This window comes from Eschrichtius robustus, chromosome 1 (assembly GCF_028021215.1).
Source record: "Eschrichtius robustus isolate mEscRob2 chromosome 1, mEscRob2.pri, whole genome shotgun sequence".
Lineage (NCBI taxonomy): Eukaryota > Metazoa > Chordata > Mammalia > Artiodactyla > Eschrichtiidae > Eschrichtius > Eschrichtius robustus.
The window spans coordinates 156,773,578-156,845,169 of NC_090824.1; the positions used below are offsets into that span (position 1 = coordinate 156,773,578).

The 71,592-nt window shown below is 46.8% G+C and overlaps 1 protein-coding gene across 1 annotated transcript; it reads left to right on the forward strand.

Moving 5' to 3' along the window:
* Nucleotides 1–18,705: 18,705 nt before the first annotated feature.
* FAM174B (family with sequence similarity 174 member B) lies at nt 18,706–50,348 on the forward strand. Its single transcript, XM_068537541.1, has 3 exons — nt 18,706–19,163; nt 36,941–37,072; nt 48,522–50,348. Exons 1-3 carry the CDS (start codon nt 18,820–18,822, stop codon nt 48,523–48,525), a joined length of 480 nt encoding a protein of 159 aa, XP_068393642.1. The 5' UTR covers nt 18,706–18,819; the 3' UTR covers nt 48,526–50,348.
* Nucleotides 50,349–71,592: the final 21,244 nt, after the last annotated feature.

Below are 71,592 nucleotides of genomic sequence, written 5' to 3' on the forward strand. Positions count from 1 at the left end.
TGGGAAAACTGGACAGCTACATGTAAAAGAATGAAATTAGAACACTCCCTAACACCATACATAAAAATAAACTCAAAATGGATTAAAAGACCTAAATGTAAGACCGGACACTATAAAACTCTTAGAGGAAAACATAGGCAGGACACTCTTTGACATAGACATCCTACATATTTTAAATGGTACAATTTTCTGTAAGAGTGGGAATGGGATACCAAGGAAATGGGTGACTTGTGTTTTATTAGGGGGATTAGTAAAACTACACTCTATGCTTTGAGCATCCACTGTGTGCCAGGAACTTTGAATTTCTTATCATGATTATCACAACTCTATGAGGAAGGCTTATCAGCTGGGGAAACTGAGAGTCAAGATGGTGAAGAAACTTGCCCAATGTCTCACTCCTAAGAGGGCCCAGAGATATTAGTTTATGATAACCCTGCTTAACACAGAATGGAGCTACTGGTTAAGGTGATAGGAAATAAATAATAGGATAAAGAGTTGAAAGGAAAAAATAAAACTGTTTACACATGATATGAATATCTACGTAGATAATCCAACAAGATCAACCATTAGAACTAATAAGAAGACTTGGCAAGATCTTGTTGGATATGAGATCACTAAAAAACCCCCAAAACACCAATAGTATTTCTTACATCAGTCATATTCCATTAGAAATTTCAGTACAGGACTTCCCTGGTGGTCCAGGGGTTAAGACTCCGTGCTCCCAATGCAGGGGGCACAGGTTTGATCCCTGGTTGAGGAACTAAGATCCCATATGCTGCATGGCACGGCCAAAAAAAAAAGTTTCAGTACAAATACGATACCACTGACAGTGTCAACAAATATCTAGATATTGGCATATCTAAAAATATACACAATCTTTCTGGAAAAAAAAAAACTCTGAGAATCAGAGGATCATCTGTGGAGATGTAGTCCATGCTCTTGTTGGGATAATTTAATATTGTTAAATTTCTCTTAATTAATTTGTAAACTCAATGCAACACCAGTAAAAATTCCAGTTGGATATTTTGATGAATTCAATAACTGTAAATATGAAGGATTTAAACTGATATAAACAATCAAAATGTAAGGAAGAACACCGGTCCACAAAAAAGTAAGCAAACTCTAAAAAAGGGCAAAGAATGGGAGGGGTATGCCCACTAGATATTAGGACAATATCAAAGCCTTAATAATAAAGGCAATATGGAATGGACTTAACGGAAAAATGGCTAGACCAATAGAACAGAGAGGACAGCTCTTAGAGGGATCTAAGCATATGCAAGAACTTAATCCAAAAAAAAAAAAGGATAATGGGAAAAGGATGGGCTATTTAATAGAAGGTGTTGCGAAAACTTATTAAATAGAGAAAAATAAAACTGGATCCCACATAACATCACGTACAAAGGTAGACTCCAGATGAATTAAATACATAACATTTAAAGGTAAACAACAAAGTTAACAGAAGTTGATGTTGGAGAGTATCTCTGTGATTTATGGATAGAAAAAGACCGTCTAGACAAAACTTAGTTTTGTCTTAGACATAGTTGATCATATCAAAATAAAGGACATCATTTTCAACTTAATAGAAAACAGGACAGAGGGAGATATTTGCAATGCTTAAGATATGACAAGGGACTAATAACTAAAAAATTCAAGGAATTCCTAAAAAAGAAGAAAAAGATAGGCATTTCCATAGAAAAAGGGGCAAAGGATTCAAAGGAGCAATTTATAGAAGTGGAAACCAAACGTTTACTATGAAAAGACGCTTCAGTCATTAGTAATAAGAGAAATGCAAACCAGAACAAGAAAGAGCTGGCAGGTGATATTTATTAGAGGCACTCTTAGACAGGTGGATTATGCCACCTGTTAGCAGGAATGTGGGGACACAGGGAGTCATGCACAGCTGGTGGGAGTGTCGACCTACATAGCAGCTCTGATCAACCTGAGAGTCTTAACCAAATTAAGGATGTGCATACCATATTTATATGTCAAAAACATGATCACACAAGTCCACTAGGAGACACGGACAAAGGTGTTCATTGTGGCATTGCTCAAGGTAGTGTGGAGTTGGAGGAGACTGCTTTGTCCCCATGGGGGCATGAATAATACAAAGTGGTACATACATCGTGGAGGACTATGTAAAAACAGCCACATGGATGAGTCAACTTAGTTCTGAATGAAATAAAAAAGGAATTGAACCCTGTAGCCTAATATCTATGTATGTGAGAGTTTACATTTTACCTAGGGTTCCCAGATTGAGCCCAAAACAAAACAACAACAAACCCAAACTGAATGTCCAGCTAAATCTGACTTTCAGATAAACAACGAAAAATTACACTAAAAATTATTACTTACACTAAAAGTTATGTATTGTTGATCTGAACCTCAAACTGAACTGGGTGTTCTGTATTTTATCTGGCAGTACTAAGTTTACAAGAAAAATACTTATAAAAAATTCACATAAAAGGCATTAGAATGGTTGTTAAATCTGGCGGGTGTTTGTGCGTAAGTGTGTGTAAGTAGGGAAAGGGATAAAAAAGGAAAAGACAAAACAAGAAAGGGCTTTGCACTAACCCAGGATGATCGTATGTTATATTTGAGGAGTGTGATTAATTCAACCTCTACATCTGAGGTCCTTAAAAAAAAAGTAGTGTAAGAATCCAGTTGCCATCTCTCTAGTTACAGGCTCATATCTTTGAGGCCAGATGGAGGTGAGAAGGGCCTTGAATCAGAGAAGTAGAAAACCAACTGCTCTGGAAAGGAGAAGCTTATCAATTAATTTGAGACAAGGAAGGTCCTATAAAAGCAATCAATCAAACAGTTGAAGAGCATTTAGAATTTAAAAGAGCCAGGGGGACTGGCCATAGGAAATGGAACTGATTTCCCTGGAGCCCAGGAAGTGTCATTTCCTCCAAACTCCTGTCTCTAACCTCTGGTTGCCCAGAGCAGGACCTGGGAGCTTGAATTTCTGACAGCGCCCCAGCTGATTCTGGTCTACAGCCAGGACAAGTGTTCCAAACCAGGAGGGAAAAGATAATTGACAAGGGACAATAGTAACTAGAATTATTTTATAATCTCTTAATTAAGGATTCAATAAAACTAGGTATACATTGTTCATGCTTATCGCTCTTATACACCTATCAAACCGAAAACAAATTTAGAAAAAAAGAGCCAAGGAGTAAATGGGCACAACACCTAAATAAACAACATTATTTTGATGGGATTTATGATGAGGCTCTACTAAAAATAAATCACTATTGCTGGCTTAATAATGGAAAGATGTAGACTTGGGTCTTGTTCTAGAATCTGTTTCTGTATTTTCACTTTAACAACACTAACACAAAGACTGTTTCTTCTCATAGGAATAAGGCACAAATGGTATTGATAAAATCATGACTATATTTGCTAATGCTGGACCATCAGGCACTATATGACCAAAATTTGGCCAGTGAGTAATTCCGAAGTGTTGATTTTAATGAAGTATCACTTGGTAAATCTGTAGATGGCTAATGTTCATGAAAAGATATGGTTAGCCTTATTAAAACCTACTTTAAATGGGGTTTCTCTTACTGTTTTTGGAATGCGAAAATATCTTAAATGTATATTTACTACTTATTGCAAATTGTTATGTGTAGACAGGACGCACAAACTGCACCCGTTTCTGCAGCTAATTTGACACTAATGGCTACTTGCTGATCGCTTCGAATCTGTCTGCTTCTACTGCTTTGTGCCTTGGTCCTTTTGCTCGGACTACTTCAAAATCTGCATATGTACACTGCCTTTATGCTACAAAATACAAGCACGAGCACTCAAATCTTGCAGGTAACTTATAAAGGGGTGACTAGATAATGTACAATAGTCATATATTAGCAAACTGAAAATGCAAACAGAAAATTGTCATGCAGAACTGGTGGATCCCTGAGATGTCTGTGGATCCCAGTTTGAGAAACACTGGCTAGAAAATGAAACCATCTGTATGTACCCTTAGGGAAGACACAGATAAAGTGACCTCTTATTCATTTCTCCAAATTCCAGAGAGAATATCAAACTGTGAAGATTCTGAAAGGAATGGAGAAGCAAAGGGCTATAGGAATGAGGGTACCAGCCTGGAATGCTTAAGAAGAGAGGCAATATTGTTCCCCTCAGGTGGGCTGAGAATTCTCCAGTTCTTGCCCTGAAGACAAAGGGAGGGGGGACAAAGGGAATTAAGTACTTGCTGTTGACAACAGCTAGATTAGATTAGGGGGTAACTATCTGGAAAGACCCAGGGCAGCAATTAAGAGTTAAAGAGCAGCTAATCCAGTGCCCTAAGGCAGAGGTTCTCAACGTGGTTTCCTCTTAACATCACCCTTTAAAGGAGTTGATGCATGGATCCATCACTGGAGATTTGAATTAATTGGTCGAGTTGGGCATCAGTCTTTGCAAAAGATCCCTGGGGGATTCTAATGTATAGCCAAGGTGGCCGACCAGTGTTTGAAGGGAAGCTTTCTCTATGGTATAATTACATTTAAGGCCACCTGTATTCATTTCTTTAATAGGGGCAAGGGAACCAACCCTTACGGAGTGCACTGTGCTCACTATTTAAATAATAATAATAAATAGTAATAGCAGCTACTATTTATTGAAAGCTTGTTATATAGGTGTTATGTTAACCACTTGATATCCATTTAACCTTCACAACATCTCTGTGAAATGGATGTTATTATCTCCATTTTACAAATGCAGGCTCAGCGAGACCAAGGAATTTGCCTTAAATCACTCAAGGACAAGTACATAAATACATAAGTGAAAGTAATCACGTGCCCAAGGTCATGCAGGAAGGGGGACAGGATCTGAACCACGGCCTTTAGCTCTACCGCTGTCACAATTAATTGCTATCTAAATGAACGCATTTAACAAATATTTATTGACTGTGGACCCTATATGTGCCTGACCCTAGGATAGATATTGGGGATGTGAAGATGAGCAAGGCAAAATTTCTGCTCTCCAATCTTATCAGAAAGACAGCTAATTCCAAAACAATGTGATCAATGCTATCAGGGTGACCGAATGCCCCTGTTTGCCCAGGATTCTTTGGTTTTAGCACTAAAATCCTGAATTCTGGGCAACTCTTCAGTCCTGGGCAAACTGGGACAGTTGGCCACCCTGGCTGTCACGGAGCACTGTATGTGGTCTGGGGCTTGCATGGGATGGTGGGGGGCATCGTGGAGAAGAGATCCGGAAAAGCTTCCCAAAGGAGCTTATGTCTTTCTATAGGATGATTTGGAGTTCTTTTAGGTCAAAAATGGAGGGGAGGGGGATAGGCAAGAGCGTTCCTGGTGGAAGAACCAGGAAATAGCTCCGGCTAAGGCTTGCAGGGGAGGGAGAGAAAGCAGTTTTGTAGAGTTAGAGTTTGGGGTGCATGGGGGTGGGGGGGTTGATGAAGCTGAAGATGGGGAAGCTGGGGCCACACTAAGGAAGTGGGACTCTAGCGGGCAAAGAGTTCACCTTAAGGGTTTTCAGCAAGGGAGAATTACGCTCGATTTTGCATTTGAAAAGATGAGGCTGGTTATGAGAGTAGGGTGGGAGTTACAGTTGCAAGACTATTATAACACGGGTGAGACTAGAGGACAGGAAAGAACGATGACAACAGCAACAACAATATCTAATGCCTACTGATGACTTGATATGTCCCAGGCACCGTGCTGAGCCCTTCACACGCATTATCTCGTTTAATCCTAACATTGAACTCTTTAGTCAGCTGCTATTTTTATGCCTCTGTAACAGATGAGGCGATTCAGACTTAGCTGAAATTAATTTAGTTAAAAAAGTCGCACAGGGTAAATGGCAGAGCCAAGATGCAAACTCTTGCTTTCTGACTTTACATACGCTTAACCACACATTACCTGATGGAAACTAAGGCGGTGCGTATTTGTTCATTCACTGGAGCAATATTTATGGAGCACTGACTATGTGCCAGGCACATTTCTGGCTGATGAGGATACAGCAGTGGACAAAACCTACACAGTTCCTGACTTGATGGATGTTACATTTGTGCGTGTGTGTGTGTGTGTGTGTGTGTGTGTGTGTGTGTGTGTTGGGAAGATGGATAAGCAAACGAACCAGTCAATATAACTTACTTGCGGATGGCTTTGGACTCCATTTCGAGGGAGAAGAGAAAGGATTTGGGGATGTGGGAGTGAGGGGTGGGGGGAGGAGTGTAGGGACCTCCAGGTTTCTGGCTCCACCATCTGCTGTGCGCTGTCAGCAGAGACACGGAGCTCGGGTCAGACCTGGGGGGAAGACAAGAGCCCAGTTTTGGACATGTCGAGTTGGAGTCTCCTGGAGTCGAAAGGTCTGAAGGATGGTCATGGGGCAAGCTGAGAAAGTCATTTAAAGCTGGGGCCATGGTTGAGGACCCTGGGGGAGGGTGCAGAGTGAGAAGAGGTCTCAGGTGGAAACCCTGTAGACTGAGCTAAGGGCAGAGGAGCCAAGGGCAGAGGAGAGGGAGACAAAAGTCAGAGGGAGAGTGGAAAACCCAGAGAGAAAGAGGCCCTGGCCCTCCAGGGAGCAGAGAGCTCCAAGGCAGGCAGCCCCAGCATCGTCAAATGCCACTTAGAGGCCCAGGGAAGGAGCAGCTAGAGATGTTGGGGGCCAGGACGGAGACACACAAAGTTGAGGGGATTTTTTTGAAAGTGATGGGAGCCCAGAATGGGAAGTATCTAGTATAGGACTGAAGGCACAGGAGAAAGTGGAGGCAATTCATGGAGCAACGCTTTAGAGGAGATGGAGGAGACAGGATCCAGAGGAAAGGCAGAGGGAACGGTCTTGAACGGGCGTGCATATTCCAGGGACCAGAGGGGAGCAAGGAAAGATGGGTAGGGATGCAGAGCCACGCTTCTTGGGAAGCAGATGGCCAGGTTGTTTGTGAGATGGAAGGGTCCAGAGTGGGGCTAGGAGGTATCCACAGAGAGGCAGAGGTTTGAAATTCACACAGTGGGGGTTGGGAGAAATGCAACTCGGGACCACCTAAAAATTGATCTCTCCTGCGTCTCCATCTCTTCAAGAGCTCTGTCTGGGAATTCAAACATGCATTTGTGCAAATGTGAAACTTAATTCTGACCTTCAGTGAGAGGCTGACAATACCAGTTGTGGGATCACAGCGGGATAGGCATGCAGGGGGTGTCTCCGGACGTGGTGGTGACCCTGAGACGTGCAGAGACAACAGCTGGTGAATTTTCAACAAGCAGCCTGGAGTCTGCCTCACATTCGCTATTTGTTTTACAAACAGCCATTGGGAGGGTGAACTGCCCCTCCCACTGCCCCTGCCTCCCCCTCAGCTTTTCTGGGGAAAGAAGTCTGTAGCCTGTTTAATTCTGCCCAGGTGGTCTTTGCCTCTCAAAAGTCTTCATTTTGAGCAGAAAACGAGTGAACATGACTTTGATGTGTAGGAGACAAATAACTGAACTGCAGAAGGAGGTGTGGGTAGTCCGCCCTCAGCTCAGAGACTGGGGCTCTCCCCACATTTGCACCTCAGGACTTTGTGTCCTATCAAAATCCCATAAAATGTTTCTCTGTGGGTGGCACTTTTTCCACAGCGTGACTGGCTGGGAGGGCTCCATCAGCTAATGCTATGTCATCACTAGTTGTTGGCGGGCTCTCCTAGGGGACACTTGAGAAACTTTGATAGAAATATTTCTCTTTGGCAACAGCCCACTGTTTCCATGGTTTGACAATACTAACCAGATGTAAAGTCGGCCAGCAAAGGGGAGGACTGCCCAGAGAGAAGGCCCTCACACACTCATGTCCAGCCCTGGGCAAGTTAGATAACCTCCTTTGGCCTCCGTTTCCTCATCTTTGAAATAATACAAGCTCTAATTACCTCCTGTTGTGAGAAAGAGCGTTAAAGGACTTTGCAAAATTTTGAGTTCTTTTATAAAGAGTAATTGGAGGGTATATTTTAGAAACAAATGAAATAAGAAACAAAGCAGAACTTAAATGTAGTGATGTTAATTTCACTTGGGTCTAATAGACTGTTGTCATTCTTAGAGATCTACTAATTTAAGTAAATAGTCCTCTCACCTGATACTGACAGAATTTTTTTTTTTATTGAAGTATGGCTGATTTACAGTGTGTTAGTTTCAGGTGTACAGCAAAGTGATATACATATATATATATGTACGTATATATTCTTTTCAGATTCTTTTTCATTATAGGTTATTACAAGATATTAAATATAGTTCCCTGTGCAATCAGTAGGCCCTTGTTGTTTATTTTATATAGAGTAGTGTGTATCTGTTAATCCCAAACTCCTAATTTATCCCTCCTCCCTTCCCCTTCGGTAACCATAAGATAGTTTCTTTTTTTTTTTTTTTTTCCATAAGATTGTTTTCTACGTCTGTGGGTCTGTTTCTGTTCTGTAAGTTCATTTGTATCATTTTCTTAGATTCCACGTATAAATGGTATGTGATATTTGTCTTTCTCTGTCTGACTTACATCACTTAGTATGATAATCTCTAGGTCCATCCATGTTGCTGCAAATGGCATTATTTCATTCTTTTTGATGGCTGAGTAATATTCCATTGTGTGTGTGTGTGTGTGTGTGTGTGTGTGTGTGTGTGTGTGTATTTATCACATGTTCTTTATCCATTCATCTGACAGAATATTTTTTTTTTTTTTCTGACAGAATATTTTTAACCTAATTTTTTGACCAGGTAGTGAACTCACAGGGCTTAATATTCCAAACGTGTGAAAGGGTATAGAGTCACCATTTTCTCCCCCGCCCCATCCCAGCAATTCAAGCTCCCTCTGCAAAGGTAGGGTGACCAACTGGTCCTGGTTTGGGACTTTCTGGCTTAGCACTGAAAGTCCTTAGCAACCTGGTTGGTCACCCAGTGTCATAGGCAACTGACATTATGAGTCTGTTGCATGTCCTTCTGGAGGTAATTTGACAAGAGTGACCTTACTATTTACAAAATCGTCACGGGTGACAAAATAAAGATGTCATAAATGACTAGCACATAGTATTGGGGAAGGAGGAAACCATGATAACACGGGGGCACAAATCTTATCATCTAACAGTTGTTTTAAGTATTTCCAGCTCTGGAATTGCTATTCCTCCGCAAAAGAAATCTCCCTGTCAGGCTTGGGAAAAAGAGTCCCGTAAACGGTAACAGTCTGTGACCCCATTTCCCATAACTGTGGTTGACCAGAGACTCCATTAGCCTTTTGTTTATAATTCATTTTTGTGCGGTTAAAAAAAGCATTTGTGTACTGGGGGTTTGGATTTCATAAATGCTTATTTGCCAAGTTATCTTTTAGATTTCCCTGTGTGAATGCAACTGATTTGGGAAAGCCCAGTTTCAGAGAAAGCATAACAACTGCCCTTATCAAGTGTGAACTGAGAAAGACATCAGGAGGCCTTTTCCAGGCTAAAAATAGACCTAGAACTCAGTGTATTTTAGCTTCAGGACTTTTTACAAACTGTCTGGCAAACCAGCACATTATTATTTTATGAATAAGGCATCAACGTTCTAGCTTCAGGCTATTTTACTTTTGTGCAAAAAAAAGATGAATTATTTATAAAAATGGGCATGAATATCATATGATAATACCTTCAGTTCTAGCAGGGAGTAAAATGAGCTGCATCTGGTGCTGTCAGCTCCCCAGGAGAGCTGAGCAGGAGCAAGTTGTGGATGGGGCTGCAGCCTTGAGAAGGGGCTGATTGCTGAGAGGCAGCTCGTTCTCTTGGGAGGATGGTCAAGTCTTCCCCCTCTCACTCATGCTCTCTCTCTTATCCTCCTTCCCTTCCTCCCTCTTCCTTCCTCCCCCCTCCCCTCCCCTCCCCATCTCTCCTTCCTTCCCTCCCTCCCTTCCTCCCTTCCTTCCTTCCTCCTTCCTTCCTTCCTATTTCCTCTCTCCCTCCCTCCGTCTCTCTCTGGCGAACTTCAGAAACCACAGTACAGAGATCCTTTCTAAATTCAAGTGTGGGCAGATGCTGGTTTTATGGAACTATTTGTATTCGAGTTATTTACCCTCTTTAAGCCTCAGTTTCTTCATCTGTGAAAGGAGGTGATAATTGTATCTTCTCCCTAGGCCTGTGTTGAGGAGCAAATGAGACAAATATAGAAAGTGCCCAACGCTGAGTAAATAATAAACATTAGCTGTTATTAGAGCCTGCCGGCTAGGGAACACACAGAGTGGGGTGTGCACGTGGGCAGAGGTCACAGTACTTGAACACGGAGAGGCTGAGTAAGGTGACCAACTCTTCCTGGTTTGTCCAGGACCAGCCTGGTTTATTTTTAAAAATTTTCGTTTTATTTTAGAATTCTTTTTTATTGAGGTAACATTAGTTTATAATATAACTGTCACGTGTACAGCATTATATTTCTGCATCATACCCTACAGTGTGCTCACCACCAAAAATTTAGTTTCCATCCATCGCTATATAGTTGCTTGTTTTTTTTTTTTTTAATTTTTTAATTTTAATTTTTATTTTTGTATTTTTAAAAAAATTTATTTATTTATTTTTATGGCTGTGTTGGGTCTTCGTTTCCGTGCAAGGGCTTCCTCCAGTTGCGGCAAGCGCGGGCCACCTTTCATCGCGGTGCGCGGGCCCCTCAGTATCGCGGCCTCTCTTGCTGCGGAGCACAGGCTCCAGACGCGCAGGCTCCAGACGCGCAGGCTCAGCAATTGTGGCTCACAGGCCCAGCCACTCCGCGGCATGTGGGATCCTCCCAGAGCAGGGCTCGAACCCGCGTCCCCTGCACTGACAGGCAGACTCTCAACCACTGCGCCACCAGGGAAGCCCCTAGTTGCTTGTTTTTAAAATGGAAAGTCCTGCATCCTGGGAACCCCCAGACCAAACACATTGGAGCCTGGTCACCCTCCTGAGTCAGGTTGGGCTGAATTTGTCAGCTTTTAGTCTTCCTCCCTTCTCATCCCGAGACTGTGTCATGGGGCCAGAGCTCCAGCATGCATGCGGTTACCTGTTCTCTGGATTACGAGGACACTAACTTACCCGGCACGCAGAAAGGGGAGGAGAGGGCCACTTTACCTGCTCGGAACAAGTTCTGCGTGACAACATCTGCCCCGCCTGGCCACTTGGTCATAGAATATTGTGACAGAATGACCGTGAGGCCGGGCCTTCCCGCTCCTCCCTGCCACCTGCCCCCCCTCAGTGGGGTTACACCAAGCCTCCCAGCCGACCCCAGAGAAATGGGAGGAACTGTGCAAGCACATAAAAATTAAAGACATACAATTCCTTTTATTATGTGGAGGGCAAAAAAATGTGTATAAAGGGGCCCATTTTAGAATTCGATTTGAACATGGCATTTCACTGGTATTCCAGGACTATGTTTTATACCAGTGACCGAGGCCTGTGCAAAAGAGGTTTTGAACGAGGTTCCAGAAGTTTCTCCCTCTAAGCCAGCACTGCTCTTCTAAATGCATTCTGAGATTCACAGCACTGTGGAGGCTTCAGCAGCCAAGAACAGGGCATTTCCCCAGGGGTGTGGGGAGGGAAGCAGACCACAGAGGGCTGCTGTGACGGCTAAAGAAATGCCGTGTATGAGGTTGAGCCTGGTACACAGTGGGCACTCGATAAATATTAGCTCTCTGTTTGAACTTCTCCAGCAATGATTGCATAGTACACTCAAAACCTATTACCTACTCTCCCTGACCCTTTTTTCTTGGGTCTGGAAACTTTATTTACTAGTGATTAGATTACCAGCCAGTAGGTCTTGTCTGCAAATCGAATGGCTTTCATTAAGGCCAGAGGCCACATGTCACATGCTTCTTCCCCCCCATGGTGCCCAGCCTATAAAATATCTGCTGCTGTGGTAAGAAGCTCTCCAGAGGACATGTGCTCTGCTGACATAATGAGGAAAAGATGAAAGATTGGCCGAATCACTGTGGGGCGCCCCCCCACCTCCTCCAGGTTTCTTGCTGAGTTGCATCCACTTCTTTGCCATGGGTGCCCTTCACCTCCTCCTCCAAATGGGAGTAGAAAGCCACCCCTCTCCAGGCCAGCCCTTTCTCCCACTGCCGAAGCATGTGTGTCCTTCTGAAGTCCCTAAAATGAGACACTGCCATAAGCCTCCGTTTCTTCATCTGTAAAATAGGGTTGGAAGGTTAAGTGCGATTACGCATGTAACGCTCAGTGAATACTGGCCACTATTATCTGGAACTTCTTTACCCCCATTAAATCTGTCCTTAGAAATTATTTCCACTAAAGAGTGTTGGGTGTGGGGGGGTGGATCAGGAAGAGAGGGAGCCTGCTCTGAGGTTCTCAAGCCCGCCTTTCCCATTTTCCTTACCCACGATCTGAAGTCTGATCTCTGGTCACCTTTGTTAAACCTTTCCCCCAAAGCTATATTAAGGATAAGGGGATTCCTGTCATTATCCATTTTAGGCAAGAAAATAGTTCAGATTAAAATATATACTACAGGTTAAAAAATTATAAAATTAATACATGCTTATTGTAGAGACTAGAAAATTCTGTAAGGAAAAGAAGAAGATACAAATGCCCCATGACTGACTGCACACTTAGGGATAGTTGCTGTTAATGTGTTGGTATGTTTCCTTCCAATCTTTTTTCTTGGGTGTCGTCCCATTTTAAGTCAGCTGTTAGTCCCAGGGAACAGAGAATGTTGATCTTCTGAAGGGTTAGGTTACTTGCCTGAGACCCATCTCCTCAGGGCTGACAGATGTGAAACCAGGAATAGGTGAGAGCTTCCCCATGGCTGTTCCTCCTCTGAATTCAAAGGAATCTAGACTATTAACTAAGGTAGGTGCTTTTGCTTCTCAGCTGCTGCCCCTGGAGGCGTGTCCCAAGTAGGATACTGGAAACTCTCTCCCTTGGGTACTGGTGAGCCTTGAAGGTTGGAAAAACAATTTATAGTTAAGTATTTTCAGTTATTTCAATGTTCCTTCTTCATTGCTCTGATATCTTAATAATTAACATTTGCTGAGCATGTACCATTTCTTCAATGTCATGTTAAGCATGTTACAAGTATTAACTCATTTAGTCCTGGAAATACTATCATGAGATAGGTTAGGTTCTCTTATTATCCGTATTTTATTGATGAGGAAATGGAGGCATAAGAGGTTTAAGCATGGTCACACAGCTAGTAAACGGTGTACTGGGACTAAATTACTTCTCTCATGTTTGCTGTGTATATATAAATATATATATATATGTGCATGTATACATAAGTACCTCTCTTATCTTTCCATTTATCTATCCTTCTCTCTCTCTGTCTCTCTTCTCATTTGATCTGTATTATTTCTGAAGAATTTTCATCTAAGTTTGAAGTGGCCTCCCTCAGTGGTGTGTGAGCCTTGGTGAAGCAGGACTCCACCTCTCATATGGAGCTGAAGGCAGTGAAATATGCCCTCTTCCCCTCCTTGAACAGCTGGGACAATGACATGTGACTTAGGGCAGCCAATCAGATGCTCCAGCCCAGGACTTTGAATTTCAAGCGAGTGATGCGATTCAAGAGCAGCTTAGAGGTTCACTCTTTCAGCAGTGGTGATGGCAGTGGCATCTATGTCCAGTTACAGAGGCGGCAGTGGTGATGGTGGAGCCTGCAGAACGTCTGCTGGGCAGTGCCGTTGGTCAGTAGCTTCCCTAACAGGATCCTTCCTGGGGTCTGATTTTGGCTTTGGTTCTAGAAATCAAGCCAGACTCAGTTCCCTGTTTCTTGCCTGTTGGAATGGGAGGGGTAGACTAAGTAGCATCTGTATCTTCTCTTCCTCCTCTCTAACGGAACCTTCACTCTCCTTTTATTTTCCTCAGGGGGCTGTCCTAACCCTAGTTCCGAGGCAGATCCCATCCAATCAGTGCATGACATTCCCCTGATGGGCTACAACTCAAGATGGACCAATCAGACTGAGAGGAGGGTTTCTTTTTTTTTGGCTGCGTTGGGTCTTTGCTGCTGTGCGCGGGCTCTCTCTAGTTGCGGCGAGTGGGTGCTACTCTTCGTTGCTGTGTGCGGGCTTCTCATTGCAGTGACTTCTGTTGTTGTGGAGCACGGGCTCTAGGCGTGTGGGCTTCAGTAGTTGTGGCTCATGAGCTCTAGAGCACAGGCTCAGTCAGTAGCTGTGGCGCACGGGCTTTGTTGCTCCGCAGCATGTGGGATCTTCCCAGACCAGGGATCGAACCCGGGTCCCCTGCATTGGCAGGCAGATTCTTAACTACTGCGCCACCAGGAAAGTCCAAGAGGAGGGTTTCTATTCCACGATTGGAAGAAGGGTTTTTCTTTCTCACTTGATGTATATGAACCAGAAGGCAGGTTACCCCAGTTGTCACTGCAGTGTTCTTGTGACCAGCAATCACTGCAACCCTCCTAAGGTTGAAGCCAGTGCTATGGGCAACAGAGCAGAGAGATGGAAAAATCCAGGGTCCTAGACGTCATGTTACTGCTGAATCAACCACCTGGGTTTTCCTTTATAAGAGAAGAGATTTCCTTTTTGTTTAACTCAGTTCAAGTTGGGTTTTTCTGTTTCTCATAGCAGAAGATATTCTAATTGATTTGCTTCTTTTTTCCACTCAAGCCTGATTATCTAAGCTCATCATCTCTCAAACAATCTTTTGGTCTCAGGAACTTTTGGTCTCTTTTTGATTTCCAGTCTTAAGAAAAAGGAAGGACCTCAAAGAGCTTTTGTTACGTGGGTTATACCTACTGATATTTACTGCATTAGACATTTAAGATGAAAACACTTTAAAATATTAATTTAATTAGAAACAGGGTAATAAATACATTAACATTTTAACATCGATACACTGTTATGAAAATAACTATATTTTCTAAAAAAATAGAAGAGTGGCATTGTTTCAACATTTTTGGGTAAACCTCTTCATGGTCTGATTTAATGGAAAATAGCTGGAAAAACTAATACAAATGAATCCATATTCAAAACATAAACAGACTCACAGATATAGAAAACAAGCTTATGGTTACCACAGGGGAAAGGGAAGGGGGCAAGGACAGATTACGAATATGGGATTAACAGATACAAACTATTTACTATACATAAAATAGATAAGCAACAAGGATTTACTGTATAGCACAGGTAATTATACCCAATATCCTGTAATAAACTATAATAGAATATAATCTGCAAAAAAACGGAATCACTGTGCAGTACACCTGCAACTAACACAACATTGTAAATCAACTATATTTTAATAATAAAATAAACTTCTATCAAAAAAAAAAGAAAATAGCTGGATTCTCATATACACTTTTGCATTCACTCAGTTGCGATTTGTTGTTTGGGTTGAAAAATAGGAAGAAAATCCAGCCTCAGTCAGATATGCAGTTGGAAAAAGGAGAATTTTAATAGCCTTTTCAGATAGTATGGATATACTTCTTTAATTTCACACCAAAATTTGCGAGCAGTAGTTTCTTAAAGATTACACTGTGAAATCTGGAACCATATCAATGAACTTTTATACTCCGTTTCATCAAAATCCATTGGTCTATCGTGCACTTTGAACGGATCTTTTACCCAAGCATGATTTTGTAAAACTGTGCATTGGCCATGCAGAAAAATTGGCTTGCTGATTTAAGCAGATCTTTCAAAATTTGACATATTTCATTATATAATATCAAAAACGCCACACTTTTTAGTATCACCACCAAGCTCATCAGAAAAGTCTTGAAGTATTGGGAAGCAGTCCATCTCATAGCAGAAAGCCTCCTAATGGATAAGTTTTCTAAAAATTCAGATTTTAGCTTGAAGGTTTGAATTTTATCATTGGCTACAATACTGTCAGTTGTCATCCTTAAAGTGACAGGCTCATTCTTGTTCATTTTTGAGAAAATGCCTGCCAAAGACCAGGTCTGAAGTTTGTCAGGCACTCTTTTGATTAACAATGGTGTTCCATGAAAAAAGTGGCTAGTTCAGTTGGCAACTTTAAGAATCGCACATGTGTTTTTTTCTTGAGACACTCATCATGGCTCAGAGTGCAGCAGATGAGATTTATGCATACTTCTCATTTTACCACATCTAACAGTAAAATGTTCTGTTCTCAAGGGTCAAGATTTAATCATTTCATGGCTCTGTCAAAGACACTATAAAATGAAACTGGCTCTTTCTTTTTTTTTTCTCTGTCGTGCATGGTCATGAAGAATACAATTACTATGAGTATAGTTTGACTTGATTCATGCTAAGGCACCATCAGTTTTCATCACGATTGCTTTTGTACCATCAGTGAAAAAGACAAATAACATCTTAATGTTATTATGGAATTAGTTTTGGCTTTGCAGGTTCCCTGGAAGTGTCTCAGGGACCCTAGGAGTCCCCAGACCACACTTTTAGAACTTCTGCTTTAGCTTATGGTTGATTCTAGAAGCAACCCAACATGCTTCCGATAAACTCCCTTTTCCTGAAATCAGCCCCAGTTGGTTTCTGTTGCCTGTCAGCAGTGTTCCATGTTAAAATGTCATTGTTTATGGTTGGTTGATTCAAAATGTTTAAGGAACTCTAATTTAGGGCAATTTATAAGTAAGATCTTTGTTGTGATGATTTGCACAGCAAATCATCAGGAAGAAGGAAAGATTCTAAAGTTTCCCTTTACTAAAATAATCTAACATTTATGTACATTCTTGGTGTTAAGTCAATTTTAAACAACCAAGCAAGTCTACTCCAGTCCATGAATTGCGGCAAAAGAAGGATAAGGGCACTAATGTTTTCTCCCTTCTTATGCATGCTTCCAGTGACCTTCCTGAGCTAAGTATTATTATCCTCACTTTAGACATTAAAGACTTGAATTCTGTGGTTAAGTCTTTGGCCAAGGCCACTCAGCGGTCAAACCGCTCATCCTGGCTAGAGGCTCCAAGGCCCAGGCCTTCTTTACTCTACCACGCAGGAATTTTTGATAAGGACAAAAATATAAGCCTGTGATGTCTGAGGTTTATGCCTTAGAGGGCAGTGCTGCAAAATCATGGATGTCGCCAGTGGTTCTTTAAGAAATTTCTTTTCTAAATTCTATCATGATGATATGATAAAATGCTGGCTCTCTACCAACACATTTTTGACATACCATAAAGTGGTATTTTAGAGTTGGAAGAGACCTAAAGCATGTGATCTGTCCAAATTTCTCACCACTGGGGCATGCTGGACTATTCAACGTGCATTTCAAATAGTACCTCCCGGGCAATGACTTCTGATAACCTGATTATTGTTCATCCCACTAAATCAAAATGTGTCGCATTATAAGTGGCAGGCAGCCTTTTAGATGCCCCAATAATCCCTGCTTCCTGATATTCACACCCTTGTACACTTCCCTTCCCTTGTGATAAGATCTGTAACTTGCTTCTAACCAACAGAATATAGCAAAGGTGTTGGGATGTCACTTCTGTGGTCAGGTTTCCTAAGACAGTGACTTCTGTCTTGCTACCAGCATCTTTCTATTGTCTTCTAGACTTGCACATTTTGATGAGGCAAGCTGCCATGTTGGTAAGGAACAGTGGGCAGTCTCTGGCCAACAGCCAGTGGGGAACTGAGGCTTTCAGTTCAATAGCCCATGAACAGCTGAATCTGGCCAACAACCAGTGATTGAAGTTGGAAGCAGATCCTTCCCCAGTTGAGCCATCAGATGAGACCCCAGCCCCAGCTGACACCTTGGTTGAACCTTTGTGAGAGACCCTGAAGCAGAGGACCCTGCTAAGCTATGCTCAGATTCCTAAACCACAGAAACTCTGATATAATATATGTGTGTGTTTTAAGCTGTGAAGTTTGGGGATAATTTGTTAGGAAGCAATAGCTAACTACTACACTGTACTATATTTTATTTATCTGTTGCTTTTTTTAGTAGGACCAGGAGTGAGCTGTTTAAGGTCACTGAGTACTTGTCATGTGTGTTTACCTGTTTACCTGTTACTGGAGAGCTTCCTGCCAGGATCCATCCTCATGCTGAAAGGTGGAACCTGAGGCCTGCAGTATAGTTCCTAGTGATCCAGGAAAGCCCTCTGTGCCCTGCATCAGTTCCCAACTTTGGGTCTCACACTAGAACATCCATAACTGTCTTTCTCCACTTAAGTTATCATTTAGCTTACAAACCAGAGGCAGCAAGCCAATTACTCCCTGGGGTCTGAAACTTCAACCTGGGAGGAAGACTATTCCACAGCAAAGGTATGAATGCAGAAATGCACATCCTAATCCAGTTCATAAGCAGAGGTGCACAATGTCTGAAAAATCGAAGCCATGAGATAAGAAACTCTTTCAGAGAAAAAGAAGTTAACTGGGGAGATGTTGAACTATATGCACTGCATAGGGCATCGGGCAGTCCATTTCACTCTGGAGGCTTCAGTTTCCACATCTGTAGAATGGAGGCTTGCCCTGGGTGCCATGGTCTTTGATTCTTAGTCTGACACAACCTGGGTTGCTATGAGCTGGCTCTCTGGGTCTTGAATCAACTATTGAAGGAGGGTAACAGAAATACCTGTCTCCTAAGGGGGTTGCAGGATTAAATGAAATAGAGAAAATGTGAAACGTGCGGCACAGCGCCTGGCTATTGTTACTTCTCCAAGGGGGTGCCAGGTCCCGGGGGAACTGGGGCCGTCCGGAGCGCAGCGCAGCCCGCACCGGGCCTGGTGGCCTGCCCCGCCCACGTGGGGCTGCGGCCCGTCGAATGACTCCGTGCAACGTGTTGGTGGCGGCGGCCGCGGCGGCGGCGGGCGGCTCGGACTCTTCCGGGCGCCGCAGCTTCCTGCCAAGCACCGCGCAGCCGCCTGGCTCCGCCGCGGGAGTAGCCGGTGCAGGCCTCGGCGCCGGTGCGGGACCCAGGGCTCCGCCGCGCTCGCCGAGCCCGACCCCGGGCCGCCGGACCGCACCATGCGCGCCGCGCCGCCTCCCGCGCGCCTTCTGCCGCTGCTGCTGCTGCTCGCGCTCCTGGCTGCGCCCGCCGCCCGCGCCAGCAGAGCCGAGTCCGCCGCCCCGCCGCAGTCCGGATCCGAGCGCCAGCCGCGGCCGCCGCCCGGCCCGGGGCCCGGGAACGCCACCGGGATGGGCTCCGGGGAGGCGGCGGGCGGCGGCGGCAGCTCCAACAGCAGCGGTGACGCCCTGGTGACCCGCATCTCCAGCCTGCTCCGCGACCTGCCCACCCTGAAGGCGGCCGTGATCGTGGCGTGCGCCTTCTCCGCCTTCCTCATAGCCTGCCTGCTGCTGCGTGTCTTCAGGTGGGTCCGCCGCCCCTTTGCAGCCCCCGCGGGCCAACTTGCACCGCCAACCTGCTGTCACTGCGCGCCCGCCGCACCTGCGCGCACCGATGCTCCGGCCCCGGCGCCTGGGTGCGCTCCTGCTAGCCTGGGACTCCCGACCCTGCCCCACAGGGTTGCACTCGGCTGGTTTCCCCTGCTATACACTTTAGGAATTTTCTCCCCTTCGAACGATATCTCTATCTACAGCTATAGCTATAGCTATGATATGTATCTATATATATCAATAAATACATAATAAATATTGAATTCCTTTTAACTCTCCACTAATGCTTACAACTAACAATAGCGCTCCGAATTCTGACAACCTTACACGGAATTTATTTTTATACCTATTTCACAGATGAGGAAAAATTTTCCGGAGAGGCAAGGTGGCTTATTCAAGTAAGCTCAGTGGTGGAAGTAGGATTTGAACCTTACCCACCTTGCTGCCCCTCCCTCTGTTCCCTCTGAGGGCTTCTCAGGCACCACCTGCTTTTTTTCTTTTCATCGGTTCTGTTACCAAAAGAAGCAGTGTCTGTCTAGCCTGTGGGGATACCTGTTGGAGGTGCGCATTGCGCCAGGGATTGGAGCTGGGCTTTAGGATGTTTGGCCATCCTTGGTGGCCTCAGTGACTTTCTGCCTACCACCCTGCCTGAATGAACTGCGCAATGAATATTTGCAGGGGCATGAGGATCTTGGAGAGGCTTTTTGTAGGTTGCTCAAGTTCAGGGAGAAAGTGGGAAATCAGAAAGGATGGCTGGGGTCTCTGGAGTAGGGAGATGGAGAGGGCTACAGGGGATGCAGGGAGGGATGCATTTCCCCCTAATGCCTGGGAAATTCTGGTTTTGCAGGAAATGAACCAAGTGTGTCCTGTTACTCAGGCGGGCCTCTGGGAAATCTGGGCATGTGTGTGTCAGTTACTCACAGCCTGTTCCTTCCCCTTCCAAGTGTATACAGTGTGCTTGGGTGTTTGATCAGCTGTTGGAGGTTTGGGGCCAGGGGCTTGTGGGCATTTTCAGAGCAGGAGCAGAAACCAGATCTGGAAAGGCAGGGTTGGGAGCTCTCCCTTGAGGTTTGCTGTTGGTTGCTGTGTGACTTTGAGTCAAGGTGTTTCTTTGTGGGGCCATAGGATTAAATGGCAGTGGTCCTGAGAAAATGGAGAAGGGGGAACTGTGGGCCCACATCCCCTCGCCCCATCCCCTGCCCTGGCTCCGGCTACATTGCTTTTCACTGTTCTGATCCCCTGATGTGCAGCGGACGTTGAATTGCCCCTCTCTGTACCCCATCCTTCCCGCTGCCCTTCATCCTCTGCTTGCAAATGTCAGTGGCTCCCTGTAGCCACTACCTGGATGTGGCATTCAGACCCTTACAAACTAGCCCCAGTGCACCTTTTGGCCATCAGCCAGCCCTTCTGAACCTCCTGTCACTTCTCTCCTGACTCTCCCTGCTGCTGGCTTGTGCTCTTCCGCTCCTGGGCCAGTTCCCACTGCACACTTGCCATGACTGCACGCAGCCACCAGGGCCCAGCTCCCGTGCTCCGTCCTCTGGGTAGTGTTCCTGGACATCCGAGCCAGGCGGTTGCTTCCTTTTCTGGCCTCCCCCAGCCCTAGCCTTGTGCGTCCTCCATACGGCCCTTCTCACGCCAGGCTGGTGGCTCCCAAACTCAGCAGACAGTCGTGGAGGGTGGGCATGTCCAGTCCCCCTGCCCAAGGATGGCCTGGCCTTCAGCAGACGCGCCGTAGTCCTTTACCGCCTTCCTGATTGTTCAGTTGCATTGAACGTTGGTGCCTAGAGCAGCTCTGAGCCTGGAGGTTTGAAACATTTTGCTCAGAATAGGCTGCTCAGCCCACGAGGCGGTGTACTTCTTAAGACGGTATTTGAACTATTTTGCCAGTCTGCTCCTTATTACCCAGGAGTGGGGGAGAAAAGCAAGCAGCATGTGGCCAGATGTGAGGGCACGTGTTTGAGCAGGAGAGCCGGTACTCAGGGCTGGAAGGGATGGGTCCTTGCTGGCCTGTGAGCTGGGTGTTGGAGGAAGGTTCCGACTTCACAGGAGAGGCTGCTTATGGATGTGCCTTCTCTTTCCAGGAAGGCCTTCTTGTTGGGGTGAGTTTCCAGGGGGACAGCTGACACCCCAGTTCTGATGTGGACAGGAACTTACAGCATTTTACAGCTGGGAAGGGCCTTGATGGTACACAGGTCCCATGTGCTCCTTTGCAGAGGAGAAAGTTGCATCCCAGGGAGGGGAGTAAGTCATCCGGTAGACTCGAGAACACTACAAGTCTGTGGTCTGTACTGTGACCTTTCCAGGGGCCTCTGCACGCTTGCTCCATCGGGCTTCCCGAAGGCCTGCTGCCCTGACTGGGCGTCTTCCTTACCTGCTTCCCCTCCTAGCTCCTTAGCATGCGGTCACCACATCCTGGCTATTCTGCCTCTCAAGTCTCCCTGAGACTGTCTCATCTGGGTCATACCCCTTCCCCCACCGGAGCTTCCCCACCTGCCAGCCCTTCTGCCTGACTCACCTCCCTCCCACGTGTCCGGAGTCACAGCAGTATCCTTCAGGCTGGTGTTCCTGCAGCCAGCCGTGTCCCCACTCCCATCCATCCTCCCTCGTCTGGTCTCACCCTTCTTCTGCCCACTCATCCCCCCGTGCGCAGGCTTCTCAGTGTGGTGGCGAGCTGGCTCTGTCTAACCAGGGCCCCGCCTCCCTCTCAAGCCCCCATCTCAGCTTTGCCCACTGCTCCCGCCCTGCTGGACCTTCAGGCGTTCTCCAGCGGCATCTGGTGGCCTTAGCCCTGCATGTCCCTCTGACCCTCTGCTTGGGGTCCCCTGCACCACCAAGACTACGTGGCCAGCTCATTGCTGTTTGCCTGCCTGTGTGTCACCTCCTCCGAGAAGCCTCCCAGCCAGGCCCCCTTCCAGAGCACATGTGAGTTTGGGATTTTCTACTTGGAGTCAAGAGTGTCGCTGAGCTTACCAGGCGGAGGGCTCCGAAGAGCAGGACTGGCCCTTAATCGTTTGTGCCTCTCTAACGCCTGTTGTGGCTCCAAGCACAAGCGGGCATCTGATAAAGGTATTTTTAGCAAATGAATGAACCCCTAAGTATTTTGCTTTGCTGATGCTTCTCAAGATGTCCTCTGTGATGAGCTGCATGGCTGATGCTGGGAACCTGTGAGATGGGGACTTATTTGGACAGTGGCCGCCATTTCCTTAACGATGGATACAGAGAAGGGAGGGAGGTAAAGGAGGAAGAGTGTAGTAAGTATTATTGCTTATACATAACCCGTGTGTCTGTTTTCCCTGAAGGAGTCGCTTTGCCAGACAGCAGAAAGAATGTGGATCCAAGGAAACTGTTACAATTAGAAGCAAAGAATGTGTATCGTGGTAAACAATTAGAAGCAAATAATGTGTATCGTGGTAAGAAAGATACATACCTTTAACCAAGCAGTTCCATTTCTAAGGTACACACATTTTTTACTGCAATACCTATTCTTTGCTTCTAATTTTATTACTTAGAAGAGGAAGCAAAGATGCATGGCCAATGAAGTCCAGAGCAGTTCTGTCTAATAGTGAAAAGGTTTAAGTAACCTAGGTATCTAACAATTGAGCATTGGTTAAATAAATTATGGTAGTCCTTACAATGAAATACTGTGCAGCTGTGAAAGATGATGTTGTTAATATAATACTCACTATATACTGTTGAGTGAAACAGGTTACAAAACAGCATGTGTAGTATGAGCTCATTAAATAAATAAATAATATATATATATGAATGTGCAAAGAATTTTTTGTATGGGTGTGTACACGTGTGACTGTGGGAGATTCTTCATTATGTATTTATTTATTGTTTATGATATATTTCTACATTGTCTGAATTTCCTTTCAGTGGACATTTATTCATTTTCTTTCTCCCTGTCTGTGCACTCAGCTCCTTGCTGCATCCTTAGGTGTGTCTTCCTGAGGACCTGTATAAGAGAGTCTGGGGTGGACCCCTAGGAGTGGGATTTCTGGGTCCCAGGGGTACTCTTACACGGTTTCCTTGAGTATGTACCAGTTTACCCTCCCACCTGGGGATTCTCAGATCCTCCCATCATATCTGACACTTAGTATTATCTGACGTTCTAATGTTTTTCAATCAGATGGGTATGATTGGGTATCTCATTGCTTGCTTTTGCAGATCTCCAGTTCTTACTGAGGTTGAGTAGCTGTCTCTTCCCATACTTATTAATCAATGTGATGTCCCATCTGCAGAATCATTTACAGCTTTTTCATGTATTGGAATCATTAAGGAAAACTGTTTAAAGACTGGAGACAAACTTGGAGGGAGGGAAAGGCAGTTTGGAGGCAGAGCGCCCTCGAGCCAGAGTACCTTCGTGTATATGTGTGTGTGTGCGTGTGTGTGTGTGTGTGTGTGTGTGTGTGTGTGTGTGTGTGTGTGCAGTTCTGCCTGGCTCACAGTAGGGCCAGCCCCCCTAGGTCTGTTGCTTGACATGTTTATGAGAGCTGGAAGGAAATCAATAAAGAAGCTGTGTTTAGGAAGTAGAAAACTCCTCCAATTTTTGGATGTTGGAAAGCGTCTCATGGGGTTGCATGGATTCAGGGATAACAAGCGTTAAGCCAGTGGCCGCTGTTCAGTACCTTTTGCCCCCATGCTCTCTGAGGTCTGACTTTACCCTTTGAGATCTGAGGGGGAATCTGACTTTACTCTGTGGTGTCTTATGAATAAGGTAGAGACAAGTTAGAAACTGCCACCTGAAACCACGACTTTCGTTTCCTCCTGGGGATCCTTTCCCCATCCTGTTGAGTCTCCCAGCTCTCCTGCCCAGGCCACACTTCTCCCAGATCTCTGTTGGCTGCATGCCCAGCCACTTATTTCAAAAGCTGTGTAAAATCGTCTTATCTGAAAGGAGGGTTGTTTTGGTACTTCCTGGGGGACGAAGAGGAAGGTAAATTCTAGGTGATCTGACATTGCCCAGCTGTTGCACTTGGATCAGTGGCAAAGGTGCACGCTGTCGTGTCCTGAAGACGCCGGAACCATGGGAGCTTAGTGAATTACTAAGCCAGGTCTTTGAAAAGGAACAAAAATGTTCCTGCTTCTCCTGGATTCCCCAGATCTCCCATTGTCTGTGTATTTACATTTGTCCTAAGAATAAAAGTTATTTAAGAGAAAATATAGAAGCTTAATGCTTTCAGGATTTGGGGAAAGTGTTCTGAAAAGTTTTTAGTTATTGCTCATTAGTATATCAATATTATTTTAATGAATTGGAGCTTTGGGCAGAGCCCTGGTTAGAAAGTTAAGCCCCTTTTTATGACTTTGAGACTGTGGCGCTTGTGTAGCACCAGGAGGTCATTTTAAAAAAAAATTTATTGAAGTAGAGTTGATTTACAATGTTGTGTTTAATTTCTACTGTACAGCAAAGTGACTCAGTTATACATATATATATTCTTTATCATAGTCTTTTCCATTATGGCTTATCATAGGATATTGAATATAGCTCCCTGTGCTATACAGTAGGACCTTGTTGTTTATCAGGAGGTCATTTTTGATTGCTTGACCAAGGTCTTGAACTGGCGGAAAAGCTACAGTTGTGAAACATATTCATCTTAATTTAATTTTTACTTTTCAAGTGGGTTTTCTTTTTTCTTTGTTTTCCAGTTTCACTGAGATAAAATTGATACACAGAACTGTATAAGTTTAACGGGGACAACATAACGACTTGACTTACATATATTGTGAAATGATGACCACAATAAGCATAGTGAGCATCCGTCATCTCATAGACGCCAAAAAAAGGAAAAAATCATTTTTTTCCTGGTAATGAGAACTTTTGGGGTCTACTCTCTTAGCAACTTTCCCATCTATCACACAGCAGTGTTAGCTATAGTCATGATGCCCACTCCATCCCCAGGACTTATTAGTCTTACTGGAAGGTTGTACTTTCATCCAATTCCCATGGATGTTTAATCTTACACACCACAGTAAAGAAAGTGTTAAATAAATCTAACCCAGCAAAAATCCAGATTAAAAAAAAAAAAACAGCTGTGACAAAGTGAGAGAGTGGCATGGACATATATACACTACCAAACGTAAAATAGACAGCTAGTGGGAAGCAGCCGCATAGTACAGGGAGATCAGCTCCTGCTTTGTGACCACCTACAGGGGTGGGATAGGAAGGGTGGGAGGGAGGGAGATGCAAGAGGGAAGAGATATGGGAACATATGTATATGTATAACTGATTCACTTTGTTATAAAGCAGAAACTAACACACCATTGTAAGGCAATTATCTTCCAATAAAGATGTTAAAAAAACAAAAAACAAAAAACAACCTGCAAAAAAAAAACCCCAAAAAAACAGGGTAGAGAGTATGCCCTTGATTCAGTTTTCCACCAAGTTGAAAAAGAAGTCATAGCGTGTGGGAGGAATAGGGTCCCTCAAGCGGTTCTTTCCTGGGGCGGATTCTGCCTGCTTTGGGGTCATTTAGCAATTTCTGGGAACATTTTTGATTGTCATGACTTGGGGAGGGGGATGCTACTGGCATCTTGTGGGTAGAGGCCAGAGATGCTGCTGGACATCCTACGGTACCCAGGACAGACCCCCTTAACAAAGAATGACCCAGCCCAAGATGTCAGTAGCGCAGGTGCGGGCCTCCTGGTTGTCTACATGAGCAGTTTACTGAACCTTTCTGGGCATCTGCTTCCCAGCACTAATTAAAGTACCTGCTGCCCAGGGCTATTGGGATGTTTGGAATGAGATTGGGTCAGTCAAACCCCTGGCTCTCCTTTAAGCAGCCAAGTGTCCTATTGTATTTAAAAAAACGATTCTGAAAACAGATACCCAACGTTTTGGTCTTGCTTTTGCCTGTAAATGAGGATTCAGCCATATGGCCAAGATCGTCAGGCAAGTGCACCTGTTTCTGAGCCTTGCAAATATGAAATTGGTGACTCTTTAGCCTCCGTGAGCCTCCCTGGACACCTAGGACCCCATGTAGGGTCCCGCACACAACTGAATTCCCCTGGGGAAGGAGGTGCCTCATGACTGCCCTTATTAACAGGCCTGTGAGGCCTTAGGACCTGCCACTGATCCCTTCTATCAAGTTGGAAAGGGAGGAAAATCCCTCTTTAATTTAACCCTGAGCCCTCCGGCTTATCTGGCTTTGCCTGTAAACTCTCATGCCCATGTACTCATCGAGTTTGGGGGCTTTGCCAACACAGGCCCTTCTGGAGACACGGGGCACATCTAGGGGTGGGGCGGGGGTCTGTCTCCAGTGTCAGTGTCTGCATGGCATCCTGTAAGGAGAGTGTCACAGGAGGGAAACCCTCCCAGATTTAAGCAGAGAAGGCTTCATAGGTTGTGTCTGGGATTTTAGTTTTATGGCTGATGTTTTGGTTCTAACTATTCACAAAGGGAAATTCTGGGACCATGAATTTAGAATCATGTTGTCATGGTTTCACTTTAAAAATCTGTATTTTATCTTCCTGGCAATCTGCCAGGAATCCAGACTTGATATTTATTTTCCTGAGGGTGCAGGGAGAAGGCAACGCCCTCTCATTGGCAGGTGTGGAGCAGAAGAGGGGCCATGGCAAAGAGCCTGGGCAGGGCTCTTCAGGCCTGGGAGGGCTTCAGGGCCTTGTAACCTCTTGGGTGTGGGGTTTCTCTGCACTCAGAGTGCCACTGATCTCCCTCCTTCTACCCATTGTACAGATGAGGAAACTGAGGCCCGGAAATGGGAAGGGTTTGTTAAGGTCACCCAGTGAGTTTGTAGGAAAAGTAGGACTCAAGGCCAGGTGTTCTGATGCTCAGCCTGGCCTTTTCTGGGCCTCCAAGATGTGGTGGGCTGGGTTTTAGCCTGGTCAGTTGGGTCTCCCCAGTGCTCAGCCAGGGACCCAGGAGAGAGCGTGGCTGAATGGATGGAGCAATCTTACCAGTGTATTTAATGACCCACTGGAAGCCTAGAAGGTGCTGAGAGAACACAGCCGAGGTGAAGGAGTTTCCAATTCAATCTGGGAGATAGGATAATGCCCTTGTATGATTCTACTTGGCAGGTGAAAGGCAATCTAATTCTGTAGGGGAGTCATGTGTCAAAAGCAACACTTGATAAGTTGCCAAAGGACTTATCAAAGCCCCAGGGACTTTGGCGGGGGACATAATGGTCAGGGAAGGCATATGGGGAGGAGTAGGAGGAATAGGACCTGATGGGGTGGGAAAAGAAGAGGTTCTTCCAGGACCGGCTGGCCGAGCAGGTTTTGCGGTGGGCAGGGTTTGTGAGAATGATCACCTCGAAATTATGGTGACAATAATAACAATAGCAACTAATATTTATTAAGCCCTTACTGTATACCAGCCTCTGTGCTAAACATTTTATATGTTTCCTCATTCCTGTGAGGAGTGTGCTGTCGGAATCCCATTTTACAGATGAGTAAATCAAGTTGCAGAGTGATGAAGTGTCTTGCTTAAGGCCATATGGCTGGTGAAGGGCGGGAGTCTGATTTCCGATCCAGTATTCCTCCCCCACTCCTTTCCCTGTTGCAGCCGGATTTTGGAAGACAGGAATCCCAGCCAGAGGATTTTGGGATTAGTAGTGGGTCAGAGGAGCAAATGGAGGATCTGAATACAGGAGTGTAATGATGAAAGGGCTGCTTTAGTAATGCTGACCCCTTTTAGGTGCTTAATATGTATTTGCTGAGTGAATGGATGAATAGTGATGTGGCTGCCTCGGGGATGCAGGATGGCGGGGGAGACCAGTGGAAGGTGCTGGAAGGACCAGTAGGGAGGGCTGGAGATTCGAGTGGGTGAAGAGGAGGATGAAGAGGAAAGTGTCAGGAGGACCGGAAGGGCCTGGAGATGCGGGCATGGTGAAGGGGATGGTCAGGCAGGGGAGAAGCCTTGGTGAGAAAGAGGGTGACAGAAACACCACGGAAATGCCAGCCACGCAGCTGGACATCTCGGCTTGCGGTGGCGGGGTTGGGAGTTCTGTCAAGAAGTGACTGTCCCTGAAGTGTGGACTGTCCCTGAAGTGGGGGGCAGTGGCAGCAAGGACTGACACCCCTGCGCCTCCCCTACCACGTGGCAGGGACAAGTGGATGCTGAAAGGGTCATTTATGACGTGTGTCCCGAAGCACAGTGACCCCAGAATTTCAAGGCCGTGGTTGTGTCCCCGGGTCCACCAAAGAGTCCCTCTCGGTCATCTTGCCACTGCCCTTGAACCAACAGAGCTGCCCCTAGAGGCTTCCTTCCTCACTTTCGGCCTCGCTTGCCTCTCCTGGCACCTCACAGACGGGTGAAGTGGACCCAACCCTTTGCAAACACACTTGGGAGGAACAGGTCTTGGGGCGTTTGCTGTGTGGCCATATTTCACGTGGCTCCTTAAACAGGTCAAAGCTGGGGCGTGCTTATTTTTTTCTTGGAAGAATGAGAGTTGGATCTGTCCCTCAGGGATTGAGGGAAGGAAAGGGAAACAAGGGTGGGGGGCAGGTGGAGGCGTAACCCTGAGGAGTTATGAAGAGGAACCCTAAGGCTTGTCAACGGTATGTGGTCCTGTGTGAAATGTAAGCCCGGGGCACACTGTGCATTGGGTGCTGGAGGCCGGCGTTGCGATCAGTCAACAGTGGTGTCACTTTGTTAATCCTGAGGAGACAGTGCCCAGGAGAGGAGGGGAACAGCTAGGCTGTATAGGTAATGACTAGTACCTCTTCATCGTGACTGAACTGCTGGTGAACAGATCTAGGACCTCAGGTGACTGTGAGTATCAGGCCATCTCTCTGGGCCCATGATTTTAGCTCAATTATTCAGTGTCACTCATGCGTGGCACCCAGGACCAAATAAACCATGGCCAGGAAGCTAAGTCAGAGGTTGCAGACTGACGACCCACAGATACGTTTTTTTGTTTTGTTTTGATCTGCACAGTGTTTTTGTTTTCGTTTTTTATTAAAGTGCAGTTGATTTACAGTGTTTCACGTGTATAGCAAAGTGATTCAGTCATGCATACATACATACATATATATATATATTCTTTTTCAGATTCTTTTCCATTGTAGGTTATTACAAGGTACTGAATATAGTTTCCTGTGCTATACAGTAGGTCCTTGTTGTTTATCTATTTTATATACAGTAGTGTGTATCTGTTAATCCCCAATTCCCGATTTATCCCTCCCCACCTTTTCCCCTTTGGTAAGCATAAGTTTGTTTTCTATGTCTGTGAGTCTATTTCTGTTTTGTAAATAAGTTCATTTGTATCGTTTTTTTAGATTTCACATATATGCAGTGTTTTTAACAACTGAGATAACTGAGAACACTTAAAACTGGGAGTCTTCACATCAAAATCCAGATCTACTTTTCTCAACAGATGGGAATACTGGAAACGCAGTGCCTCTATAATGAGGGGGGAGTAGGGGGGGCGGGGAGCTGGGTAGCCACCGTCCCATCTCGTCTGTGTTTGTGAGTGCCAATCCTCGTGTCTCCTTGACTCCAAGACCGAGCGTTGGCTGCCATTTGTCACCGTGTTTGTTCTAATGTTTACATCACACCAGGCTCGCTTCACTGCTTTCCTGCGCCTGTGGGCTCTGGGGCATTTGAGTCATCGCGCTTGACTGGGTGCTGGTACTGGAGCAGAGTGTCTGGCGTGGCGGGGAGGACAGGCGTCAGGTGTGGCAGCGCTGCTCGTGTACCTGGAAGTCTCTGGAACACCTGTGTTTGGGAAGGCTTGGCCGGAGCCCTGTTAGAGCTGGGCTGCCTGAGATCCTGAAGCTCTCACTGCACTAGAGGAAAGTGCTTTTGTCTCATGTAACCGAGAGTCTCAAGTTGCCCATCTGGAGCGGAGCCAGATGAGATTCAGATCACGCTGGTGTTGGGCTCGTTTACACTGCTTTAAAAGGATGGTGATGGGTAGAGCGCAGGGGCTGTGCCCAAGGCAGGAAAGGGAGGAGGCTGGTGCTCGGGAATTGTACCCTGGTCGCCAGCCTTGGGTTTGCCCCCGAGCCTGGGGCCCATCCCAGGTCATCGCCCCTTCTTGGGAGACATGGCGCTGTTGTCACTGGCTCTTCGGCACCTGCTTCCCTACATGGTGAGGCTGCACAGTGGGTTTTGGGGTCGTGTTCTTTCTCCAAGTTTGCTTGGTTTTCTAGGGAAGGCTCAGTTTTGTCATGTTCTGCGGGGGAAGATGCAGGGTAGAGATCGGAGGTTAAAAACAGGAAAGGCCTCTGTCCTCAGAGCATTGGAAGCTTTGGCCGGGTGGGAAGGCGGGCAGCTAACTCACAGCAGCTGCTTGATTCGATCTCTCCCCTACACATGCTGTTTCCATCCTCTTTATTAATTTTCCAAATGTCAAAGGTAACATGCTCTTTGGAACGAGTAGTGTGGTTTCAACAGAAAGCTGGTCCTTGAGCCACAGAACTACTTTAGTCGGCTTCACAGTGAAAACAGCTCAGGTGGAGGAAAGGCCAGAGACGCTGGGTTTGGCTCCTAAGGTCACCAGGTTAGCAGGAGACGGCAGGCAGCCTCTGGGTGGGACAGGGGGGCCCCCGGGCCTCTCCAGGAGAAGGGTCTCCTGTCCGAGAGGCAGGCCTGACACACACGTGGTCTGTTTAAATTTTTATTTTAATTACCTTCTTTGAATTTTATTTATTTATTTACTTGTTTGTTTTAAAAATAGCTCATATATTCACATGGTTTGAAATTCACGAGGAACCAGAGGGTATAGTGAACAATCTCCTTCTTAGCCCAGCCTGCCCTTCAGCCTCCCAGCTTCCTTCTCCGGATGCTGTCAATTTCTTGTGACTCTTTCCAGAGAGATTTTATTAAGTATAGAAATGAATGAATGTGATAGATACACATACATGCATATATATCTATCTTTCCTGCTTTTAATGACAGCTTTATAAGATGTAATTCACATGCCATACAGGTGTCCCATTTAAAGTGTCCAAATCATGGTTTTTAGTACATTCACAGAGTTGTGCACCATCACCCCAGTCAATGATAGAAGACTGTTGTCATTCCAGAAAGAAACGTGAGCTCGTTATCGGTCACTCCCCATCTCCCTCCCAAGCCCCACTGCGGTGAGCTCTGCCACCTGAACCCTAGCTGCACCGGGCAAGTGGGTGACGTGGATACGAAATTCGGGTTCAGGGTGAGGGACTTGCCAGGAGGCTCACAGACAAAGGAGTTGCAGGGCTGAGATGGAATCGCACCCCTGGACGTGGAACCTATGGATCTGACCGCCACACCTGCAAACTGAACTACTGACAGCAAACTAACCCGTCCGGCTTTGCATTGTTTTGTGTCTCTTTGCAGGGGAGGGTGGGGAGTGCGCTGGGGCGCATTGGGAAACCAGTTTCCGACCAGCTGTTGAGCGGGCCTTTGAGTAAACAAACCCTCTGGCTTTAGGATTACATTTCAGAGTAAGAGAATTTGAACTTCTCTTCTGTCTAGTTAGTTAGAAATGTTTGTTTTGGCCCCAGTGGAATGATCCTTTGTCTCTTCTCCAGCTTCTCTGGTCTTGCTGGGTCCTGTGAAGCACAACGTGGGCATTTACTTAAAACCACCCTTTAAGTAAATGCCACCGTCTCTTCGTGGAGGCCACTTGGTTTAACGGGACCTTGTACTAGAAAAGAAAAATTACGGCGAAGGGGCCATGCTGTTGCAGATGGACCAGCAATATCTTTTCCCTTCCTTCTTCCCTGAATCTCCCCCTTCTTGGGCACGGAGCGCTGTGACAGTTGTGGCAAAGCTGCCTTCCTGCTTGTGCCTCCCACCCACCCCCAGGTAGGCGAGGAAGCAGGGCTGTAAGTAGAAACACCGGGATAGGAACCCAAGTCTGACTCTAACCTGGGGCTCTGTCTAGAACCAGTTGCTTCTTTCTCAAGCTGTGTCCTCGAGGCTGACCCACTGCCCGCCTGGGGACACTTGGGTGACTGCAGATTCTCTGCAGCTGTGTAGCCTTTGCATTTTCCTCAGACCGGAATGCTGGTGAACAGCCCTGTGGGAAGATCACCAGGATGTTTGTCGTCTCGGAAAACCTGTTCACAGGTGGCCCTGAGTGAAAACTTTCACGATGTTGTCACTGAGGTGCGTTATATGTATGGTTCTTTGTTTCTAGAACCAGAAACAGGGAAGAGTCCTAGGGTTTTAAAGGATTTGACAAAATGGGAAAATTATACTTACATGTGGAAGGTTTGCTGTTAAAATGTGGGAGAATCCTGAGATGGTGTTTATCATTACAGCCATGCCTTTTTTCCTTTGAGACCCTGTGACAACGGTTAGGGTTCCTTTGTTTGTGTGTGACAGAAAGCCCTGACCAGACTGGCTTCGGTGACAAAGAGAGTAGCATCGTTGGTGTCAAGGAGGGCTGGCATCATAGTAGATTTGGAGCCTGGTCTCTCCCTCCAATCTGTCCTCTACCATGTTGGCTTTATTTTCCATTTCTAGAAGGTGGCGATGCAGCTCTCACCTGGGTGATTTACTGACCCCCTTCCTGCCTGCCTAGCAAAGGTCACTGGCTCCGATTAGTCCCATACTCCCCCCAACCTCCCAGCCATGGCCCCAGGGGTTGCAATACACTGATTTTGACTCAGGTTTAAGTCCCATGGTCCACTTCTGGAGCTGGGGGTGTGGCCAGTGGTCAGACCTCCTCACCCACGGGGACCATGGGGAGGGGGATTCACCAAGGATACAGATGCCCAAAGGAGGGAGGAGATGGAGGCTGGCCTGCCCCAAACCAACATGTGTCCTGAGGGAGTCACCGTTAGAAAGAGTTTATGAGAAGTCTGCCCAGATCAATTTGAAATAGGAATGTGTGAGCTGTGGTAAGCGACAAGTTCCAGAAAGTTTGTACCAAGGGCAAAGAGTTTCTTGGTGTTAAAGATAAGTGGAGGCGGAGTCTAGTGGCGGTGTGGAGTGGGCTTGCAGAGGGAGTGAGTGGGGGAACTGGCACCTTGCCTCTTGGCCAGCACGAGGTGGTTCAAGGTGAGCCTCCAGGAAGGTTCGTGCTGGGGCAGCCCTTGGTCCTTGGTCCTGGGGAGATCGACCTCTCTGAGCCTCAGTTTCCTCGTCTGGAATACAGAGATAACAGCGCTGCCTTATAGGGTGATTTATATGTTTTGCATGCGATCTTACATGTAAATTGCTTAGCTGGCACCCGGGAGGAGCTCAACTCTTAGGGACTGCTATTGATCAGAAAAGATGCGTTAGAGCATCCACACTCAGAAGAGACAGCAGGACTCGGTGAGGTCACATAGGCTTCAAACAAATCTGTTTTCCCCTTATCTCACGTCTTCCTCTCCGAGGCAGGGTGTCTCTGTTCTCTGACCCAGGACAGTGAGGCTCGGGAATCTAAGGGTCTGCGGGAAATGCTGATCGACTGTTCATGCATTTCCCAGCTTCTGACTCACACATAGCTAGTAAAGGAAGGGCTCACCTTTTAATTTGAAAAATACATGAGGTGAGGCCCCCTCCACCCATCCCACCCCACGCGACTCCAATCATACATGTGGTTTCTCTCTGGCGCAGCCAGTCTCCTTCTGCCATGGATGAGGCTGAGTCTCTTTCAACTTCTCACAAGTCCTGGTTTTCCCTTATTAACATGTCCAGTAGTGAAACAGCAGAAAGTACTCCTTTTTTGTGAAAGGTGTTGTGGCTCAGAGAGTTGATTATTTGAAATGTAATTTCTTCAGCTCATTGTGTCAAAACTGGTGTTTGATGCATGTATGAGGGCTCTTGCTAATGGCCTTTTGGATTAGGCAAGGTTCTGCAGAGAAATGGAACCAAGAGTGTGTGTGTGTGTGTGTGTGTGTGTGTGTGTGTATGCACACATACAGGCTTGAAATCCAAGAAGAGCTAAGATTTCAGTTTTAGTCTGAATGCAGGAAAAAAAAAAAAAAAAAAAAAAAAAGAATGATGTCTCAGCTCAAAGGCAGTCCGGCAGGAGAAATTCTCTCTCACTTGTGGGAGGTCAGTCTTTCTTGTCTATTCAGGCCTTCAAGTGATTGGGTGAGACCCACCTGAGTTGGGGAGGGCAATCTGCTTTACTCAGTCTACCAATTCCAGCGTTAATCTCAACCAGAAACACTCTCACAGACACATCCAGAAATAATGCTTGAGCCAATATCTGGGTACCCTGTGGCTCAGTCAAGTCTACACATAAAATTAACCATCACACCTTTGGTGTAATCTTGAGGTTTAAAATTACCTTCTCAGGTGACCTGCTTGGAATGGCTGTCATTAAAGCAAGTAGGCCATGGTGTTCTAGAGGCTGGGCTGTGTTCCAGCTTCTCCCATGGGTAAGTGTTCAAGGGTCTTATTTTAAGCTCAGCAGGTTAATTTTCTCATCACAAGACTCTATGAACAATCAGGAAGAAGGAAGGTGATTTTATGGTTGATGGGGATCCATTTCCATGAAGCAGGGCTGAAGTCAGAGCCTCCAGAACCTTCTCCCAGGGTCAGCAGTCAGTCCCGCTCCAGAGCCAGACTAAGCGAGATTTCAAGTTCCAAGTGCAGGACAAGGTTTATGAATCAGATTTCGCATTTTTCTAAGCCTCATGATATTTGAAAAACAGTTACAAACAATGGTGACTCTTCATCCAGAAACCATCTGGGCGCCAGTCTCTTTGGGCGTCTACAGGAGCTTTCTCAAGCCCTCGGGTCCACAGGACGAATCCTATTCCAGAGTTCCAGATGCTTGTCCAGATGTGTGTTGGGAATGGGCAGCCCTGGCACTGGACACAGTTAACAGAAGGGCAAGTCCGGCTCCTTTGCAAAGCCAAGTGCTTCCTCTGAGCAGCTGTGACCCGTCAGGGCAGAGATAGGAGACTTCTGAGAAAAGTGTGATGTGTGCGTCTGTGTAGATCCGGAGGTTGAGCCTAGTCTAGAGGGCTTGGGGGGTGGGTGGTTTTCCTTGTGGCTTAGTCTTGGGTTGCTTGTGGCATATGGAGCCGTTTCTGGGCTTAAATTTCCCCATCCATATTGGAGATTGAATTGGTCAGGGATTATGTCATCTGGGGCAGAACACTAAGATCTATTTTACTCCTTTGTGGGGAGGTGGAGAGAAAACAAGAATCTGTTGATTGTGAGAATCTGGACCAGCGGTATTTATAACGTAAGCATTTACGCTCCCGCACAAAGCCTGCTTCCAAAATACTGTTGTCCCGTGGCCACTGGGTAGGTGACTGGCTGTGCCCCTCTTACCTCTTAACCACCTGGCTTGGTGTTTGCACCGTGTTTGAAATCCACGCAGTTTCACACCCACACCTCTGCGTGTGTGTGCGCGCGTGCCTATGATGAAAGCAGAAAGGACAAATTGCTTTGTAATGAGGCTAGGGGATTATCAGACTTTATAGCTGATTTCCCAAAGTCTCTACACAAAGAACCACGAGGAGTAGGCACTATAGGTTGTATAGGTTGCTTTATGCCAAAGGTATAGATAAATATTTATATTTTCTATGTAAACAATCCTTTCACAAATCACGTCTTTGATAAATAATACTAGGTAAGAAAAGAGCAAGTTGCTGTTGCTAAGAAACTCTTACTTGACGGTGAACTTCTGTTTTCATTGTTTTGCAAACTTCTTGAGGAGTTTCTGTGTGCTGGGGACAAAGAGACCCGACATGTGTCTTTGATGTGGTCTCCATCTGGGTACGGCTTACAGTCTGCAGGAAGCATGTTTAGAGAATATGATTCTTCAATGCCCCATTTATGATTTTGGGGGTTTGGCTGGTTTCTCATAGACAGTTTCAAATATTTGTTAAAAAGGAGGGACATCAGAGAATACAAGGCATTTGGGCAAAAGTTCAAAATAGTGCAGAAATAAATGCTTAGAGCATCAGTAGTCATAATAACAATATTGTTCCCTGTGGCATCATAAACTTTCAGCTGTGCCCTGATCAATGTCTTGTGCTTCATGCAGAGGGTCTGACACTGGAGATGGAAAGGCTTGCTCGGCACTTTCCCCGTGGTCCCCAGTGACCGTCCACCATCCCAGAGGTAAAAGCATAGGGTTATAACTCCCAATGCTCATAAATCCTTGTGATGGAAACAATACTCATTTGTACAAGTCCTTGTCATGTGAGAGAGGCTGTAGCACGTTTAACTCCTATTTGTTGATTATTTTCGCAGACAGTCATTTTTGCCGAGAGCTTGCTGTGTGTAGGCTTGTTAAATGCCTCATCTCACTTAATCCTCCCTCGCCCGTGAGGGACACATACTATTCTCATCCCATTTTATTTATGAGGAAACTGAGGCCTAGAGAGATTGACTGACTTGCCCATGATCACACAGGTAGAAAGTGGGCAAGCCTGCGTTCTAATCCACCTGGCTGGCCCATGGGGCAGGGCACACAGTGCCAGGCTGTGACGCCTGTGCTTGGAGCAGTGACCTGCCAACACGGCAGGGCTGGGATGAGGGTGAGGGGCCAGGGGATGAAGGGATGAGGGGCATCATGCCAGCCCAGGGGCAGGGCTGAGTTCCGTCCATGTTGAACATTCTGATCTTTTGCTCATCATGGATTTTTTTTGCATTAATTTTGCCTTTTAAAATCTTGCATTTGGGCATTATAGATCTTGATCACTGGGTTTTACGGTGCTTTGGGCAGGTGTGGGTGAGGATCACGAGGGTTGCTGAGGTCAGGACCCCGCCCAAGGTCCCATGGCCGGAAGTGGAGGAGCTGGGGTATTTGCCAGATCTCCTGGGAGCCAGGCTGGGGGCAGCAGCGTGGCTTACCCCAGTGGGCATCGCTGAGTTCTCAGGAATGTGCTTCCCCTCTTCCAGGTCGGGGAAGAGGCTGAAGAAGACCCGCAAGTATGACATCATCACCACTCCGGCTGAGCGAGTGGAAATGGCCCCGTTGAACGAAGAGGATGACGAGGACGAGGACTCCACAGTATTTGACATCAAATACAGGTACCGGGTGGGAACAGTGGCTTTCTCCTGGGCTCGCTGGCTTGGGGAGGTGGGGCGGTTCACCTTTGAAGACAGTGAGTGGCCAGGCGTGTATTCTTGTTCTTTGGCGAAGTCTTTGACCTTGGGGCATTCTGCTTATAGGGGGGAACTGCTTTGATCCCTCCCAGGAATGCACAGCACCCAGAAAGCCAGCAGGGAAGTGCTTGCAGGGAAATGCTTATTCTCAACTCTTTCCTGACGCGAACCCTTGAGAAGTCAGCTTTGTGGGAGCGAAAGGAGGGCTGAATTTCGGACAATGAGCTTGTCATGTAGAGACTCTGGGGAATCTAGTCCAAGCAACCGCCATGTACCACACGCCATGTACCACACGCCACACAAATGGAAACTTTTTTTTCAACCTTGCTTAGTTGGTAATGGAGAGCATGGAGTGGGGGTTACTCCTTGGATGGAATTTACTGCTGAATTCCAAAGGCAGGTGTGTTTCTTTAAGGTGGCCAGTAGGAAAGTCAGAATGACTTTGTGACTTCAGGATTGTAGTTTGGGCTCTGGCTTCTTTTGGGATATACTACTTTGGGTATGTGAGATTCTCAGTGTTAGAGCTGGGGGCAAGTGTAATTTAGGGATGAGGGCTTGGAGGCCCAGAGAGGGGCCATGGGTTGCCCAAGGTCACAGTTATTAATGGCAAAGATGAGACACAAATCCAGGCTGGACCCTATCCGGAGATTCCTCCCCCCGACCAGGGTCCTCCAGAGAAACAGAATCAATAGGATATACACATACAGAAAGAGATTTATTGTAAAGGTCCAAGTCTGAAGGCCTGAGAACCAGGAGAGCCGATGGTGTAAGTTCCAGCGAGAGTGCAGGAGAAGACCAATGTCTCAGCTCCAACATGGTCAGGCAGAGAGAGCGAATCCCCCCTTATTCTGCCTTTTGTGCTATTCAGGCCTCCAGTGGGTTGGATGAGGCCCACCCATGCCAGGGAGGGCGATCTGCTTTACTCAGTTTACCCAGACAATTGTTAATCTCAGCCGGAACACCCTCCCAGACACACCCAGACTAATGTTTTACCAAATATCTGGGCACAGTGTCACCCAGTCAGGTTGACCCGTAAGAGTCGCATCACACACAGCTTTTCTGTACCTCCTGACTTGTCCTTTTCCAGCACAGCCTTGAGTATTCTTGGCTATAATGGAGTTAGATTCAAGAAAACAGTGTGCGGGATTTCGATTAGAATTGCATTGACTCTGTAGATTGATTTAAAGAGAATCAGCCCTTTATGCTAAGTGAAATAAGTCAGACAGAGAAAGACAAATACTGTATGATATCACTTATGTGTGGAATTAAAAAAATACAGCAAACTAGTGAATATAACAGAATAAAAAGAAGCAGACTCACAGATAGAGAGAACAAACTAGTGGTTACCAGTGAGGAGAGGGAAGCGGGGAGGGGCAAGATAAGGGTAGGGGATTAAGAACTACAAACTATTCTGTATAAAATAAGCTACAGAGATATAGTGTACAACATGGGGAATATAGCCAGTATTTTATAATAACTATAAATGGACTATAACATTTAAACATTTTGAATCACTATATTGTACACCTGTAACTTACATAACATTGTACGTCAACTGTGCTTCAATAAAAAAAAAAAAGAGAATCAGGCCCTTTATGTTGACTCTTCCCATTCATGAACATGGAATAACTTTCCATTGATTTAGGTATTGGAAAAGATGTCTTTTAAAAACTTCTCCATAAATGTATTATAAATTTTTGCTAGATATATTCCCAGGTGTTTTACATTTTGAGATATATATATATATATATATATATATTTTTTTTTTACTTTATTTAAAAAATTATTTTTGGGGGGGTAGCATGTATCTTTTTAAATTTTTTTTAATTTTTTTATGCAGCAGGTTCTTATTAGTTATCTATTTGACACATATATATGTCAATCCCAATCTCCCAAATTTTTTTACTTTAAAATACTGTTTACTTTAAAAAATGATTTTATTTATACTCAGGTCTGAAAAATAATGCCTGTATTATCATGATCACGTACATACCAATATTGGAAACAGAGTTTGTTAACAAATCACACCTAAATTTTATGAAGAACGCACAACACTGACATGGATTGGTTATAGATAGAGTGGAGGAACAAACCATTAGCTATAATTTGCAGTTTAGGTAGAGAGCAGCCCCCTTTGAGAAGAATCAAAACAATTACTAACCTGCACCCATACTGCAAAATACTATGTACATAAGAAAGTGATTATACTGATTTTATTGCTAAGCCGTTTTATCGGTCTCACATTCAAGGCACAGAAATGAAACAAAATGTGAAGACCACGATGTCCTCATTATGAGTCACAATGGAAAGGCTCAGCTGCATCCTGCAGGCCTGGGGTTCCTGTACGATAGGGAGCCCTTGATGGCTTAAGTGGATCAACGGACTGTTTTGATTTTGAGCCGTGGGATGGGATCTCATCCATATTTGGTGTGTGAGCCAACTCCACGGGGGCTAGGATAGATGGCACCATTTTCGTGGTAGCCTCAGACCCAACTACATAAGAAAAGACCCTAAGCAAAGAAATATCCCTGTCTGTCCAGAAAGTCTAACTGTTGACTCTTTCTTGAGTATAAGCTGGAAAAGGGGCCCCTCTAGAGAATCTGGATACAAATATTATTGTGGTTCAAAGGCTGCTGGTGGAGGTCGTGTCTGGTGTCACAAAGAGGAGGAAAGTATTGAAACCACTGGCAGATTAAGAACCTTCCACAACGAGTCTCAGTTCTTCAAATAATGGATCAAGTTCCTTTCCTAGGAACAGTTAGCGCTCTACTGGCGTCGCTCCTGCCTGTGAAACTCACCATCAGAGGCAAACGATTTCAAAATTAAAACTTTTTCTTTTCAGTTTTATTGAGATATAATTGACATACAGCACAGTATAAGTTGAAGGTATACAGCATAATGACATACATATATTGTGAAATGATCACCACAGTAAGTTTAGTTGGCATCTAGCACCTCACATAGTTACAAAAACATTTTTTTTTTTACCTTGTGATGAGAACTTAATAGGATCTACTCTCTTAGCAGCTTTCAGATCTATCATACAGCAGTGTTAACCTGTAGTCATCATGTTGTACATTACAGCCCCGGGAGGTATTCACCTTGTAACTGGAAGTTTGTACCTTTTGACCACCTTCACCCAATTCCTCCATCCCCAACCCCCTGCCTCTGATAACTGCAAATCTGATCTCTTTTTCTATGAGTTTGGTTTTTCTAGATTCCACGTATAAGTGAGATCGTACAGTATTTGTCTTTCTCAGCCTGACTTATTTCATTTAACATGATGCCCTTGTGGTCCACCCATGGTATTGTAAGTGGCAGGATTCCCTGCTGTTTTATGCTGACTAGTATTCCATTGTGTGTGTGTCTGTGTGTGTGTGTATTTCACATTTTCTTTATTGATTCATCTGTTGTTGGACACGTAGGCTGTTTCCATGTCTTCGCTCTTGTAAATGATGCTGCTGTGAACCTTGGGGTGCAGATATCTCATCAGCATAGTAATTTTGTTTCCAAAGGCAAATGATTACATGGAACTACCTGGTAGGTGTTAAGGTAGCAGGTAATACTTTTGCTGTTTGAGAGTCCGAGCTTGCTCCCTGGTCTGTTGCAATGCTCTGGAGCATTTTTGTTGGCCACTGTAATAATGGGCCCTCTATCTCTATGTGACACAGCGATAGCATGGGACCCTTTCACACGTGGTAATTTTTAATACAGGAATCACTTAAGGTCCCCCAGGCACCTCCATGCCTCTCCTCCACCCCGATTCTGGGCAGAAACTCAGGACTCAGCAAGTCCATTCATATTAGTCTTTCATCCCAGATCATCCACGGTAATGACCCCTGTATCCCACAGGATCAGTCTCCACTCCCGGGTTTCTGCTTCTGGGGCTGCTGGCTTCTCTCTGCTGTCACTTTGGGGACAGCTTCAAAGACAGGTTCCTCTGCAAGCCACTGCCACATGACTCATGACCTCAATCTGATCTCTTTTTTTAAAAAAATATCACTTTCTTACTTTCTGTTCATGGTGTCTAGAAATGCAGTTGATTTTTAAAAAATATTGATTTAAAAAAATCCAGTAACCTCATTAAACTCTTATGAATTCTAGTAGTGTAAATGTGGATCTTTTGAGTTTTCTATGTAGATATATCACTTGAGACTAATAAGACTGCCTCCCTTCCCCCCAGGTCCTTCAACATTTTATCTCTCTCTCTTTTTAAGCCTTTTTATACTCACTTTTGGCCTCTAAGTCATTGTTAAATAGAAGTGATGATAATAGGCATCCTGTCTTGTTTTTGATCTTAAAGGGTGTGCTTTCAATATTGACACTAAGAGCAGTGTTTGCTGTAGGGTTTTGTAGATTTTTTTTCCCCAGGAAGCTTCCCTCTATTCCTAGTTTGCTAATGTCAAATTTTATTAAATTCTTTTTCTAGCTCTGTTGAGAATATTATACTTTCTCCTTTAATCTGTTAAGGTGGTGAACTTATATTCACTGATTTTTTTTCTAATATTAAACCAACTTTGCATTCCTGAGATAAAGGAGCTTGGTCATGGTCATGTTACCTTTTTATTCACATTGCTACGTTCAGTTTGCTGATATTTTGCTTAGGACTTTCTTGTTTCTCTTAGTGACTGAGATTGGTTTGTCATTTTCCTGTTTTGTAATCTCCTTGTCAGGCTTTGGTAGAAGTTTTACTAGCTTTATAAAACAAGTTAGGTCTGTTCCTTATTTTCCTTTCCTCTGGAATAGTTAGTATCAGATTAGAATTATTTGTTTCCTAAATGTTTAGTAGAATATGCTAAAACTGGCTGGACCTTGATGCTTTCTTTGTTTGAAGATTGGAAAACACTATTGATGTCCAATTCTTTGAATAGTCATAGGACTATTTAGTCTTTATTTCTTCTTGGGTCAGTTTGGATGGGTTGTATGTTTCTGGGATTCTGTCCATGTCGTGTAAGTTTTCAAATGTATTGTCCTAAGGTTATTCACAACATTCTCTTTTTATCATCTTTTTATTCTTTGTCAAATGTGTAGTTGTGGTCCCCTTTTCATTCTTAATATTGATTCTGTTTGCCTTTTCTCCTATTTCTTGATCAGTCTTGCTGGACGTTTAATTTTATTCATCTATACAGAGAGCCAACTTTTGGTTTATTTGATCCTCGCTATTATATTAGCATTTTCAATTTTGGTTGATTTCTGCTCTTCTTCCTTAAGCTTTCTTTGAGTGCGTTCTTTTTTTCTAACTTCTTCCATTGCATATTTAGCGCCTTCATTTTCATCCTCCTTTTCTGGTGTAAGCATTTATTCTGTAATCTTATCTACTTCAGCTGCCTTCCACAGGCTTTCCTTATCACTGCCAGGCGCTATCCTGCTTCCCTGTTTGTTGTAAAGGACGGACTTCAAGTGGTTCATGTGAGAAGTTGGTGCTGTTTGTGAGGATGTGAGTGAACTTGGGGGTGAGTCACTGGACACAAAACCACTCTAGTCCTCGGGACCAAAGATGATTGACCATTTAAAAAGACCAGGTCATAGCTTTTATTACAAATGTAATATATGGTATAGAAATTACGGATAAGAAAAAGGGAAAATAAAATCACCTTTAATCTCACTACTTAACGATAACCACTAGAGTGTGTGTGAGTACGTACCCGTGGAATTTTCTTTTTTACAGAAATAGGACCATGTTACACGTGCTGCTTTGGAACATTTTCCCACCCGAACAGCATATCACAAACGACTTTTCAGGTCAATACATTTGAAAGAACAAGAATTTTAAGGCCAATTTTATGTTGGCTTTAGCGTTTTTGAGAACTGCTCTGTCTGCACATGATAATCTGTTCACAGGTCCTCGTCTTTCCTGTTTAGAGATGGCTCAAGTAAATTTTTTGGTTCCCCCTGGGAGACAGACTACATTTAAATCAGATGTGGCTGAATCATGGCCTTGGGTGGTTTTATGAGTGAGTGCAAAGAGGGAAGTCACGTTTTTGGCGCCCGGGCAGTAAGGCCGTAACCTGCCTTGTATTACACGTGCAGCTCTCTGATAACATCTCCTGCCTTAGAGCCCGTGAGCATCAGCCAGGCAGGAAGTAGGGTGGAGAGAAGGCAGGCAGGGCAAGGCTTCCGTGGGCAGCCCTCCTCCCAGGCTCCCACGCCACTGGGATGTCACAACGCATGAGGTAAGGCCTCCGATGTTTAGGGCCAGATGTGGGGAGGGAAAAGAGTCTGTGGAAGTGAGTTTCCAACTCTGTACTTAAAAAGGCTAATTGGAAGAGAGAAATGATGGCTAAATGGAGTACAGAGACCCCTGGGGTTTTGAAATGGTTCCGTATTTCAGAAGGCGTGTGCATCCTGGCTGCATGTGTTTTGAGCTTGGTTGGCCTAGCGTGCAGATGTGGCTGATGTCGTGGACCTCTGGGCCTCCCTGGTTTATCACCGGAGCCTTCTGTGGCACCCTCCAGGTGTCCCCTGAGGCGAGGCAGATGCCGCTCTTCCTGCTGTTTGTCTGGTAGGTGGCACCAGAAGCCGTGACAAGCGCAGCCCAAAGGTGTGCTGCTGGGAGAACACGCAGCTCCTGCCACTCCTGGTCTCCAGGCGCCGGGAGGGAGGGTGGGCTTGGTGCCCCTGCTTCTTAGGTTTGGAAAAGACGTGGCCCGTGGGGTGCAGATGTGTGCCCCAGAAATGCCTGACTCCCACCCTCTTGTGGATAGGGCTTCCGGAGGGAATATAATTAGAAACGGATGAGATGTCCCCCGCACCTCTGGGGGCTGTGCCTGGTATCTTGGCTTTAGAACAAAAGGCGTTTGGTGGCTGTTTGCAGCCAGCGGCCCCTGGAGGCTGTGGTGGGAGAGGGAGAAAACGGACTTGACTTGCTTATCCTAGACTGAGGCCCGAGGTCAGGGTCCCCATGGCCACCCTATGGCAGAGACAAAGCTAAGGCCCTGCTAAGCACACTCAGGGCAGTGACTTCTAGAATCCTTGAGCTCGGAGGGCCCTTAGGCCCGTCCCACGCTCCCTCATCACCTGAGGACGAGGAGTGAGGCTGCTAGGAGCGTCAGCGTGGGGACCGCTGCAGAGGCAACGGGTACCCTGAGCTTCTGGGGCCTGGAAGGAATCAGAGGGGACCTGGTGACCTGCAGTCTCCCCAGGGTGGCTGCAGCATCCTCCCTGGACCTGAAACGGCATCAGAGGCCATCCCCAAAGCAGTTTGAATAACTCTCTGCCAGCCCTCTTGCTTTGTAGAATGCCGAGCTTATGTGTTATATATAAATGGGCATCTCCTGAGGCATTTTTGTTTCTCTGAAAACCAATATTGGCATTCTGGGGGCAGTTCTCAGCTAAGGCATCGTGCACCTTAAAACTATTTGAGTTTTATATCTATGAGGAGGGAGACTATGCAAACAGGAATTTGTGTGGCGATGAAAATTTACTGCTAGGTGATTCTGTTTTTCATTGAAGTATAGTTGATTTACAATGTTGTGTTAGTTTCAGGTGTACAGCAAAGTGATTCAGTTACACACATATATATATATATCTGTTCTTTTTCAGATTCTTTTCCCTTATAGGTTATTACAAAATATTGAGTATAGTTCCCTGTGCTATACAGTAGGTCCTTGTTGGCTAACTATTTTATATTGATATATAGTAGTGTGTATATGTTAATCCCAAACTCCTAATTTATCCCTCCCCACCTTTTCCCCTCTGGTAACCATAAGTTTGTTTTCTATGTCTGTGGGTCTATTTCTGTTTTGTAAATAAATTCATTTGTATCATTTTTTAGATTCCACATACAAGTGATATCACACGGTATTTGTCTTTCTCTTTCCGACTTACTTCACTTAGTATGATAAGCTCTAGGTCCATCCATGTTTAAGTGAATCTGACTTAGTTTCCTGCCTACATGGACACACAGTTTATAGTGCTGTGTAAGGATCAGGCAAAGAAAAGGGGGAAAAAAAGGAAAACACACAAATAATCCTAACTAGCAGTGCTTTTGTAAAAGCTAGCCATGTTATTCAGTTGTTCTTTTTTTGTGTTCGATGTCCTGGGATGAAAGTGGGAAGACTGCCGAGGGCCCCCCGGCACCTGGTGGTGTGGTCCTCACGTCTGTCTGTCTCAGGAGAACTCACACACGTGGCCCGGCTTCCTCCCTCGGCTTCTCCATTCCGTGGCTTCTGTGCCATCTTCCTGAGGTGTCCCTGTCTGCTGCACCGAGGGGTCAGCTGCCAGTGTGCAGGACAGGTGCTCCCGTGTGGAAGTCTCTTTCTGCCGACAGACAAACTTCTTGTAAAACATGGGACAGGGACAGGTTGGGGCATGTCCCTCTCCTTCTCTGGGATGGTTGTAACCCAATGTCGCTGTACAGGACAGTTGCAAATCTGAAGGGAATAAGCATGGGTCATGGCACCTAAACGTGCCTTTACTTCACCTGGAGTTTCCAGGGAGTGTGGGAGCGGGGTCTGCATGGACCACCTTTCTGGTTAATCTTAGTGACAAAGCAGGGATGTCAATAGCAGTTTGGCTGTTCTGGAGGAGGGAAAGGGCCCAGAGAGCCCTCGCAGAAATCTCTGCTTGTCACCTTCTGCGTGCGCCCAGCTCACTGCGAGTGCAGGACGGGTAAGCCTGGCCCTGCCCTTGGGGAGCTTGTACTGAGGTGGGGAGTCCAGGAACACGGACTCTTATAAGAGGACCTGGTAAACGCCACAGGGAGGAAAGAACAGGGTGCTGTGGGCAGCCAGCAGGGGCACATCACCCTGGCACCTCTTCCCAGAGGAGATGAAGCTTACAGGGGGTTTGGAAGGAGCAGGGAGCGAGCCAGGAGCAGATCGACGGGCAGGGAGGTGTGAGGGCATTCGAGGAAGAAGTAATAGCATGTCGACAGGTGCCAGTTTGAGCGGGTGTAGGGCTAACCGGGTGAGCTGCAGCTATGAGCCTGTCCCCCCAGGACCCTCCCCAGGGGAGAGCCCCAAAGCTTCATGGCCTCAGGGGAACAGTGGGATGAAAAGAAGAGAGCCGGGACTTTACAACCTGCCTCCTCACCCCAGTCCCCCTGTCGGTTTTCCCCAGAGCTTCCCGAGTCACAGTCACACCAGAGAGTCTGAAGGGCAGCCAAGCACACTGCTCAGACTTGAGATCCAGAGCTGGTGACCTCCGAGGTGCTGGCACGCGCCCAGAGCAGCTGCTCCCCGTGGGGCGGGCGAGCGGGTCTGTTTTCTTTTTCCAGGAGCAGCCCTGGAGATTTAGTTCTGCTGAGGAGGGAGCCTGAGGAATGAGATGTGCTTGATGGCTCGTGGTGGGCTCCCCTCCTCCTGCTCCGTCTCTACCCACTGTGTGTGTGTGTGTGTGTGTGTGTGTGTGTGTGTGTGCGCGCGCGCGCGTTTATTCCTATAAGCACAAGGAGTCAACAGCTGCACACAGGGGGAATGGGGTGCAGGCAGGGAAGCTGGCAGAGCATCCCGGGGTGTGCCCTTGGGGCATCCGGAAGATGCAGTTCAACAAAATAACAATCTTGGGACACCTGCGAAGGTGAATTTTCAGCGCGTTGGCGGTATGTAAAGTTCACATCTCTGCGAATTCTGACGGTCTGCTTTTTCCAGATTCAGCAGGCTCACGGTAGTCTGCTTTTGTTCATATGCACACCTGCTCTGGGTAGCTCTTGGGAATCGGGTCCCTTTACTCTGGTCCGATTCTTGATTTTTGAAAGCTTTGCTGCTCCGTCTCCAGTCCCCTGGCCCCGACCCCTCATGCTCGACATTGAACTTGCAGCAGGATGCAGGGGAAGGCCTGACTGTGAGGTCAAGGCCGCTGGGAGTCTTAACATTTGAGGTCCTCAGGCTGCATCTGTAGAGTGGGGGTGTCTGGGCTCCGTGGATGTCAGTAAGCGGGGATGAGCCCCCCTCTTCCTAGCCCAGAGGAGGGGGCATGTGGGTGAGCCAAGAAAGCCAGCCTTCACAGCGTGGACATGGCCGTGGGGATTTATCTTTTTCTTCCTCTAATCTGTTGAACAGGGGACCCTAGTGGTCAATATGAGGATACCCATGTCTATTTTTTTTTAATTTGGAAATAATTTCAAACTTAAAAGTTGCAAAACAAAAACAGTAGAGACAACACCCGGATACCCTTTACCTAGATTTTCCTATTTTAAAATTTTGCCTCATTTGCCTTATGATGGCTCTGTGTGTGTGTTCAGATTTTTTTTTCTGAACCATTTTCTGAACGTAAGTTACGTCTATCATGTCCCTTTCCCCCCAGTACTTAAGTGTGTATTTCCTAAAAATAGGATGTCCATATCTTTCAGTAATTAGTTACCTGATATTTATATTTGGGATCATATAACGTTATGAAAAGCAGTTTATTATTTTATAAGTTCTATTAAGTCCCCACTGTTTTTCCATGTGATTATGTAATGCCCATGTTCAAACATTAATAGATGCTGGGGACCTCTCAGATTTTCCCTCCTTTTCTAAGTCCCTTTGGATGATGTCTTGAATAGATTTAGTTTTTCAACTTTCACTCATTGTACAAATATTTCTTACACCCCCTACAATTGTCTGACACTGTGCTTGGTGCTGGGGTTTAAATGTGAACAAGCTCCGACAAGGGTCTCACCTGCAGGGAGCTCCCAGTCTAAGCAAGAGACAGACACGAATCAGATAATTACATAAACCATAAACCAGGGGCCAGCAGGCTAAGGGCCCTGGGCCAGATCAGCCCACTGCCTATTTTTGTATGGCTCCTGAGCCAAGAATGATTTTTACACTTTTGATGGTTGAAAAAGAATCAAAAGAAGAATAATATTTCATGACATGTAAAAATTAAAGGCAATTCAAACCTCAGTTTCCACAAATAAAGTTTTATTGGAACACAGCCATGCCAAGCATTTCCAGCAGCAGGGTTGAGCAGTTGCCACAAAAACTAGAGGACCTGCAAAGTCAAAAATATTTAGTACTCTCTGGACTTCTACAGGGAAGGTTTGCCGAGCCCCGGTGTAAACACCCACCGAAGTGCTAGGAAGGAGGATCACAAGGGTAAGAGAGGTGGTGTACTAGGGGTCTGTGTGGGGACCTAGGAAAGGATCCTGAGCTGGGAGCTGAGGGAAGGGAAGGCGTTACCTGGAGGAGTGGGTGTGCGTTCCAGGCAGCACGTTCAAAGGTCCTGGGGTTGAGGAGGGTGGCGTTTTCAAGGACTGAAAAGGCAGCTTGTGTGGCAGGAATAGAGATGGGGGTGAGAGAGATGGAGGCGCTGCTGGAGGGGCACGGGGAGGGGTGTCAACTGCCCTGCTAGGACGACGGCGTGGCCTGGAGGATGGTCGTGGTTAGGGAGGGGTCACAATGGGTGTGCGGCTCTGCCAGAGGCCACTGACTTGTTCTTCTTCTTTTAGGTAAAACCTGTTCTCCAGCGTGTTGGCATCCTGTGGCTGGTCGGCTGAAGCTGGGGGGTGTGAAGGATCTGGAAGCTGTCCCGTCCGAGGTGTTGAAACCAAAACAAACATTATTTATGAAACTCTGGCACAGTTGTGTGTAGAATGTCGGCTCCAAATGTCACTGCAGGAGACACCACCCTCTGGACGCCCCTTTAAAATGTCACCCTTTATTCCCTCCTCAAGAAGGCTTTTGCCTTGCTAAGGGGCAAGGGGAAACATGCTGATTTAAAAAATAATTTTAAAGCAACTGCCGACAAAAGTAAAAGAGATCAGAAGTTATCAAGAACCTAAAAAAAGCCTAAAGGATATTCAGCGGCATATTTAGGGTTTCTGACCGTCTGCTCTCCTGGATCTACGAACTTTTAGATGTCTGACCCTTTGCGGTCTTTCTGGGCTTGGTCGAGTTCTGGCCTTTCGTTGGTGGTGGCCGCGTGAAAGTTCAGAGTGCAAGGGCTCGGAGCTGCTCAGCTCGTAGCAGATGTAAACACGTCCTGTGGCTCCTTTTCTTTTCCTTTTTCGAAAGGGTTCAGCAGAATTAGGCATGGCTAGCTCACAAAGAATTCTCAATATCAGGGAGAAACCTAGACCTGTGTGTGTGCATGTGTGTGTGTGTGTGCATGTGTGTGTGTGTACGTACATGTGAGATAATTTCTCCATCTCTAAAAAGAAAAGAAAGTGTTTGGCAGCCTTTGCTTAGTAACATCCATTGTGTGTTTCTCTGCCCTGTCACCGTTCTACATTGTTGGTCTTAGAAATGGAATTTAAAAAAAATCACTGTGATAATTTAACTGAATGGTGATTTGGTTGGCTGAAAAAAGCCCACTGCCAGAGACTACGTTTGCAGTTGGTCCAGGCCAGACTGGCCTAGGAACCCACCTGGACCCAGGAGGTTACTGCAGGAAGGCCCCTCCCGCAGGTGGGTTTGGGTGGTGGCTTCTCTTGCAGCTCGAGTGCCCGACACTTGCTGGAAGCAGGGCCTCCGGGCTGACTTCTCAGGATGATAGAGGCCTCCCATTTCACTGTTTCCCCCGGGTTATTTGCTGCAACGGATATCCTTCTGCTAAAGTCTCCTAGCAGCGCCTTTGGGGGCCGGCTACTCTGTTCTCTCTGGAAAGGTGTTTTGTAATTTTTTTTATCATCTCCTCTTTTCTGGCATTCTGCAGGGTTTGCAAATTTGCCTGTTTATTGTCTGCTTCACTGCTTGGGATGAAAACTCTGGCCTTTCCCTACTCGCCCCTATTTTCAGATTTTGTGGTTTCCTGAGAAGGGGCTGCCCTGCTTTGGGGTCCCCTACTTCCCAAAGCCCGCTGGGCATGGGTGCTCTGCAGCCCTGGCCCATCAGGGTGGCACTTCGGCCTCTGCAGAAGAGAGGGGCGGCCACTCTGAGGACAGTGGCCCTGTTGCTCCTCGGCTCCCTCCCGTGATTTTGCTTCTTTTGTTGACTTTCCTTCTCCCTTTCTCCGCCCTGTTTGCCAGAGGGGTGGGCCTGCTTTATCTCTACCCTCCACCGTGTCCTCATGGGCCTGGGTGGTGACTAAACAGGATGGGCCACCTAGCAGCTGTGCGCTGTCCGGACCTTTGAACTGGAACCGTGGCTCACACTTGCCTTTCCGACAACCGCGTCTGAACCATCTGCGGAGAAGCTGGATTCTTCTGCCTGACGCATGAACGCCGGCCTCTGTCTGCCAGGTGCTCGTCACAGGGCCTGGCAGAGGCGGCCACCAAGAATGACCTTCCAGATGCCACAGCTTTGGCACTAGAGGCTCTTAAATAAAAAACCCTTCTGGCGTGAGCTGTGTATGCATCAGTTTGGAGGTTTTCTGAGATGGAGGCCAGCAAGGTGCCTTCTTTTGATCAGGGATGTGGGCCCGAGGCTCAGAGGAGGGCAGAGCGGGGGGCCCGGGGGAGGTACTGGGCCTGGGGCCGGCCCGGGTCCGAAGCCCTCGGCGCCTCAGTGCTGGGGCTCGGATCGAGCTCAGGGGCCAGGTCCCACCCAGGCCCCTCTGCCTCTAAGTCCTGCCAGAGTGACAAAGTTCTGTGGGATTCCAGAGGTGCAGAGAGAGCTGGTGGTGGTAGGGGGGCTAGAGGTCCCCTGTTGTGTGTGGTGACCGGTGCTGGGGAGAGTGGGGTCCCAGGCAGAGGGGAGAAAGGAGGGTGGGATGCGGAGACGAGGCTGCAGGGGGCCTTCCTCTACCTGCATAATCCAGCTCCTCCTCTGCGAAGACAAGTTCCGTTTCTTAAAAGCAGAGTGAGTTGGGTCTCGGGGAAGCAAAGTTGGGCTGGAAGGAATATCGGACCTGGGTGGGATGACTTCCTTTCTCTAATGCCTCCTTCTTTTTGTTCTTTTCATGGGCACTTCAGAGGGGCCAACTTTGGGGTCCAAAGGGACAGCACTGTCCAAATGGATCCCACACCCCCCAGTGTTACTGCCTTCCTCCCTCGGTGAAAGACTAGATGTTCCTTAGCTGGGGGCACCCCGATTCCAAAGACCCGGTTCCCGTTCTTTTGCGAGTATTTGGGGACTTGTCAGATCACGTGTCCAGTATCGGCTCTGGAAGGTGTGACCATTATAGAGACATGATCTAGTCGGTGTCTTCTGGATTCACTTAAAAATAGGACTGGAAGTTATGAGAAAACATTTCAGACTGATTTAAGTAGCAGAATTTTGATTAAAAATGGATTTATTATAAAAGCGATGTTTTCATGGGTGACATTTTGGAAGACAGATAGTTAATTATAAAGAAGATAAAACAAGTTATCCAGATAATAATACCCTTAACAGCATTTTGATGTTCCCCCCCTTCCTTCCTTCCTCCCTTCCTTCCATCATTTATCTGCATTTATCATTTGCAAACATTTATTGAACGCCCACTTACGCTGGACTCTGTGTTAATTGGAAGGCTCGAGAAGCTGAGTCTCGGGGGAAGGCCAGACACGTGACCTAGAGGGATGACAGAGCATAAAGGCTGTGACAGGGATGCGAGGGCCTCAGAAGCCTTGACAAGGGAGGGGCCAGCTCTGCTTTACACTACGAGTGGCCTCTGGACTTCTGTGTGAGTGCCTTTTCATGTTTTTCTCTACACATTTGGGTCATACAACCTGATTTTTTCACTTACCATTATGAGCATTGCCTGGTGTCCACAAATATTTAAAACGGTTTTAAAAAGAGCCTTAGCATTGTATTTTGTAGAATTGCACCACTGAGGGACCCCATCTCTGATCTCTACTGGCAAAAGCAAAGAGCAAGAGAGGCCCCATGCCAAGTACAAGGAGTGAGGTCCCTGGGGTCTGAACTGGACCCCAAGGAGAGCTCAGACGACGGCTAGTTTCCTTTCCTCCTTCTCTTTCCTCCTCTTTAGACCCCTTTTGATATTTCAGCCTGAAGCCTGGGGAAGGATGAAGTCTGCCTGAGTGCAGAGCTCGGGTCACCATGTTCCAGCATCATCTCTGCTCGCGGCCAGGCCCGGCTGTCACCACCCAGCTGTGTGCAGTTCTGACCCTCGGCTGTCCCCACCCTGGCTGAGCAGCTCAGTGACCGTCCTTGTGTCACTGAGTGGAACCCACAAAGGGCAGCTTCTGCCCGTGTGGAGCCTGTCCAGGGAGGGCAGAGTACGCTGGGGCTCCTGACCCGCGGCAGACCCATCAGAGCCCCACTAGCCTTCCCAGAACCGCTGTGGGCGTCACCTCAGCATGAGCCCCCAGTGGTCCTGATGTGCAGAGACGGTTCAGAAGCACTGGTCTCCCGAGTCCTGTCCTTGAAGCGGCCGTCGTGTGAGGTTTGGATTCAATTTTAGTTGTTCTCAGGTGTCTTTCCGATTGTCCCCACACCACTGACTTGGGATGCTGCCTTGGTCAGGCACTAAGTTCTATATCAGACTTTTATGTTCAAAGCTTTTGCATCTTACCTCTGTGGTATTAATGATCATCCTTGGGATGAGGTCCTAGGGCCTGGAAAGAGCCAACCCAAAGCCCGCACCCCAGCAGGGAGCACTGCCAAGCAGGAGGACGCTGGGATGTGTAGGGTGGGTGTGCAGGCTGGAAGGGCACTGGGGGGTCATGGAGTCCAGCATCGTCATTCTACGCTTGAGTAAACTCGGGCTCCCAGAGTTTATGGGAATTCCAACTGTTTCCTCCACAGGAGGGTAAATTCCCTCTGAGCCTGGAGCGTCTGTACCCAGAACCCTAAGCAAGACAGGCAGAGGCCGCTGTCTTCCTCTTTCTCCCGTTTTTCCTCCTACACCTGTACCTCATGGCTTTCCCGCCCCACCTGGCGGGGGGTTGGTGGGATGCTGAGGGGTGTGTCGGGGGCACCCCTCCCCCACGCCCAGACTGGAGAGGGTGTGGTGACTGCCTGCGGGGCAGAGAGTGGATTTGGACCCACCTATAAAAAAACCTCAGATTCACAGTGCCGTGCCACCGAGGGAGACCGCCGTCAGGTGTTTCCCAAAAGCAGTAAGCTCGGTGACTATGGAGTCTGAAAGCCTTGAATTTCACCAAGGGGGACGAGAGTGGCAACCCCAGAATGTTGGCCATAACCAACTGGGGCTGCTCCTGCTGGGGCTTCAGTTGCATGTTTCCTGGTCCGGAGGGCCCTGCCAGGGCACGCCCAACTGAGGGCAGGAGGAGGGGCACGGGTCCCAGTGGGCCCCACTGTGAGGTCCACGGAGGCCAAGGCAATGTGAAGATGCACGAGAGCTCACCACGGGAGCCCAGAAAGAGTCAGCAGGCCTGTGGCCTGAGACTCTACATTTCCAACAAGCTCCCAGGAGAGGCCGCAACTTGAAGAGCAAGATCGTAGGTTGCCTTTTTCCTGCACCCTGCTTCGCCACCACTCATGGCTTTCTGAATTCTGGCCCTGGAGGTTTAGGCCACAGGCCCAGCATCGTCCCGGACCTGCCCCCTCTCCTGCAACAGCCCTAGTTACTGTTATGCCTCCTGGATGTCCTGGCCCGAGGGTCACCCGTGCCAACTCGTCCCAGATACTGGAGGCCAGAAAGCAAGGATGAGGATGTCACGCACGTCCTGGAGGAGAGCAGGGACGTGGTGGGGTGACAGTTTCCTCCCCATGACCAAGAGAACCACCCTGTTTGGAGGATCAGGGTTTCCGAGACCTTGGGTACCTGGGAAGACGGCCCTGATGTCTGAGGAAGGGTCAGCTAGTCTGAGAGGAGGGTTGGTTGTCAACCCACATGCATATTTGGCTCTTCCTGGTGAGCAGGAAGAAAACTTCAAAAAGTACTACAGAGTTTTCTTTCCTTCTCAGCAACCTACAGGTGAAAAAGCTCCAACTCAGGAAGAGAGGGTCTCGCCCATGAGGAGACCAGATGCCCCTGAAGGGCCCACCTGGTACCACAGGCCAGATTGTCCAAGGGGAAATCTTGCAGTGGCATCCATCCCAGCTGGCGCCCTAGTGCTCTCCAGGTGTGACAGGGGCAGATCCCAGGCAAAGTGAGCCACAGGTGGGATCGCCAGTAATCGGTGCAGCATGGAAAGGCCAGAGCTTGGGGCAGTGATGGTGGGTGAGAGTTAAAAGAAGGTGTTGCAAGACTCTAGGATCTGTGGTGTAAGAGTTTGGTTTGGGGCGAGAGAAAGACAGGATATGGTGTAATGATAGCGTTTTAGGCCAAATTTGATCACTATCTATACAGGGGAATGGTGACCACGGAGAGGATGAATACAGCAAAGTATTTGGAAACTAGCCAAGCAGTGATGCAAATTAGCTGAAGGAAGAAACAGACACAGAGGAGAGAAAGTGTTCCAGAACCTTCAATGACAACATAGAAAATGCTGCAAGTTCAAACTTTGCAAGTAGAGGTGAAGAATCATGAAACGAGTGCAGGAGGATGGTAGACAGGTGGGCAGGGTATTTTAAGTGCCACAAAGAAATTCAGACGTTTGCCTGTGGGATACGTCAAATATGTCAAAAGTATGTGGGGTCTAAAATGCTGTAAGAGAAAAAAATAGACGGGAGGCTGTGTAGGTTCTCAGTGGGGTTGGGAGGACAGCAGGGTGGTGGTCCCTGGAGAAGTGGGCAAGGAGGACCCACGGCAGGTGGGAGCTGCCTAGCTCAGGATCCTTGTGAGTGCCCTGAACCGGGGGGTGGAGGTGTGAATGGTGCCGAGTGGGCACTTTGGGGTGACACAAATCTCCATCCAATGAGACATGGCTGTCTTTGAGAAGGGCAAGATGGCATGCACGCCGCCTCTGTGCACTTGACAAGACAGAGGGGGAGGGTGACAGCAAGTTCGCACACGAGGAAAGCAGCGTGAGCGTCCAGAAGTTCCCCCATCTCTCTTCCCGCAAATGAGCTCACCTGGCACATTTCTCAGCTGGTGTGCCCCAAGGCCCACCTGTTTCTCTCCGGGGTCCCCTGGGCTTCCCCTACCTCCTCCCAGCCCCTGACGTCATCCGCATCATCTTTGATGCGGGAGACATCCACGCCATCTTTGATTCAATGTCTGTCCTCCCCAGCCCCGGCCGCCCCGACCCAGATGCTCACTGGTCCTGGTCACTTCTCCAGCCTTCGTTAAGTCTCGGGACCTCCTTCCTATCCACAGCCCTGCTCCTGTCCCGCTCCTGCCTTCCGGAGCCTAAACTCCTGCAGAGTTTCCTAACGAGTCTCTTGGCCCCTAGGCGCCGCCCGCCTGCTCTGCCCACCTTCAGGGGCTGAGGGGGCGGGGCTTGACCCTGGTGCTGCTTTGGTCAATAAACCTTCAGTGGCTCCCCGTTGCCAACAGATTAAAAGTCCAAACTCTTTAACTTAGCTTGGGAGGCTCTCCGCAGCCTCCTTCTCCTTTAGTTGCCCCCCCCGCCCCCGCACCAGCCCTTTTGTTTGTGTCCAGTCAACCTCCTCAATTGCTCCTGGACATGCCCCATGCCCTACCTTTCCAGTCCAGATCCAGTTCAAGCTCCACTTTTACGTGGTGACGCCAGCCACCAGGAGGGCCGTGGTGACGCTCTGAGAGGTGTCTATTCTCTGAGGTGGCCAGGCCCCGTTGGGATTTAAGATCTAGGGAGCTCAGAGGCAAACCCCCTTTGCGTGCTTTCTTTGGAGACCTGAGGGCTTGTGACCACGGGGTCACCTTGGCCTCCTGGTTTCTGCCTCTGTACATCTGCTCTGTTTACTGGGTCACCCTGGGTGTAAGATGACATCAAAACTCAATCACATAAAATGTTTGGGGGCAGTGTTTTGATTTTCTGGAGGAACAGGGGGTGTTCTGGGGTGGGGGGGCTACTGTGTGAACCGCAGGCATACGTGCACCCACTTTTAGAAAGGGGCTTTGCATGTTCCTGCTTTTAAACATGCTTTCCATCCTCTTGCCACTGGAATGTCCCCTTGTTCCCAACGTCCAGCCTCGTACTCTTGCCAACACTGCTCTTTTCGCCCACCTTCTCTTGCCTCTGTGTACTCCTCCCATCCCTTCCCCCCCAACCAAAAAAATTCCAAATCCCCCCGCTTGTTGCTTGCAGTTAGTTCCCCCTCTTCTCTGAGCCTTGGGATGGTCCATTTCAGGCTCTCGGGACGTCACCTCCTGCCCTAAGCCCCGATCACACTCTCCCCCACTGCCCTGCCCCAGGCAAACAATACTCTTTCTCTCAGAAGGTGCCATTATTCAGACGTACCCCAGGTACTTGTTGACATAACTGCAAGGTCACCAGAGCACTCACTGGTCCAGCCTTCCCCATGATGCTCCAGCGTCCAGGAGGCCATGGACTGTTAATTCTTTTTTGTTGTTGTTGTTGTGCCAAGTCTGGGCACTTGGGTGGAGCGACAGTGATCACTTTTGATAGTGACAATAACGGTAGTAGGAGGACCCGGCAGTGAGTGACTTTGGAAGTGTTTTTAGAGTGACAAATAGAGTCAACCAGCACTTTACTATAAGAGTACTCTGAAAGCCCCCGTTGATCCTGAAAAGTCTCGTACGAAAGGAGGAGACAAAAAAGAGAATGAAGTGAGATAAGGGGAGGGGCTCCCAGTATTTGTAAAGGAAGGGGGAGTCCATCACTGCAGCAAAAGCAGGGGTGAATCCCCAAAGCTGACTGTCCTGAGTCTCTGGGCTTCATAGGAAACGCTGTGATTTCATTCATTCACCCTACTCTGTGCCAGGTACTGTTCTAGGAACTGGGAACACCCTAGAGGACAAAACAGACTTAGCTTTGGTTTCCGTGGAATTTATACTAAGCAAAAGACAGACATGAAGCAAATAAAAATCCTGCCATCCTGCTGAGAGCTGCCATCCTGCTGAGAGTCTAAGGGATGATGGAGCACAGGCGGTGGTCAGCCCTGAATTGAATTTGAAGGGACAGGGCTGGACGAGGGAGGACCCTGAGTGAGGCTCAGGAGAAATGGCTACCAGGTGGGGTGTGTCCTGAGACCACCACAGGAGGTCTTTCCTGTCGAAGAGACTGGAGCTGGTTTCCCAGCGTCAGACACCCTCTCCAGGGCAGGGCTACCTGATTCCTAAGAGAGCCTCAAGACTCCTTGCAAAGAAAAATGTGGGAGAAGAGGGTGATGGGTTTTCATTGTTCTAGTTTGGATTCTTAAATTTCACTTGGCAAGAAGAGGCCTCTAGCAACAATACAGTTGATTTCATAGAGAACCTGCATCTGGATCCAGTTTCACCCCAGAAAAGGGAACAGTGAAGGCTCCTTGCAGCCTGGGGAGGGGTCAGACATTTCAGCATCCCTGCGAGGTGACTCCCATGAGTCTTTTTAGGGAGGGGGACCCGCCAGGAGTTCCTGGTGAGAAAGGAGTTATAGGATGGCTCTTTCTTTGTAGGAAAAGTTAGAAGCCTAAGATGATGTTATCTTTTTCCAGACATGACTTCTCTCTGCTTCTGACACATGACTGTTGGCAGTACCAGACAGGACTACCATCATTCAGGTTCACAGCTTGAGGTCCCCTGAATCAACTCGATGACAGGAAGCTGAGCTGCAAGTCCCTGGAGGACTGGCTCATTCTGGTTCACCTTTACTCTGAGAGCATAGCCCTTCAGGGTTAGGGTAAAGGAGGTAGGGGAGGGCTCGGTAGGGTCCCCAACTTTGGTGGGTACTGTGCCGTGGCTTTTGTATACAAACCCATTGGAAGCACAGATCGGTTTCTAAGCAGATTTAGCTGAATCCTCAAGGCAAAAGAAGCTTCGAGAGCTGGGTTTACTCTTCTGGGTTCTCTTCTCTATAACTCTGCCCAGTAATTCCCCACTATCTTGTTATCTCTTTGATGCCTTTAAGAAGATTGTTCATTTTATAATATTCTACCTTTTTTAAAACAACAACAACAACAACAACTGTCTTCAGGGAATGGTTTCAATGGCCTAGTGGGCCATTTCCACCAAGGGAAGTCTTAGTTACTTCTCTTGGTACCTCCTTGACATGGGACTTCTTACCAGCTTCAGAGATGCCCACCGTGGGAAAACAGTATCCAGCAGAGCTGGTGTAGGGGAAGGGCAGAGGGAGGCAAGCTGGGCCCTGGGGCAGGGGTGGAGGCTGGCTCATCTGGGCCTTTGGGGCAAGAAGAACTCAGAGGGACAGCCTCAAGTCAGAGCCCTTCCCAGGAGGGTTTGAAGGGTCCAGCAGCTGGGCCACCCAAGGAAGCCTCTAGACCTGGCATCTTCATTCACCAGCTGTTGAGTCCATGTTTCCCTCAGGAACTTTGGGGATAGGAACAGCACAGAAGGAAAGAAGAGGAGTCAGGAATGCTGGAGGCGCCTGCAGACCTCAGAGGGTCAGAGAGGAGGGATCAAATTGCCTGCAGATATAAAGAGCTCACATATTTTTAGGGGACTCCTGCCTAAGCATTTATGTAGGGTATTCTGGGTTTTATTTCCCCCTGAACTTAGGCAATGTTATAAAAAGAGAGGCCCAAGTGGAAATCAAATTACATTTACATTTCTTCAACTTCACTCCAATTATTTTCCCATATACTTATATATGTATTCTTTCTTTCTTTCTATCATCTATCTATCTATCTATCTATCTATCTATCTATCTATCTATCATCTATCATCTATCATCTATCATCTATCATCTATCTATCTATCTATCTATCATCTATCAATCAATCAATCAATCAATCTATCTATCTATCTATCTAATCTATCTATCTATCTATGTTTTCGTGGTCAGCTTGTGCCTTCTGACCTATGGCCTGCTTCTGCCATGTCTCATGGACAACTGTGCCAATGATCCCTTCTTTGGCAGAGGATACATTGTATTTAGGTCTTTCTTGTTATCAATATCAAATAAGGAGGAAGAGAGAGGCAATGAGGATGCTGAGTCCACAGGGTCTAGATGGTGGCCGGGAGCTCGGGAGACTGGAGGTGAGCCCGGGAGACTCTGGGACAAAAGCCGAAGACAGGAATTTTTTCTCTTTTGAGTCAAATGCTGCACACTCTGTAATGTAAGTCTTCTCCACAAAAACCCACACTTCCTGCAAATTTACAAATTCCTTTGTAGGCTTGGTTTGGTTGAATTTGAGGTTCCTGCCATCTCTTAGTCCTACAGCGTAGCTGAGGGCACGGATGGGTCTCCTGAGGAACGTGCTGTCATTTATCTGAAACTTCTCCTATCCTGGGACCTTTATGTGGCTTCCAATGTTATAACTAATGCTTTGAAAAACCTTTTATGAGCATCTTATGATTGCCTTCGCTTATCATTTCTCAGGATAGATTCCTGAAAATGGGATCTCAGGGCAAAAGTTTTTGGTATATTATATACCATTGCTTTTGTTTTTTCTACAGAGTTTGTACCAGCTTGCAAACCAAGAAGCTGCAGATAACATGAGTCTCACCCAGGTGCCCCTGTTAATGTGCCTTGTCCTGATTCCATACTTCCTACATTGTCAACTCCATGTGTGTCCTGGAGACAGCCCAGGAGGAGAGAGGAGCCGGGGTTGTTGGGGGGGGGGTTTGCAGACCTCAGAAGATCAGAGAGGAGGGTGAAGATACCAGGGAGGTATGCCTACAGCCCATGCTGATGGTCCCTGGAATGGAGTCTTTCTCTTTTTCTTAATGATTACCTTGGCCTTGGAGTTGATCAGTTTTGGATACCAAGGAAAACCAGGCTTCTGAGCTTGCAAAGCCAGGGTGGAGGTCCTCCTGCCCCCCCTGGTTCTCCCATGGCCTCTAGGGAGAAGGATGCCCTTTGGTAGTGAGCCAGCTATCAGTAACCGGTAACCAGTAACCACGCCTTCGGCAGCTCGGCTGGCAGGGACCCTCCTCAACTTCGTAACTGCACAGGACTTGATTCATTCATTCATTCATTCATTCATTTCACAAATATTTACTGAGCACCTCCTGTGTGTGTCAAGCCCTATTTTGAGCTCAGGGGACACTCCAGCCTACAAAGCAGATCAAAAAAGCCCTGCCCGTGTAGATTTCATATTCTTAGGAACGTTTTCCTGCATGAGGATAACGTTAGGAATCTTTCACTCTTTTAAGCCCTCGGAGTAGGATTTCCCTCTCCCTGTGCTACACAACTCCCCCCTCCGCCCCGCAGGTTGACTTGTTCCTGAACAAGGACGGCTCCCTCCAGAACTTGTATTTGCCAGCAGCTTAGGGTGCATGGAATTTCTTTAGCTTCTATCACTAGCCTTTGTGGGCTGAGCAGATCCCTTTATTAAGTGTGGACCTGTGGGGTGGGGCAAGTTGCAGGGAAACCAGAGCTCAGTGTTGGCACCAGCAGGCTTTCACCGGAGGGAGGAATGCGGGGCTCGGGAGGCTAGGGGGCGAGCTGGGGTCCAGTCAGATGCAGCATGTGGCATACTCCCTGGGTGGCCCAGATGTCAGCTAAGAGAGTTATAGAAGAAGTTCATTCAGCCCAATATTAGGACCTGAGATGGTGACACGGCTGGGGTTTAAATGTCTATCTTCAGAAGGCCGCAGCGATTGAAAAAAAGACTTGATCCAGTCGTAAGTATCTTCTGGATGCATTCATTTGCATCTTTCCGTTACACGGATTAAGAAATGGGATGGATCACATATTTGCATGATTGCAATTTAGTACTTCTCAAAATGTGTAAATGACTGAGCTCCCTTAAGAACAGCAGGGCTGCTGTGCAAGATGGGGGGGTGGTCTGCTGGATGCGCCCCTCCTGCCTGTCCTGGGCGGGGGGGCCACCGCATCATCTGCAGCCTGTGGGATCCCATGATCACCAGTGCTCCAGGCCACAGGTCAACAGAAAACCCAAAGCATGCCTGAGTTTTCCTGCCCCTTTCTGGAAGGGGGCTTCTCACTGTCCCCTGGCCTCAGACTCCTGCTTGAATTAGCAAATGTGAAATGCAGCTCCTTCACCATTCTCCGCAGACAGACCAATCCCACCAGACATTTCTTGGTCCTTTCTGCAGACTTGGCTGCTTCAACGAGGCAGGGAGGCAGGAGTGGCGTGCTGAGCCACAGCCAGTCATCAGGTACATCACAAGCAGGGCCCCTCCCACCAATAGCTACTTCTCCTCCCCCAGTCCTGTCCTGTGAGGAGGGGAAGTCCTCCCCTGTAGGTCTAAGCTTGCATGTGCCAACCCCTTAATCGCACTCAGCCAGGTAAAGGGCTGTCCATTCACTGAGCTACCCACGCCCCCAGGAGGTAATGGAGGTGATGACCAGAACTCTCGGGGGTGGGAAGGGCGAAGACAGCTGGTGCGTTCACAGCACAATATCTTTTCGGGGATGCAACACACCTGTGCCTAGTCACCTGCTAAATCTGGCTGTGAGCCCCACCGGCACGGGGGCTCAGACAGAGTGTCAGTTCTGTCTGAATTGACATGGAGACACGGCTCTGATGAGGGCAGGGCTGGCGCTCCATCCTCAGAAGCTAGCTTCCTGGGAGTACAGAGGAGCTACCTCAGGTCTGGTGAAGCTCTTGAGTCCCAGAGTCAGGGGCAGACAGGTGAGGCCAGGGTGGTTTCGTGCCTTCCTTGAGGCAAGATGTCCTCTTCTAGATAAGAGGGCGGTTGGTGCATCTTCTCCATCTGCCACCATGAATAAATAAAGCAGTTAGGGAGGGTCCCTCCCCCACCCCAGGTATGGACATATTTTAGGATATTTTAATGGGGTCTGGGGAGAGGATATTCTTCAGGTTCAATGGCGTGCAACATGCCGACACATGCTTTACATGTGTTTTAAAAATGTAAGCTCTAGAAGCATCATAGAGGGCTCATGAGGGCATCTTAGCAGCTGTCCAAGGGTGAGTGTCTCTCCCCAATCCAGGTGCCCCCTTGCTTTCCTACTGGTCATGGATGACGCTGTGCTGACAACTGTAGTTTTCTTCCTAAGACACAATCCTCCTCCAAAGGAGCATTCTAAGGGTGGAGAGAAAGCACCAGCCCATCCTTCCAGAACTTCTTCGTTTTTCTGTTTTATATGTGCCACATTAGCACCGTGTCAGTATTCTCCAGGGCTTACAGAAGGAGCTTGGCAGACAGAAATCCGTTGGGTCTCTGTATTTGATTGCTTTTTTGGAGCCCAGTAAAGGACGCCATTGTTCATCTGAAACATACATACAGTTCACAATGTCAAGACTGGCGTGAGGCTGGGCATCCTGAACCCCTGCTCTGGTCCCTACACCCCCAAGCTCAGCAAACTCCTGTTAACTGCTTCAGTCAGAATCAGACAAGGTGTGCCCCGAGCTGGGAAGCAGCTGGGTCAAGCAGGAAGAAAGGGCAGAGTCCAAAAATAAACTGTTGATACTTATCTATTATATGGCAGCTGCACTGGGGCAAGGGCTGGCTGTTTCCTCTGTTCTGTATACAGTTCCCTTTGCAGGACTTGGTCTACCTGGGAGGCTCTCAGGAGATGTTTGTGGAATTGGAAAACAATCCCCAATTAGATGCCTCCTTAGAGCGGTTTTCCAAGTCTGCCTTCAAATTCAAATGGAGAGGGCTTCCCTGGTGGCACAGTGGTTAGGAATCTGCCTGCCAAGGCAGGGGACACGGGTTCGAGCCCTGGTCAGGGAGGATCCCACGTGCCGCGGAGCGGCTGGGCCTCTGCGCCACAACTGCTGAAGCCTGGGCGCCTGGAGCCCGTGCTCCGCAACAAGAGAAGCCACCGCAATGAGAAACCCATGCACTGCAGTGAAGAGTAACCCCTGCTCGCCGCAAATAGAGAAAGCCCGTGCGCAACAAGGAAGACCCAACGCAGCCAAAAAAAAAAAAAAAAAAATTCAAATGGCGATACACCGAACAAAGTTGACACTTCTGAAAGATGTTAGAGAAAGTTTATGAATGTGTAACCCTTCATTTAAATCACTACCTAGTTGCCTCTTTCCCTAGGTGGTCAACACCCATATTTATTTGTAAGTAATTGTGTATCTAGTCACTTAGTGGACCGATAAAGGAAAACTCAGGTCTTTGAGATTATGTTAGGGTAGGCGAAACTGCTAAAACAAATAGACCCAAAATACAATGGCTCAAACACAATAGATGTTTATTTCTTTCTCACATAATAGTCCAGGGCCATAGTTCCACAATCTTGGAACTGGAGGAGGAAGTTCTGCTGTAAGATTCCCTGAGGGACCCAGGCTGATAGTGGCTCTGCCATACTCGACAAGTGGCTTCCAAGGTTGCTATCATTGTCAGTATCATTCCAGGCATGTGACATGGGAAAATGTGGAGGAGAACGCCTGGGAGGTGTCATGGGCTGCCTGGAAGTGGCACACACCCTTCCGCTCACTTTGGAGAGAATGTCGCCACCTGGCCACACCTAACAGTGTGACTGGGAAACAGGGTAGTGGATGGGCAGTCATATATGTAGTAACCTTGGAAACAGGGACTGAATTTGGGTGGGAGTAGAGAGATTTACAGATTTTGGATTTGGAAGGGATCTTAGGTGTCTCTTCCAATGACCAGCCCAGTACAAGCACTATTCTTGCTGCTGGAAGTGCTCTGTGCCCCCATTACATACTTAAGCTGAACTTTCTGGTCTAGGAATAACTAAGCAAAAGACTGTGGGAAGAAAACAGGAAGGGTCTCTTCTTTCAAACACATTCCTTGTCACTTGGCAAACATAATGACACAGAGGAGGGAGAAAATAAATCCAGAGAAGCTACTTGCATGGGAGAGCCCATTCTTTGTGGTCCTGGGAGACTGGGATTGTGTCATCCCCATGCTTTAGTTATCCCAGGACTCCCAGAAATGTGCTATGTCACTGATGATGTCACAGGATCCCTGGAAACTGCAGCGACTTGAATTGTAACTGCTGTTTCTGGATGGCTGTGGCTGCCACTTCTAGAAGGATAACAATTTTTTTGTGATTCTGGAGGAAAGGCAACATCAACCCCCAGATGACTTTACAAGGATTCCTTGCATCCTGATTGCCTGCCTCATGAAGAGTCTTTTAGCGTGGCTGACCTCACTTCCTCATGTTCCTTCTCCTCACACCCCCTCCATTTCCCCATCCCATTAACTTTCTTACACAAATTCTCCATTTCTGGCCTCAGGGTGTCTTTGATTGTTCTTGGACTTGCACATCTCTACCACTGCCCTTGAGCCCACATTGCAGCTCCCTGTGCAGAAGGCATCCTGCCCAACTCTCACTCCCTAGACTCCTATCTTGGCCACTTGTGGGCACTTATATGTTGCTTGGATTGTTGTGTATATTGTGTCAATGTTCATCATGTCTTCCAAGTGACACTGTAAGCTCCTTGAGTGTTTGGAATTTGTCTTGTCTTTGGCGGCTTCCTCGGGCTTGTGTGTGGTGTAGTGAGCATTCTGTAAACGCTTGTGGGTGATGGTAGTCTGTAAGAACTTGAGAGAGTGCCGTGACTTGGGTTGAAGACGTAAATGAATTCAAATCTTGGATGGCAGGGATTGATAAAATCCCTCTACTGGGCCAGTCTCTGGTGGCCAGGAGCCAAAGAGGAGACTCGGCAAGAGAGAGGACAAAAAGGAGGGGCTCCTACCTTCACTCAGTGAAATCAGCTCTGGAGGGACCAGACCCTAGTGTGCAGCACCCCAAGTCTTGGAGCTGTCCGGGCAATGCCAGGGTGCTGTCAACCTGAGGGGTGTTACTGGAAACACTCAGCTCAATGGACAGGACAACAGCTTCCCAGAGATGGGGAGGTGAGGCAAAGCAAGCGTGATGAGAATGCGCCGCAGTCAGGAAAGCAGGGCTTGTGGAGGGGGGCTTCACCCACCCTTCCTGCTTCATTCCCCCAGGGACCCTTCAGGTGATGCTTCTTGCCCTAAGAGAGCAGAGGGTGCAACAGGGAGGTGGAATCATTTGTTTCTTGTGTCCGAAGTGGATGTGTGTTGGGTGAGCTTGGTCTCACCCTCTTCAAGCTGGAATTTAAAGACGTCCCAGGTGCTCCTCCATTCCATTCATTCAGGAAATGAGTGATAAGCTCAGCTCTATTTGAGACTCAGGGTCCGGGAGTCCAGGATTCCCTGAGTGATTGTCTTGTGGGGTAAATAGTGTTTCTTCAGCAGGGAAGAGAAAGTGTGGTTCTGCTGTGCAAACTGGCCTGTGACCTGGACGTGGGCTGTACCTCCAAGCAGGGTCCCTTGGAAATTCTCCCTTCTCCCAGGGTCTTTCCTACAGGCCCGGCCCTCCACCCCCAGTGGGGGGGCCATGAGATTTTTGCCTCCTCAACCTAAAAAGTGACAGGAAGTATGCAGGGGTGAGTGTTGGAGAAACACGAGATTCTGGAATGACATCCATACAATGGACTCTCTGCTGAGACAACTCATCTTGTGCTTTTTCTGTGGTCCAGATTCCAGGAGCAAAATTTCCAGTGTCTCATCCGCCTTCCCTGGCAGCTCTGCCAGGGCCCCCGGTGTTTCCTGTGGCACACCACGGAGAAACAGGGAAGGAGGGGAGCCCTGTCACCATTCCCTTCTAATTCCGGTCATTTCTGACACCTAAGACGAGGTTGCGGGGGTGCCCAGGAGTGCAAGGGATAACACCCATCTTCTAGGGCAGCACCTCTTAAACTGCCAGCTGCCACCCAATAGTGAGTTGTGACATAATTTAGTAGGTCTTGGACAATGTTGAAGTAACAATAGAAAACATCAGAGTGCACCACACATAGTAGGGTAAGTATTGTTTTGTGAAACTTATGTTTCATCTTTAGGTGCACCAATGGGTGTTTCTTATGGGTGCCCACGTAAGATGTATTTCTTACTGTAGTCCTGGTCAAAAAAAATATCTGAACAACTGTCCCAGAGCGTATCAGTTGATCCCAATTACTCCTGGAGTTATGCAGAGTGAGAGTGAAGCCCAGAACGAGGGAAAAAAAAGGTTCCAAAGAAAGGGTTGAGCCTTTTCATCTGCTTCCTGGACTAGATGTGAGACATCTGCTTGGCCCCCGGAGGGTCTAAGGTCCTTTCAGGGCCTGGGGAACCATCACGAGCCTTGTGTCCCCACCCTTCTTGGAGCAGACCTTGCCAAGAGTACTTGGGTAGGAGGGGCTGCCCTTTGGGAATTTAATGAAACAGCTAACATTTACCTGTGAAGAGTGTAAATGACGTGTCCAGGACTTTCCTTCACCCCTCGAATCCCTGTGAATTTCTGAGATGCACAGACTGGAAGAAGAGAGCCCTGCTGCGGCTTGGAAGGAAGGGGAGAGCCGAGGTTGGGCTCCCCCTCCCTCCTCCCACTTCTCCCACTCCTCCCTCCCTGTTGAGCACCCCTCCCCCACTCCTCCAATGGGAGGGAGATTGGAAAAGACAACCTTTGGGTGTATCTGGGACCCTCTTCCTGGTAGGTCAGACCCACAGTGGCCCAGGGAGACCCTATGAAGGAGTTGGGGGGTGGGAACAGTGCTGGGGGTGGGAGGAGTCTTCTAGAATGGGAGCTCATGGTTTATGTCTAAGAGTGACAAGTGTAGCTTTTGCTACAAGATACAGGAGTAAAAAAATAAAATCAAAGAAGTGAGGACAGAGATGGATCCTCGAGGGTCCTAAGAGTCAAAAAGGAAAATGAGACAGGCTTAACTGGCAAGGGAGGGTTCCTTAACATAGGCATTCCAGCGGGAACCAGGGCTTTGCTATTATTTTTCCAAACTGCAGCATCTTTAGAAGAGCTGTTTTCATAATTTGCCCAAGATACAGGCTAAACCATGGCTAAGAAACACTGCCTGAGGTCATTTCCACAACTATGTTCTTCCTCCAAGTCTTCAAGTTCGGGGCTGGGAATTTATTTTCTGTTCCCATTTCCCTTCTTTTTGGTTCGCTCATTGTTGACCTAGAAGAGGACTCTGCAGGGCCAATGTTTACAAGAAGATGGGGGGAGTGGAAATGTCCTCAGCCCCCTTCTTCTCAGATGTCCTCCTAGGTCTCGGGGCAGGAGGCCTGACTGGGAGATATGGGTCCCTGTTCCACTTGCCCATGTGAGGGACAGTGAGGTATGCTTCTATCGGGAAGGGCTCTCCCAGAGATTAGCACCTGTACTGGCTCTGTTTATCATGACCTCCCACCTTCACAATGTTTCTTGAGGTTTCTACACATCCCAGAATACAACAACATGCCCGCATCCTAGAACATGTGGATGTTCAGAGTCACATTCTTGGGGTGTGTGACCACCACTACACTCAAAAACTCCTTCCCAAATGTCCGCTTTCAAATCTGAAACACAGACAAAGTAAAAGAGAAGAAAAACAAGTTCCAAGAAATAGCTTCTTCAAGGGAAGCCCCGAGACCCTGGATGGGAAGGTGGGATGGTGCCCCCCACCGTTTATGTTTTCCCCAGGGGCTGCGGCTGTCCAGGCTCTCTTCCAGATGGGTGCCATCGAGTCAGGTAGGAGCACACATGACCATTAAGACTTGAACTCCTTCTGGCTACTGAGGGGTGTCAGTGCTTTCTCTGGGTGAACAGTTTAGTTGGGGGATTTTGAGGAAAGTTGAAGAGAAAGCAGTATTAGTCAACTGGCCATGCCAATAACATTCAGGGGTGTCAACTGCTAGTTAGTGTAACACTTGAAGACTCTTTGCTGGTCTGACTTGGACCTCTCTCTTACTATTTCCTGTTCCTTTTTTCAGAAGCCCTCATTCCCACTGGAGGTTCAGATCATGCTCTGTGCATATCATTTCTTCCCTGTGACCATGGCCACTCCACTTGTCTCAATGTCACCCTTTCCATCCAGCCTGGGCAGGGGTCCTCTTGCCTTTCACAGCAGTTTCTGGACATTACACCAGGCTCTGGATCTACTGAACCCTCTTGTTTTGGCTTAACGTTTGAATCTGTCTTTTTTTTTAAAGCAACATCTTCTGGTTATGAAAGAATTTATACTTTTGGCAGAAAATATGAAAAAGGCAGAAAAGTATAAAGGGAAAAAATAATTCATAATTGCATCCTTGGAGATAGTCACACTGTACATCTGGGTGGATTTGCTTCCTTTTTTCCGTGTATGTATCCATTATATGTGATGGTTTGTAAAATTGATACCATGCCATCAAAGTAGTTTCTCACTCTAACTGGCTAAGATTATAACACGAGTATTTTCCCAGTCAGGGCTCTTCCCAAACCTGACATTTACTGACCACACAATAGTCTATTGAATGAGGGAGTATCATAATTCCATTATGCAGAAGTTTCCAAAAAGCGCTCATTTACACTGTTCTCAACATGAAAGTGCTTGTGTCACTTCATCTGCCAGTTTGGTGTCTGAGAAACACACACCCAGATGGATCTGGGGAGGAGGATGCCAGGGGAGGGGAAAGGGTGGAGGGAACAGGACGGGCAGGAGAGCCTTCAGGCCTGATGTCTGTGGAGGCGAGAGAGGACAGGATTGGGTAGGAGACTCTTGGACCGCTGCACGATTTTAAGAAAGTTTTGGACAGGGACGGGAAATCCCCACCCAAGTTTCTAGCAGGTGGATTTCCGAGAGTCAGGCAGGAATGGGCTGGTACAAGGACACTCCTCACTCTCCGGCTTTGGTTAGGGACCTCCATGGTGAGGAAGGGGCGGGCAGCTGGAGCTGTCAGTCAGCTCTGCTTCCCTGGGGCAGGTTCTCTTGGAGGTGACTGAGCAGCACCCCTCCCCCACCCAAGACTGCCCCATTTCACCTGATCAACTGTGAATATAATCAAAATACATGAAGATTAACTGCAAAAATGGTCTCATTTTGCTGATGTGACTTTTTTCTGATTAACCTTGAGCTCAAACATTTATCATGAATTTAGTTACACACGTGTTTCTCCTAAAAATCGTATGCCTGGCTTCTCAGTTTGCCCATGGTTGTTTTCCTTATTAATGTATAGAAGTAGGGCTTCCCTGGTGGTGCAGTGGTTGAGAATCTGCCTGCCAATGCAGGGGACACGGGTTCGAGCCCTGGTCTGGGAAGATCCTACATGCCGCGGAGCAACTGGGCCCGTGAGCCACAATTACTGAGCCTGCGCCTCTGGAGCCTGTGCTCGGCAACAAGAGAGGCTGCGATAGTGAGAGGCCCGCGCACCGCGATGAAGAGTGGCCCCCGCTTGCCGCAACTAGAGGAAGCCCTCGCACAGAAACGAAGACCCAACACAGCCATTAAAAAAAAAAAAAAAAAAAAAATGTATAGAAGTATTTGCTGGATTAAGCCTATTGCTCATTTCCCTCAAAAATGTTTAACCACTTAATCTTTTCTCTTTATGTTTTATGTAGGATGTTTTTGATACTGTTTTATTTTACTTTATATTATTTATTTATTTATTTATTTTAACATCTTTATTGGAGTATAATTGCTTTACAATGGTGTGTTAGTTTCTGCTGTATAACAAAGTGAATCAGCTATACGTACACATATATCCCCATATCTCCTCCCTCTTGCGTCTCCCTCCCACTCTCCCTATCCCACCCCTCTAGGTGGTCACAAAGCACTGGGCTGTTGATACTGTTTTAAAATAACTGATTCTTCTGTTACGATCACCACTTTCATTTGCTTCGTGCTCAGAAAGCTTTCGCTCATCCTGGCTTTAGTTAAATATACTCCGCTATTTTCTTCTAGATGTTTTTGGATTTTTTTTTTTTTTAACTAATACACTGGGATTTTATTTTGGAGTGTGGTATGAGGGAGGGATAAAATTTGATTTTTTCCCCCCCAAAAGCTGCATTTTCCAATTTCACTTTTAGATAATTCAACCATTAACTATTGCTTTTTAAAAAAGTTGAAGTATAGTTGATTTACAATATTGTGTCAGTTCCTAGTGTACAGCAAGGTAGTTCAGTTATATAGATATCAATTCCTTTTCAGATTCTTTTCGATTATAGGTTATTACAAGATATTGACTATAGTTGCCTGTGCTATTCAGTAGGTCCTTGTTGTTTATCTATTTTATATATAGTAGTATCTGTTAATTCCAAACTCCTAATTTGTCCCCCACCCCTGCCAACTATTGCTTTTTGGTGGTTCCTTTCTCAGATTTAAGTTTTTAAAAAATATATAATAGATTTCAGGATTGTCTGTTCTACTTCATTGATTGGTTTGCATAGTCTTACACCAGCACTACACTATTCTAATTACTTTATTAATAATAATGTAGTTAAATCTATCTCTTAGGGAAAGTACTTCCTTGATCTCTTGATACTCTTTAAACAATTCTTAGCTAGTCTCAACTTTTCTTTTTTTTTTCTTCCAGATGAGCTTATCATCTTTCACCAAGTTAAAAAAAATCCCACTGGAATTTAATTAGGATTGTATTTCACCTAAAAATTACTTTGGCAAGGACTAATGGCATCAATATAGCCAATGTTTCAATCCCAGTTTATGTCTTTCAATGAACTTTTCTCTTTTATTAATCTCTGTAAAAAGTTTGTGTTTTTAATATGTCTTAGACATTTCTCATTAGTGTTGTTTATACATTTTTTCAATATTCTTATGAGTGCAATTTCCCCCCTATATATTCTGCCAGCTGTTGGAATATAGGAAAGGTATCAATTTTGGAGATTTTTGTATATTTATCTTGTATCTTACCACTTCCTTAATATTTTATTAATACTAAGAATTTTCTAGTTGATGCTCTTCTATTATCTTGGTGCATATCATACTGTAGTCTACAGATATCAAACATTTTGTGTCTTCCTTTCTATTGTAGAGTTTGAAAACAAATTGGCATGTTGTCTTGTTGCCTTGAGGGTTGAATTTTCAAGTTATAGGGTTGAATTTATTTTGAAACTTCAGATAACTTAAAAGGACAGCATGCGATTTGGGGGTTTATTAAAATGAGGACCGGGTTTGAACAAGGCAGTTCTGGAGTGCCAAATGAACTGGCCTATATTTCAGGATAGTCCCCCTCTTTTTCTCAACCGGATGGTATATCATCCCTGATGAATCCCACAAGTATGAGTACTTCACAATGCTGGTAAACATGCAGTACAACCAGAGTGGGTTTGAGATCTTCTGGGAAAGCTGAGAATCCTAACAAGTCCATGGGTTGGAAGAGCATGGGGTTGAGAAAGCACACACAGGCCTGTAGGAACAATGTCACCCTCCTAACAAGCCAACTGACAAAAGCACCCCTAAACAAACACTTGAAACTTTTCAGAGTCCTAGTAATTGTGTCTTTCCATCAGGTGTCCTAGAAGACATTTCCCAACTGTTCGCTCATGAACTCTGAGAGGAATGTGGAGGAATTAAAGGAGATAAGTGTCTAATTAAAAAAAAAATCTGTATGTATTTTTAAACAATTCCCCTTTAAGGCAAAGTGTGGGCGCTCTGTGCATGTGTTGGCTGCACATGGAGGAAGTTCAGGGAGGCTCTGAGCATCTTCAGGACTCTAGTGGTTGAGGGGCTGAGCTCTGACTTGATCACTGCCAGCTGCCGAGATGCTTTCTGACCAACGAAGAGTTTTAACTCTTTTTCCTTAGTCCTCTGGTATTTGTTTTAGACCCAGAATGGACTTGTTAGTTTAAATTGGGAAGAAAAGGGAAACCTGATGTTGAATTACAAGTCAATGCAGAGCGTAAGCATGAAAATAATTCTACAGATGTGCTGCAGGATAACCCTTGCCAGATGTCTAGGTTGCCTTCATCTCATCAAAATCCTTAGTTTGAAGAACATTCTGAAGTATGCTTACATCGAGAGGTACCTCAAAAACCAGTGTTCAAGAGGAAAATGAACACG

What these genes read in the sequence shown, in the direction of transcription:
- FAM174B (XM_068537541.1), top strand. Translation starts at nt 18,820, where the DNA reads ATGCGCGCCGCGCCGCCTCCCGCGCGCCTTCTGCCGCTGCTGCTGCTG. An exon ending in CTGCTGCTGCGTGTCTTCAG is followed by an intron (nt 19,164 to 36,940) that starts GTGGGTCCGCCG and finishes CCCCTCTTCCAG; the next exon opens with GTCGGGGAAGAGGCTGAAGA.